Below are 72,089 nucleotides of genomic sequence, written 5' to 3'. Positions count from 1 at the left end.
CAGAAATGAACAAGCATTCCTCCTAGTAACCATCCTGACCCCTTTCTGCTCATGTGGTTAGCAGAAAAGATTTAAAAGCCTGGGAAGAGAGGCATAGGCATGTTGCTGGGATACCAGAGGGCTGAATACATTGATTGCACCTTATGCTTAAAGATGTACACTGAATCAGATTATGGTGGCTGTTTGTACCTTATTAGTCTGACATTTCTACAAAGGGACAACAGTGTCCCAGGATGACTCAGAAAATCGGTTGCGTTTAAATGTCAAACTACACGGGATAATGATTTTTATGTCTTGAAATGTTTTAATATGCCCATGGAAGCGGAAGGAAAATGCTAGTCTACAAAATGGATGATTTGTGGAACGAGCATAGGAAATGATAAGCGACCTTCTTTTTAGAAGAAGACAACACAGCAAACTCTTTAAGTGAAGCCCCGACCGAAGGCATTTGATGATAGCAATTGCATAAATAGGCTATCCTGAAGCCTGGCTGAGATCTCAAGTTGAACAGAATCACAGGTTTGGTGTGGGCGAGACAGAAGAATGCCACGTTTGAAGTCTTTGTTGTGGTCCTTTTTCTTCTTATATTTATAACTTCATGATGGCCTTAATCTAATGGATGTGACATTTCTTTAGAGGCTCCTCTCTTCCGAGTTGCAATTGCTTCCTCAAAATATCAGCATTCTTTAAAATCTTTTCAGGTTAATAGAGACAATAACACCTTTAAAACTTCCACTGCATTTATATGATGGCTAAAACGTGGCCTATAATATGGCAACCATCTGTACTGAATCATGCTGCTGTAGGGCTGGACTTGGCTTGCGATACAAGGTGCTTAAGCCACAGCATGCGCTATAATCAGCCATCGATCTTTGAACAGAGGAGTTTTTGGTAGCTGTTTCGATTTGGATAAAACAATGATGTATGGTGGATGGGCAGTATAGTGGAAACGAGCCGAGATAATTGTTTTGTCGGTATTCCCTCCTTGACCCAGATGTGCCCTCTGTGAAGGTTGTGCCATATTGAATGCTCTGGCAGCACTTGCGACTACAAACACACATTTTGTGGAATAGCATTATCGATCAACACAATTGTGGCTTTAAAATAATAAACAGTATTTATCAGCCTTCAGAAGTGAGGAATAAAAACAGAAAGAGTCAATATTCTCATATCTTTTAGCTTGTCCATCGGTGGGGAATGAATTCTAGTGTTTTCAGGTGCAGGTTCAGGGAGCCTGTGGCCAATGTTGCTTGTTTATTCCCATTATCCCAACGCAGACAAGAAAATGGAGTGGGGATTCCATTTGATTCGATTCAAAGTCCACAGGAGTAATAGTTGTGAGAGAGACATAGAGTGAGAGAGACTACAATACATAGCTAGTGTTAGCCTAAATCAAAATGACAGAAAATTACATTTTCAGTTCAAATCTTCAAAAACTCATCTGTGTAAATTCTCACAAAATCTGGCAGTGTTAGGGCAATGTTTCAAATCATTGGGTCTAACACTTTCATTCATTTTAATTTCCTGGCTTTCGTCATGACTGCTTGTGTTGGCACTATTTGTCTTGCGCTTTTGACATCTTTGCGTCCAGACAGGTTTTTCCTTTTTAAAAACACCAACAATCTGGTTTATGCTGAACTTTAAGTAACACAAGTGTTTTTCCTATCAGGGTGTTTGAGTTTCTCATTTCAAATCTGTCTGTCTGTGTGTCTGTGGCTCGAATAACTCTCTGACTTATGGTCAGATTGGCCTGAGCTTCCGGATATGGCTTGCGCACGGCACGAAGGTGTGCATCCTTGGTTTTGGCGTTATTTAGACCAAATATGTAGAAGTTATCATATTTATATCATGCTGGCGGCGAATACGTGCGCACACTGAAGGCCATAGTGAGCACAGAGCATGAAGTAATCCCAGACTAAACCCTGCCTCCCTCTGATTTGATTGGCTGCTGCGACCAAAACTTGCATGGACAAGCAGGACACACACAGCAGACACAGCCTGCTGTTACCTCATTCAATGCACCCAACTTTCCAAACAAAATGTCCTTAAACCTTTCCACAGACATCAACAACTCCTCAAACCTGTCCTCTTTAGTTTCACTGTTATACTGTTAATGTATAGTTAAACAGTCGATGTATAGATAAATAGCTGTATAGTTAATGACATGGGAATATATACTTCAACCTGAGGTCCTCTATGAGTGGTATTATATCCAGCCAGCACTTCAGTCAGTTGTTTGCAACCTGTCAGCCTCTTGTGACTGATGTTTACGTGGTGTTAAAGGTCAAAGAAGGCCGGCCTTAGCTGCTTGGACTGGGGCTATTTTCAACCTCATTAAGTGGACATCACAGAGCTCCTCTCGGACCAGACACATTCTCATCTGTATGCCGGGAGACACTAATACAGACGTCGATGTGGCTGGCGTTTGGCTCTGTCTCCTAGGAGCCTCCAATTGACTCAAGTAAACCACAAATGAAACACATATCACTGCAGCTGCTTTGCTCGGCTGATTTCAGTCATTACATGTAACCTGTGAAGGCCAATAACTTAAATTGTCCACTGTTCACTGGTGAGGCACATTCCCATCGAAGCTTCTGCATGTGGCTTCATTAAACATGGATGATAATCAAAATGAGCTTAGAGTTATTGTGATCAAAGTGAAGTCCCTATTGAAAACAGAATCTTGTCTGTAATGTGAGTTGGACATTCAAGTTTATCTGTGACTTCCTCTCGGCGTCGCATTCAAGTCCTGTAAGTTGATTAATGCGCCTGTTATTAGACAAACAAGTGAGTCACGTTAACCAAGATTGATTACATTTCATCAACCAAAGGGAATAGATTGACTTTTTCAAACATTGTAAATCAAATACCTCAGATGGACTGTAATGTATCCTCAAATTTAATCATGACTAAATCTTGACTGATAGCTGCAACAATTGCCTGCTGTTTTTTGTTTGCAATAATCAGTCATGCACTATACATATAGTATGTGCTATAGTGTGAGAGACAGAGGAAGAGCCCACGGAGAGCCGGTTGCAGATGGCCCGAGCTGTGTTGTCATATGGAAATGTTATTTACTTTACCGCCTCCTCTGGATTGACAGTGAGCACCTGCAAAGGGCGAGAGTGACGCCCGCTAAGCTGATGTGTGTTTACACGCTTGGACGACACAGTGAGAAGCCCCGCAACTGGAGAAATGAGGCAAAGGGGCCCCGGTGCCAATCATAGACACTTAAGCTGTCTCACTAAATCCTCTACAAAGAAGAGAGAGTAAGAAGAAATCAGACAAATCCATCACTTTATTTGCATACTCCTTTTCATCCACATGCTTACTGACAGTATTTCTCAATCTTTTTTGGGGAAAAGGGCGAACAGAGACGACTGTGCTTGGATAGCAGCTGTGGGTCAACCTCTCTGCTCTCCTCAGCCCTCTCCGACAAGGTTGCCAGTTGTAATTTATTTTCTCATTGATTGGGACTGCAGGCCCTTCCAAACACTGACAACTGGTGATCAGCTGGAGTGAAAGACTTGTTTTATTATGATGACATTGGCTTCTATCTAAATTCACCTAAGTATCACAGGTGAAGTCATCAAGGTGACGGCCAGAGCAAGTTGCATCAGACAGAATGTACTGTTCAGTGTCGTCATTATGAAACCTCCATCATAGCACAACACCGGTTACGTGGCAACAAAGCCGGATCTCCTCGGGTCAATGCAGCTTTTCTTTGGCGTTACCCTTGGAAGAGGCAGGCGAGAAAAAGTTCAGCGTTTGGTCACAGAGCTATTTCCGATTTCTCCTTTCTCTCAAACAGCAAATAACAATGGCTGAGCAGTGCCAAGCTAACAGCCACTGGCTGCAGACAAGATGATAGAGAACAAATCAAACAGAAAGACGAGTGTTCCCTTGGGAGTTCAGGCTCCATCAGTGATAGCTGTGATCCAAGTTTTTATCCTGCCTCTTTCGCTCCTCAGTTTGGCACTAATCCTATTGTTAAAGGTGAATGGCGGGAACACTGAGACGCCCCAAGCAACAAGCACAGAACTGTGTATTCTGGATGATGATACAAAGTTACTTTTACAGAGCCGGGGCAGGTAAAATATCATTTAAGTTGTCCCAACTCTCACGCTCTGGCCTTTATTCACTCAATCTATCGTCTATTTTTTCACAATAATTCCCTCACCAATTGGCCTCAAAGCCATTGTGTCAGCCGAGACTGGGGCATAAGGACGTTCACCCTCGCTTACTATTTTGAGGATTTGGACAAGTGAAAGTTTGAATTGTCTTACTCTTCTTCGACCCTGGAAATCAAGATAAATGTTTTCTTTATGTGGAGTCAACTATGCAACAAAGCAAATACCCATAGGGGAGAGTGATAATCTTTAATCCAGTAAAGAACAAAATACTTGCATGTGTATGGTTTTCAAAGTTATATTTAGAAGGCAGGCAGACTTATGAGCCATCCGTTTTTAGCATTTGATCGCCTCATTTGGGTTTTGAATTTAATTTTAAATTAAAGAGCCAACATTGTCACTCAAATATGGCAAAAGTTTGTTTTTCCCTCCAGATGTGAATCTTTTTCAATTACTGTCAAACAACTGTGCTGCAGCGAAGAGTCCCTCTATAAATATAGTTTGCCTCGTGTTGTTCATTGTATCTCACATGTTTCACAGGATTTTTGTTTGAACTGTGACTTGCTTGAAACTTTTATACATTTTAATTTTCTGTCATCATCCCTCCCACTTCTCGATTATCTGGCGCTATTGCCCTCAAATAACTACAAGAGGGATCACATACATTTTCTATTTCCAATCTAATCTAATCCTTTTTTTTTATAAAGGAAAGACATTTCATAATCTCGCTTCCGCTCTATAGCATAAGATTGAAAAGCCATTAATGAGAACATACACAGGCCATACTGGGTACACAGAATTAAGCCATTAGAGATTAATGAGTTTTTCGGGGGGAAGTGTATGGAGTCAGATAAACGCCGGGCGACGGGGTCCAGTCTGTCGGCTGGGAGACGAATAGGGGCGAGAGCTGTTTTTTTTGCCAAATGCTGTCATGCTCCACTGGCCACGCTGTGAGTGTTTTGGCTCTTTCAGATTAATTGTCAGTCATAAATTAAGTTCTGCAGTTCAAACAGGTCGGCCAGGGACAGGGGCTTTCACTGACATGGTATACACGAGTATGGGAGAGGACATGTTTGATTTATCGGGCTTGAGTCGCATTCACATTCAGCAGAAAAAGTTCAGAGTCATTGTAACCAGCACAATGAACCCTGTACTGCATTAGATTTCCATTTGTATGACTGATAGGAGCTCCCACAGTCTGACATCTATTAAAACTTATAATATTACGTGTTCTTTTGTTCGGAATTATGGAAGGTAAAAAAATAAAAGATGACTGGAAAAAGTTTCAAAGTTCTCAATTGTTGTTTAATGAAGTGAGATCACAGGACAGGTGATGCAGGCAGTTTTTGACTGGACAAAAAAAAGTGAGCTCTCTCTCTACAGCAGAGTCTCTTAACATATCTTGAAAATGTCTATTGATTGGTTTATCTCGTTGTCAGGCAGTTTTCAGAGTCCATCTTCTTCTCGTTGTCTTCTCCTGAAAAGTAAAACTATGTTCCTAACCTTGGATATTACTTCTTATCTATAAAAGTTGAGATGAGTCAGGTTTGTACCATTCTCCAAACTTTCTTCTAAGGCACAAACCTTCCCTCCCTTCTCCACTCCCTGCTCTGTACACTCCCTGCTCTGTACTGAAATAAGAACATTTATATCACATTATAATTGTATGATTGTACAATTGATTATATATGAGTAAATGCAATTTAATGATGGGGGCTATAACATCATTAATATTTAAAAATGTAAATCCTAACACATCCAAAAGTAACTGAAAACTTGAAAAGTTCCCTAGGAGATCGCTGGCTTACAATACAAGGGAACCACATTATCATACAAAAGTCTGGCGAATAAGCATTTGTTCATTTTCAGTCTGATTATCTTGCTAATCAATATTATTACACCACTGCATCGCTGATGCTTAAAGTGTATGATGACTAATTAGCATCAATGGATTTTAAATTGAGATTAAATACTGCTTTGTGGCCTGAATAGCAAATGCACTTTTAGTTTTAGCAGCTTTAGAGGTTGCTTCTTACCTTGCTCTAGAAATGAAAATGTCAAAAAGTCTCACCTGAAGTTGTAAGCTGTTGAACAACAAAAGAAAAAGAAAACATGCTGATCATATTCCCCAGGCAATGGTGTTGGAAAAGTTAAAACATCTCTTTACTTTTATAAGCTACTTTTCTTGTGAAATTAAATTCCCATAATGGGATACCGTTCATTACCTCATGCGTAAAAGATGAGTCATACACTTTTATCAGATAAAGGTTGTGCTTGCATGAAGATTTGTGATGAGAGTCGACTTTACTGAGGTGTTTGTGTTGAGCTTGTAGCAATACTTAGTAAGTAAGAGTTTGTGCTATTATTGGTACTATTCAGGTAAACTGATAAATGGTTGATTTTTTGGAGTTGTATTTGTCAATGTTTAAACAGTAACAATATATTTGATGTGTGTGTGTGTGTGTATTTTGAAAAGGGCCTTTTGGTTCCGACAGCTCAATAGTTCGAAATATTCCCCATTAGACCGACAGCCCATTAGCCGATGGCCCGTTGTTCCGAAGAAGAAACCCATAGTTCCGAGATGTAATTGTTCCGACTAGTTAAAGAGGAGGCCCAACGGTCCTTTATCCCGAAAATACACACCTCTCATTCTTAACTCCACAATACTAATCCAACCTATCTCTCTCACATTCACAATGCAACTTAAGAGAAAACAGTGACAACGCCTTTCCTCTCTTTGTTTGACACGTATTTCAGCACAATGGACAGAGGGCGGCGGAGGTCTATCAGCAACCACACACACACACACACACACACACACACACACACACACACACACACACACACACACACACACACACACACACACACACTCGCACTCGCACTCGCACTCGCACTCGCACTCGCACTCGCACTCACACACACACACTCATAGACAAGTCACATTAAATGGTGAGTGAAAAGTGAATTGGTTTCATGTAGGCCTATGAATTAGGTTTAGATTAGGGTTAATTTAAGGGGTGGGGTTATTTTAAAGGGCTAGGGATAGCTTTATGTCAGTGAAGTAGGCCTTCTCACAAGTACGCGTACACATGTGAGTGTGTGTGTGTGTTTGTGTGTGTGTGATGTGCGTGTGTGTGGTTCTTGATAGACCGCCACTGTCCTATGTCCATGGTGCTGAAATACATGTCAAAAATAGGAGAGGATGAAAGGCGTAGTCACTGTTCTCTCTAAGTTGCATTGTGAAGGTGAGAGAGATAGTTTATTTTCGGGATAAAGGACCTTCGGACTAATGGGCCTCCTCTTAATTAGTTTGATAAAGGCACTTTGGAACTATGAGTTTCGTTTTCGGAACGGGCCATTGGGCTATCAGTCTAATGAGAAGTTTTTCTAACTATATTTTGTACTATATTTCGTACTATTGACTAATTTAGCTGTCAGAACAAATAGGCGTCAGAAATACAGCATGGCACCACATTAGATAGCTACCATAGCTGGTGAGCACTGTGACACATTTAGCCGCTAACCAGTAAGCTATTTCTCTAAACAGTTGTTGGAGACCTAAGGAGAGCTGAAATATAAGTGAGTATTGGATTTACTATAGTTATAAACTTCCCTTGACCCTTTCTATGTTTGGTGTGTGATTATCTCACATCTAAACAGTTTGAGTGATTCGAGGGGATGTTCTTAGACAGCTAGTTTCTCTCGCTTCTCTTACAGCCATAAATCCAATCTCTATCTCCCTTGCAGTCGTGTTGCACAAATTGAAGACTTGCTTTTTGAAAAAAAAGAGAGAAATGACTCATCTGATATAGGTAATGCTCTCCTCTGTGTGGATACGGTGTGTGGGAATGGATAAGATTGAGAGGCAGGGCCGCTGTTTAAATAACTGTGGTTAAAAAACTGACTTTGACAGGCTGATTTCATTTGGTTTCATCAGATTCTCAGCACAGACAGGCCCAGTCACTGCTGTCTTGCTATTGGGGCCGCCAGTGGACATACCCTGAATTTACGGGGTTAATGGAGTTTAACAGCTACTTCAGCTATGTCCAGGCTCACAATGACCGCTGCCTTCTTGAAGCTAGTAAAACAAATTAAGGTGCAGTTTGTTAATATAAAGATCATATCCAACACAAATCCCTTCATATGTGTGTAAACTCATTTGAAGTAATTTTGCGCTTTCAGCACAACAGAACTCTTATAAATGGCCATAGAGGATAATTTTTCAGAATTTTTTCCCCATTCGCCATATATCATCTGATATCATTGGAGAAGCTCATTGCGGATGGCTCAAAAGCACAACACACACTTAGGGGAGGGCTGGACGGGGAGGTGGGGGTGCAAATGGATTAAATGTATTATTAATGAGTTGAATATGAGACGGCAGCAGTGGCAGGGTATATCATTATCAGCGGGGGGTATGAGTCATACTAATTACTGGCCATCACAGGGGACGATGATGAAATCCCCAACAGTGCAACATGATGCTAAACATGAAGCACTGCAGTGTTAGCTCTTTCACACAGGCATCTCTACGATATCATTGAAGGGTTTGGCAGCAGAAATGAGATTGCGGAAGTTCTGAAAATATATTTGTTTTTAACAAGATTTGACTACATGTGTAATGAAGCGCTCGCTCAAATTTCTCAACTTTTATTTGTTCTTCTCCAAAAAATCAACGCCTTTATTACTTGTTTCTTCCGTGATTTAGACTTTAGATCAGGACATACAGTATATTTCTGGAGTAGATGCACCAAACTCCTTACTAAGGAATCCATTATTTGATGCTGGCCTATTGCTCGCTAAATTTGACACTTTGTTCAACTTAGCATCACTCAAAATAAGCTTCCACTTGCTTGGCAAAAGGTGTTCATTGTGCAATGCATACTCATCCTCCGTTTAGAACTTCAAGTTTAAATACCTGTGATTGAATAGCTGCTTTGGAACATCAAGTCTCACCACTCACCTTCTCACCCCTATTATATCCTTATCTATATCAACCTGAAATAAGTTGCACTGTTTGGTAGTGGAAAGCAGATTTTTAGACACAAAATGTGGATGAATATATTAGGGATTGACTTGGACGTGATTGATGTGAGACCCCCTCAAGACTAGACCTGAAAGCAAAAAACATTCAAGTCTCCAAATTTGGTTTGATAAAACCAAAAAACAATTACAAAGAAAACAGTAACACGCCAGCCTTGTTTAGACGTGTATTTGGAATATTTTGATCTATTAATTAAAATAAATTATATCTTTGAAAAAAACTGCTTTTCATCTGACCAGGAAAAGCAAGGATATCTGCTGAAAAAGATAACATGACGGGATTGACAGCATCTTGTGGCAAGATTGTCTTTTCTCAATAGCAAAAAAAATGACCTTGCAAAAATAATGTCTTACAAATTTAGAATACCACTTTGAAAGGGACATATTCAAATGTTCAGTGTAATTTTAAAAGGTAATCATTCGAAGATTTTCAATCTGCTTCCTAACAAGGACTTTTGGGAAGGCGCTGAGAATTGAAAGTCGCCTTAAAAAGAGCATTGGTGAGGAGATTGCAGTTTTGGTTCTGAATGCAAATTTGTGTTAATAACGTTGATTCTCCATCACGCTGCCTAATAGCTCTTGAATTTGATTCCACCGATAAATGGCCATTGTAGTATTGAAATGATACATTATAATATAATCACATTGTGAACAGCTCTAAATAGCACCTTTACAACAGACTGGCACTACAATTGGTTAATTTTGTGCTAAAGAGCCACTTTTCTGACACAAAGAGCTAAAAGTGAATTTGTGCCAGGCATTCAATCAATAATCTGAGCCAGAAAAAGCCAGCCTTAAAATATAATGCCATTTTCTCTGCATGTGGACTGCAGAGAGTTTACGGAGGCGTTGTGACAGCAGTATTGTACACAGGGCTTTGAGGACAGAACTAATGGTACACTTTATCGATCGTGTGTGGGCTGTAATCTGTCAATCCAGGCTTGTCCGGCTGCGGCAGAGTGCCAGGTCTGCTCTATGGGGTCATCTCCAGCCATCTGTCGTTCCAAACACACTGAGTATCTCACTAACTGATTACCACACTCCATTTGGAAGGATAGCCAGTCACAAAGAACAGCTAAAATGTAACCAAAAATATGAAAGAAAGAGGTATAGAGACAAAGAGGGAAATATAGGGCACAGCAGGCACAAATGAGTATCAGGTTTATTCATCAAAATTTTTGTTTGACACCTCATTGCGATTTTTATCTGGTGATAAATTAGCCAAATACAGTAGCCAAATAGCACTGTGGTGTTCTGTTTATGTCTGGAACGATTAGCCAAGTAATCGATTAGTGAATTAGAAAATCAGTGTTGGGCCGTCTTCTTGCAAATGTAATCAATTACTAATCACTCTCTGAAAAAAAAGTTAATTTACTAAATGCTCATCAACAAAATGAGTTAGTTAAATAACTGATTGCATCACTAGTTCCTGTGCCTAGTTCTGACAAAGCTGCTGGTGAAGAACTTCAAAGCCTTTTCGACAACACCGGAAACATTCTGTTTTTAGACATGTTGATTTACGGCTCTAGATCCCATTATTGGTTAAATGTATATGAGTAAACCATGGTGTTTGTGTCAACTGAAAAATATAGAAAAATATTGGATGGATTGCCAGACATATTTTTACTTTTGACATTCTTGGTCTCCAGAGGATGACTACTGAAGATGTTGGCAGTTATCTTACATTTCCTGTAGCACCATCAGCAACGTTTTCGCAAATCTTGTAAAATTGGCAGAAAATTCAGAACATTAATCATGGTTCCCAGATCATAGCCTCTGACTTTTGAGACACCGCAAAGTTATCATTTGTGAATCTAGAGTGAAGTGTCTGGAAAATAATGGGATTCATTGCAATTCATTTTTTAAACATTCATGCACATCATGTCTCCACCACAAGGAATTCTAGAAATTACATAACTTTTAATCCAGTGCCAGCCATGGGTCAACATTTTTCCCGAAGACCTGCAAAACAAATTACATTCCAGATAGCCTCAGATATACTTTGACTCAAGTGCTGGACAAGCTGATCAAGAAGGCCAGCTCAGTGGTCGGGGCTGAGCAGCTCAAGGTTCAGCAGGTGGCAGAGGCCAGAATCCTCAACAAACTGGCCTCAATAATGACTAACCCCACTCACCCACTCCACGCCCTGAAGGTGATCAAGAACAGCACCTTCAGTCACAGACTAATTGCACCAATGTGCAAAACGGAGCGCTACAGGAAGTCCTGTTTACCAGCTGCCATACGATTTTATAATGCACAAAAATAACTTTGCACTTTGTAGTATTTATTATTGTATTTATTGTTTTTTATGTTTTTTTAAGTATTTTAGCTATGCGGGAATGTGTGTTTGTTATGTCTGTCCATACGCTGTTTGTGACACTGTCATTTCCTGTAAAGGATTATTAAATGATCTATCCATCTATCTATCTATCTATCTATCTATCTATCTATCTATCTATCTATCTATCTATCTATCTATCTATCTATCTATCTATCTATCTATCTATCTAATTCGAAAATTTAGCACACTGACACATACTGTATAAGAAAGGTGAACATGGCAAACATTATGTGCTATTTGCTAAATAGTTAGCATTTAACTAAAAGCACTGTTGTTCCTAAGTGCAGTCTCATATACCCCTTGTATAACAACAGGAACAAAGAGCCAGCTCCGGGCTGGTGCTGGGGCAACAGTCTAAAGGCCAGGACACACCGGCCCGAAAATCGCCGTCGTAGAGTTTCGAGGGGACGGGGACACGAATCTGTTTGGTGTGTGCCGTGAAATCGGTCGTCGTAGATGTCATCGGGCTTCTTTTGAGCGGGCAGTCTTTCAGTTGGAGCAATTTGATTTGTGGAGGGCTAGTGAATCAGTGAAGCCCGGAGGTGAGGCGGGTAGCACAAACAGCTAACAACAGTTAGCCATTGTTTTAATGTGTTTGTTTGTTTCGTTCAGCGAGTACTCACATGCATCAACCCTTGTTGACTGCTCGACACCATGCTCGACACTCTCTGCTAAAAATGGTGCTCTTTATGGTCCATAAATATAAATACGTACTTCTATCTATGTTTATGGTCTAGAGAGCCGTCCCATCATTTCCGGCTTCCGTTTTTTTTCGGGCCACAATACAGATTAGCGCCGCCTGCTGTTATGGAGACATTACGTCCCGCGCAAGCGCAGAGCGTACGGAAAGTCAGCAGTCAGTTTGGTGTGTTCTTTGCACTTTTTCGGCCGCGACGGGAAGACTGGAGCTCCCTGAATCGGCAGTCTCCATTTTCGGGTAGTCGGACTGGTGTGTCCTGGCCTTAATACCAGTTACGAACCAGTTGGTTTCACACTGACCAGAGCCGGCAAGACAGCAACATCATGACGTCACTGTGAACGTCTGTGTACGTCTCCCAACGTCGCTGCTCTCGTGGGTAATGCTAAAGCTAGTGCTAGCTTTAAGCTCAACAACAGGGGCGGATACATCTTATTTTTACATGTGTTGCCTCTCGCTTTGTTTTGTTAACCAAACAGGACCCACACAGGGTATTCTTCGCCGGTCGATTTGATCGCTACATTTGGTAATTATTGGTAATTGTGTTTACGTCTCATAGTAGCAATGTTTATAAATATGGCGGGCATGTGGTTTGAGTTGGTCTGGTTGGTCAGGATATCCTTTCCTCGGTCCCTGACGTAGGCGGTTCATATTTTCTAGCCCAGCTCAAACCTGGAGCTGGGCTGGCACCAGTTTTTCCAGCCCGTAGCCGGCTCTCTGGCGGTGCGAAACCAAAAAAAAAAGTGGGAAAGGGGCAATAGTCTCTTTATCTTGTTAACATGTGCATGAAGACACAATAAGTCCCTTTTTCTCATTGGCAGCCATCCTGATTATAATGTGTTTATCTTCTGATCATCCAGAAACTGATGCCTGGGATGAGCTTTTACAGTCGGACAACCACAAAACTAGCACACACCAAAAACTATCGATTGACAACCACTGGATCAAGAGAGAAAAACAATTATAAAAACATGACATAATCAGATGTCATTCAAATGACAGGTCAAATGCGTTTGCAGTGGTGGCCCATATAGGAAGCTGATCCAAAGCCCAGATGGGGTTTGTCAATATTCTATTGATTGCTGTGGTTGAACCCACTTTTCCATGGATCAACAAGATAATTTATATAACTCTGTGTGGGTTTGACTGGGCTGTTGTTCCCAGCATGCACAGCAAGGCTCCTAAGAGCCTCATTTTAGTTTTGTTTGCTTGCAACTCTTGAATATATGCCTCTCCGTTGGCATCTGGATCACTATCGCTATCTGTTTGTATAAATCTCAGCTATTTCTCCTTGTCCCCACGGGATCTACCAGGCACTTTAGCCCTCTCTGTCTCTCTCTCCCTCCCTCTCTCTTTCCTCATTCTCATCGTCCATCTAACATCTTGTCCCCGGTGCCCTGGGTAAGTGCCAGGCAGGGCGTCCCAGGAGTGACCTTGGGGGTAATGAGCTCCTGATCACGAGTCAGGAAACCCGGCATTCAACACCCACCCCAAACACCCTCCCCTCACCCCGTGCAACACACACAAAAAAAAGAAAAAGAAAAAAAACTACACGGCTATCGTATGCTCAGCCCACAAAGAGACATAGTATTGGAGAGGCAGGGCAGCAGGGCAGAGGTGCAGATGAAAAGAGACTAGATAAACTACTTCAAGCTTTGATATACAACTACCAGACCTCCAAAATGAAGTAAGTGGATTGTTTCGGGCATATACACTTAGTGATGCATTGCTTTCACTGGGTAGGTGTGATGGGATGGTTAGGTTGTTCACTTGAGCAGCCAGGCAAGCTGAAAAGTTTGGAGTTGACCTATATTCTTCCGAAAGAGTGGATAGTATGTAGTATGAAAGCAGCCATTTGTGATGCATTTCTCAGTTTGTGTATCTGTGTGTACTGTAGTTGCCATTTGTGAGATTTCCAGAACTGCCAACATCAACCCCCTGTTGTGTTCACATTGTTTAGTAATCTCTCAATAGGAAAAGTTTTTGGTTAAATTGCAAAGGAAACTTCTCTGCCGATCAAAACAATGTTTTTCATTTGTGTGTTTTTCGAAATATAACGCCTTTTAGTTTTGCCATTTCATATTTCAACAAAACACTTCTGCAGACACGGTACCAATCGCTTCTTTGTTGCTCATCCCATTTTATGCAGAATTTCCCTTGAGACTGTTGATAGGAGATAATAAACATATGCAAATATAAAAGAATATTAAGCTTAATATGCGGAGAATTATAACCGCAGATGGAAAAGTGGCTTGTAGACATAGTATGTAAACAATTGGAAGGTGCCAATAATCCAGCAGCCATGGGCTATGGACTGTGGTTTTAAATCATTAACAGTGCCGTTCCCGCTGTGATTAGACTTCAAACATCCATATGTTTGTGTTTTATCGCTATCAGCCAAATATATGCAAGTCCAATTAAGTACGTCTTTTGCATGTGGGCTGGTTGAAGTGGGCCACTTTTGCCCAGGATGTCGTAATTTGGGTCAGGCCTGACTGGAATGACAAACCCCAGAGCAGCTGTATTGTATCAGCGCTATGTGGTCCAACAGACCTTCTTACTTGCGTTGCCATGGCTATCTTCAGAACTGGTATAGCAACCCGAGTCAGACCAAACAGTGTTCCTCTCTGTCTTATGTGCATTCCTGCTGCGGACAAAAGCCCTCTCTGGCTCATTCTTGCTCGAAATGAGGTGTCCGCTTCATTTCTTTAGAATCAACACATGGTGTGGTCCTAATGAAAGAGCTAGGGGGAGATTAAACATGAGGTGGAGATGAGCTTGAGAAACCAGCTTTGGTCCGTAGGAAGTCAGAACACAATGTGGATTAAGCTGGATAACAGCCAGCAGGGCCAAACTCATAAAACTACTTTGTTTTTTAAACAGCTCCTGGCATTTTCTCCTTCCAAGATGGCCACTTGGAGACCTTTAAGAGACATTTTACACATTCTGCCCTTTTCCTCTTGTTAAATGCTTGCCCCACACTTCACCACGTGATCTCATACAGCCTATATGTCAAGGCTAAACACAAAGCCAGTTCATTTCCGTCTGTGTCTCTTCACAAATGCTTTGACGAGACTGTTCTCCATGGAGGAGCTGGAGCAATAAGGCATAGAATTGCGCTGTTGGGGCCCTGAGAAGTCCGCTCCGGGGGGGAGGGAAGCGCGGTGAATGGAGCCAATTCTCGTCTATAGGGCACAAGTAAGTGAGAGAGAGAGAGAGAAAGAGGGTAGGGGGGATGAGGACGTACACAAAGATTCTCACATTTAGTGGCTGGTTTATTCTTGTGGGGTACACACTGACCCCTCACATGTGGGATGAACAGAATGAGCCTCGATGGGGTCCAGAGGGCCTCAAAAGAAAGGGAGGATGGGATAAAGAGAGGAATAGTCGAAAAGAGGAGGGGAGGGATGCCAGGAGAGAGGCCTGTCGAGGAAGAACCCTTCATTCCATACAGTTGTGGATGTCACAGCGCAGAAGTTCCAATAACGTAGAGCCGGAATAAGTTATATGACCTTTAAAGGATGATTCTACTGCAACATGGTTCTTATTATTTATTTTTTTTGACATCATTCCTATTGATAGTAAGTTAATTACTGACATCTGGAAACACAGTGAAAGGGCATTAAATGGGGTTTAACTCACAAGTGACAGATTTAAAGGAAGGAATAATCGAAACCAAAGTTAAAATAAGCTAAGATATCCTTAAATGTACTGATCCTGATATGTGTCAAACTCCCCTATATGCAACTCAGAGGTTTGTTTTATTAAACTTTCCCTGCTTGGTAAACTTCAGACTCCATGGCCCCAGTTTTAAACATACCTTTGGGTATAAATGTGTCATCTCCAAACCCACATTTAACCCAAAAGACATCTTAAAAGTTATTTAATCCCGCTCCTTCCCTCCAGTACCGAAGAAGACTTTATAGAGCTCTTTTTACAGGCTAACTATTAATTTACAATGACAAGTAAATTGAACTTGATGCATAAAATCAGTAGAGTGCCCAATGGAACAAGCTCAGGGCTGCCAAAACTAATTTGGAAGGGGAAAAAAGTGACATTTAAAATGATTACCCACTGTCCACCGTAAACATCCATCACAGTTCACAGACTGACATCATCATTCAACTTTCACTCATCTAACTTTCCATTGTTGAGAGTTGGTATTCAGTTTTCTTGTGGTTATACTCATTCATTAACTTTGGAAAGTAATGGCCAAGATGACTAATGTAGTTGTATGAAGAGATACAGCGGTGCTCACAGTCACCATACCTGAGCTTGCAATTAAAATCCTACCTAACCCTTTATCCTTTATTCTATTTAAACTGAATTGCTGCAAATCTCAGATGGGCTTTATCAGACCCGCTCCACTGACATGCTTATGCTTTATGTCCCACAAGCCCGGTCTGAGCTAGGAAAGACAGCTTTTAGCTTCAGTGCCCCTGACTCCTGGAACAACTTACAGCAACAAATTAAACTAAATAACTTCATATCCTTTAACCAATTTAAACAAACTATTTTAAATCTGCCAAACTCTACCTGTAACTGTTTTAATTAGGCTATATTGTACTCTCACCCATTTAATTTTAATTGCTACCACTTAATTTCACCACTGTGTAAATGTTTCAATTGTTTTTCTCTTCACCTGTTGTTGTGTATTTGATGTATTGCGTTGAATATTGTTAATGTATTGTTGTTTTTCCTTTGAATTTGTTTGAACTCGACGTCATTGAAAATGAGGGTCACCCCTCAATTGGTCTCTCGAGGATAAATAAAAGTTAAATGAAATGAAATGAAATGAAATTCAGGTCTGGGTGACGAGCAGTAACTGCAAAGAGACTGGGTCCTGAGGCTGTTGGATTAATAGCTATGTGTGGAAATGCAGACGTTCTCATGGAGACATCAAGCAGATATCTCATTACAGGCAAGGGGCGACACAATCTAAGCTGTCTGCAAAAACCTCTAAACCAGTGATGAGAGAATGTTCCACTTGTGTGCTGTTGGTCCCCATTGTCTGCTGGAGCCCATTGACAAGGCTACTTATGCCTTTCATGGATGGAATTGTATAAACCAGTCTGGGTTTGGGATTGTGTAAAGGTGTTGAGGCATGAATCCCTTTCTGATCATAATCAAACTTCCATCATCTAGCATTGCACATACAGTATATAAAAAATGTGCTAATTTCTTTCCTTCCCATAATTCATACAGGTTTCCTACTTTATTTTTTTCAAATATCTAATTGTGGCCTGCATCTCTCCGCCTCGCTGTTGGTTTGATCTGATGTTTGATCCTTGGAGGGCTAATGATAACCAGAGGCTTTCCACTGCAATCATCTCATTACTGTTCAACTAAGTCACACACACACAAACTGTCTCCAGGCTTTCCGCTAGGTGACTGAAAGAAGGAGAGAGGGCAAAGGTCACATGGCTGTGTTAGGAAGAAAAAAGTAAACATAGACGACTGGACTTTTAACATTTAATTGGATGTGTGGGATTGTATTCTAGTGAGGATATTTATTTTACCATTCTAGGGATCAACTGTGAAATATAAAAATGTTGTAGAGGCATCTTAAAACTTGTAACATCATCAGTAAAGTTTTAATTTAGCATTAGTTTTAGCATTTTACTTTTTTAAATGAAGCTTTGCTAAATCTCCATTAATGGAAAATCCGAATGTGACATTCTCGAATAAATGTAGGTAAACTTGACATTTACTGGTGGATTAAACAAGCAGCAAGTGACTGCCAACTCATACAGAGTAATACTACAAAAGTGAATTTGAATCAATTTCTGCCTGTAACAGTTGTAAAAATACATACAAATATACCTTATTGTATAGATTCACAAATGCAACCACCCGCCCGCTGGCGATGTAGGTAGGCTACTGACCCAAACGCAACTCACACAGATGTATTGTGTTAAAGGTCACATATTATGCTAAATGCACTTTTTAAATGTGTTCTAACATATCCATGGGTCCACGGTGTGCCTAGAGACTGCCAAAATATAAAAAAAAATAACAATCTCTCCTTTTCTCACTGTCCCCCTTTCTGAAACCCCCACCCCTCCCCCCCAATATACTCCAGTCAGAATTCTCGCCGACTATAACGTCACAGTCGGCACAGCCATTTCCCCATATTTTCTTTATATGTCCATGTTTCCCCCCCCACATTAGTAACCAGAAACTTCCACCGTGCAGTATTCTATGATAACTCCCCTCCCCCCATTTCTTATTGGTCCTCTGCCCCAAGATCCTCTGGAAAATTTTCCTAGCGACAGCCATGTTGTTTCCCCGCTAAGCGCCGCGTTTGTAACGAGACAAAGCCTAGGGAACTACTTGTGTAGTAATTCCATCGGTGAAACTAAAAAGAATCTCCTCAATGGTTGTTTGCCTGTTATTTACCTAGTGTAGCATGTAGCTTCGGGAGTAGCACCCAACGTTTGCTTCTATTACACTAACTTAGCTTTCCCATTGCAGTTTAATAATGCCTCGTTTTTAACACCACAAAGGATGGGAAGTTATTCCTGTAGAAACCAAATGTGAGGCTACTGTTTTCACTGGTTTTAAATCGTCTGAGTGTGATTTTTAGCCGTTAGCGCACATGTAGCTTCGGATGTAGCATCCAACGTTTGCTTCTATTACACTAACTTAGCTTTCCCATTGCAGTTTAATAATGCCTCGTTTTTAACACCACAAAGGGTGGGAAGTTATTCCTGTAGAAATCAAACTTTGAAGCTACTGTTTTCATTGGTTTTAATCATGTCAGGTCATGTCAAACTGTTCAAAGTATGGCTTCGCTCCGGGTAAAAACTGTGTTCGCAGTCACGCAGTGTCTCTCTAGTATCACGAGAGCACGGCAGCGACGGTGGGAGGGCCCGGCAGAGAGGTGGGAGGGGCCAGCCAAATCGCAGACTGCAGACACCAATATAGGTAATCCGGAGACCAGAGGAACATCAGGGTATAGAGGCTTGCTACAATAAATGATCTGAACGGGTTTTTCAGCAAACATTTAAAAAAATAAGTATTAGGTACTACTTAGACCATATAAAATTGACAGCAAAGTGCATAATATGTGAGCTTTAAGTAAAACATTTTATTTATCTATATTTATTAATTAATAGCTGCTCATCAGACGGTCATTCAGGTCGCGTTGCCGTGAGCTCACAGAGGGAGACGCAAGTCTCAACCATGGTCTCAAAATCAGAGCTAGTTCGGAGCTAGAGCCAGTTTTTTGGTTTCACACCGCCAGAGAGCCGGCTCCGGGCTGTACAAACTGGTTCAACCCCAACCTCAGGATTGAGCTGGGCTAGAAGTGAGAACTGCCTGCACCAGTGGCCGGGGGAGGGATTATCCTGACTAACCAGACCAACTCAAACCTCATGCCCGCCATATTTAAAAAAAACGCTACTACGAGACGTGAACACAACATAATTACCAAACGTAGCGATCAAATTGACACACACGTTTACAGTGACGTCATGACGTTGCTCTCTTGCAGACTCCATGGCTGGCTCTGGTCGGTGTGAAACCAACCGGTTCATAACTTTTATAAGGCTGTAACCAGTTTTGAACTGGCCCCAGCACCAGCCCGGAACTGTCTCTTGGTTCTTTTTGGTGTGAAAGGCCTATGTCTGTCTGTCTGTCTGTCTGTCGCTTTCTTTCTCTCCACTGCCTCCCTCTCTGATGGCTATATAAAAACTATTGCAGATCGTCCCGTCAATAGCAGATAGGAGCCTACATTTCCATCACCAATCGGTATAACCCTAATACCCACAGTTTATTAGCCTGCCCGCCTGCAACAATATGAAGAAAATAAAAGATTTCACAAATAACCTCAGGTCCTGTGGGCATCCCAGTTATGCAAACCTGTAGGCCTATATCTACAGTAGGCTAGGCCTACTATACAGTATTTTCCGATATTGAATGTGCAAAAACATTCACCTGTGGAACCAACTTTTAAATAGTTTCTGCTATAAGTTCTGAAAAGAAAAGTTAATGTACAAAGTGTGTTGTTTATTGAATAAGTAATTCAAATTTGAAGGACATTCTTCCCCATTTTTTTAAATTTCATTCTCATACTGTATGCTGCAGCTAAAGTTCTGGTTACTCGATTAATCAGAAAATGTAAATTGATACAGCTCTATAATAAGTTGAAAAGGTGGTAATGATGGGTTTTCAGGTTGCCTTTACAGTGATCTCTTATATTTATTTGATGGTAAATGCTGGGGGACATTGTCTTCATTCAGACTGCTGAATTTTTTTTCTGTAATTAGACAGCAGTTGTTAGCTAAAGTGCATTGAATATTTGATATTCAAACTTAATAAAACTCTCTATGGAGTATACTGTATACCAAAGTGTAGTTTGTATATTTGACATGCTGAAACCTGCAGATACCCTGTAACGGACATGTTAGCAAGTAGTAGTTTATTTACACATTCAGTCAGATATTCGCTTATCTCGTCTTTATTTTTTGTTTGTTAAGAGCTGTTTTAGACCTGATAATACTGGAATTCAGGTTAATGGAAGCAGTAAAGCTAGAAAACAGTATGCTCCAGGAGGCTACAAATCTATATGTTCGAGGGAAACGGCAGAATCAGGTGATAATTCTCTGTGGGTTTATCACTAAGTGTGACACATAGGGGTTTAAAACTATTCTTAATATAAAAATATTGATCATAACAGCTTAAAGAATGCATGACGCGTGAATGAGGAGCTAAATTGCTAAATTTCAAATTATATTGTGTGCCGTTTGCTTATCCCGGCTGTAACAGCTCCCGCATTTTATGATTCCGTTGTGAATCTTACGCAAATTTACTACCAGGGAATACAGGTCCTAAGGGTGCTCCAACACCCTTAGTTTGTGTGTGTGCAGGCTTTGGAGTGTGAAGCACAGGGGAGTAGGTAGTTTTTGTATTCCTCTAATGAACTGAGGGATGATCGTTTCTCTCTCACGCACCATATCCTCAGAGGAGAAAGAGAGAAAGCTGGAAAGTCGGACAGAGATGAATTGGACAAATAGTTGTATTGACAATATAGGTAAAAACGAAAGTATATTGGAAACATTTGGATATAAGCATTAAATGAATGCAGTATTTTCTCTTGCTTATTAAAATTGTCCCTATTAATATTGACCATCTAGTCATTATTCTGTAAGTTAGCCAGGACAAACGCTTTTAAACCTTTCTCCTCATTGCAGACCTTCCCTAATGGCTTAGAGGTCAACCCTGAGGGGGTTATTAGACAACAAATGTAGCCAATATGGTGACGAAGCTGACCCTAAATGCTGTAATTTGCTGCCTCAATCAATGCAATCTAATTTTATTTACAGCCATTCTTTATATTCTTTATCGTCATGAGTGGAGTCGACTTAGGCCAGTGGTAGGAGTTATTAGTGTTATTATGATCATTTCTATGGAAAGAAATAGATTCCTGTGAGGTGTAACGAGCATGGGGGGGAAAAAGCATTAGACGCATGGCAGCAGGCCACACTTGTACTCACAGAGATTTGTTGTGATGTGGCCACCGATGTTGAATGGAAAGTTAAATTGATCGTGAACGTCACTGTGCAACACGGTCGGCCATTAACTGTCTCCATTCCAATCCCAGCGCTAATTGGATTGCTAATGGTAATGTTAAGCCGTGGTGACAAACTTCTCTCAATAGTACGGTCATAATAGTTCTTCATGAAATCCAAAATTGATTTAAAGGTGAAGTCAGCGATTCTGGAGAACTTTTTGTAGTCAAAATCAATTTGGTCAAAATCATTGAATATCTGCTCAAGATCTGCTACATGTACGTACTGCGTGTAATGCTGGGCTTACACTACACAACTTTTCACGCGATTTGACAGTTGCAGACAATCTTCCACTGTTGGACTGAAATCAAAGGAGTCTTGCTGGAGTTGTGGCGCGCACGTAATCTCAGTCGTTTGGTGTAAGGTGATCATCTGACCCGATTTCACTCAGTCTTCTTCCCGTCTTGACGTTCCGACATTATCAAACAGGTTTGATATTATCGTTAGTCTTAGGGTTTGGCTCAAGCGAAATGACGTGAACACTGTCACACTCTCTCCAGCACCAAACACGACGCAGGAGGAGCGGCATTAGTCGCGACCTGTGTCCGGCTGTGAGGCACTTTTTTCAGACACTTTTACCTAGAAGCCTCGGCTGGAGAACCAGGCTGTCACGCGCAACTTTAACACTTTACCGTCAAATACAGGGTTAGGAGTGAGAGTTATTTGGGGACGAGATCAGCAAATATATTTGGTCAAATAACTACAAGATGTCCCCCGCTCAGAATATTGAATTAACTTTTTTTTAATTAATTAAATATAATCACAATTGCGTTTGCAGCTTTTAACGTGATCATGCATGACACATAGCCCACGTGATGAGGGCATATACAGTGCTGTGTGAAAGTTTGTGAACCCCTTGAGCCTTCTGGAATTGTATTTATTTTAACCATTATTAATAAATTTTTATCAATACCAGTATTTTTATATGAAATAACAGATGTTTGTTTATCAATTCAACATTTTTCTTTTCCAGAAATCAACTGTTAAAACAGATAAAACAAATTATTTGACAAATGTTGTATCTGCAAAAGTTTGTGAACCCTGAGCTGCATTGCTTGAATCGAACAGGTAAACACAATCAGATGGGCCAAATTGAGTCATGAAATGGACCAATGTAGTGAGAGATCTTTAGGGAAGAAATTGGGCGGCACTAGATAAAACAGAGATCAAACCAGGTCAGTTTAGGCTCACCAAAGTGAACCCATACAGGTCAGACATGCTAAAAGCGAAAACAATCTCAGATGATCTCAGGAATAGAGTTGTGATGCTGCACATTTGTCTGGGGACAGCTATAAATTAATTAAAAAAAAGTTTGAGCTCCATCGGTCCACCGTGAGGCAAATCATCTACAAATGGAAAGCTTTAAGAGTGACTGAATATCTGCCTAGAAGTAGACTTCCTTAAAAAATATCCATAAGCACCACAAGAAACGTTATTTTTCAGTTAAAAGCCAACCCAAACATTACATCTAGTGATTTGCAGACCTCTATTGCAGCATCTGGGACAGATGTGCATGGTTCCACAATAAGAATAAGAATAAGTCAACATTCAAGGGAGGGTTGCTGAAGAAGCCTCTGCTCTCAAAAAAGAACAAAAGTGCTTGTCACAACTTTGTCAGAGAGCACATGGAGATACCTGAAGTATTTTCTGTGGACAGATTTGTCCAAAATTTAACTGTTTGGTCACAACCAAAACCGCCATGTTTGGGCAAAAACGCAACTCTGCCTACCACCAAGAGAACCTTCTCCCAAGTGAAGAATGGTGGTGGCAAATGATCTGCAAATCTCCAGATGTAATGTTTGGGTTGGCTTTTACCTGAAAAATCCATTTTCTTGTGGCGCTTGAGGATATTGTTGAAGGAAGTCCACTTCTAGGCAGATGTTAAGTCACTCTTAAAGCTCTCCATTTGTAGTTGACTTGCCTCACGGTGGACCGATGGAGCTCAAACTTTTTTTATATGAATTTATAGCTGTCCCCAGACAAATGTGCAACATCAAAACTCTATTCCTGAGATCCTCTGAGATGTTTTCCCCTTTGAGCATGTCTGACCTGTATGGGTTCAGTTTGGTGGGCCTAAACTGACCTGGTTTTATCTCTGTTTTATCTAGTGCCGCCCAATTTCTTCCCTAAAGATCTCTCATTACATTGGTCTATTTCATTACTCGATTTGGCCCACCTGATTGTGTTTACCTTGCTCGATTTAAGCAATGCAGCTCAGGATTCACAAACTTTTGCACATACAACATTTGTCAAATAATTAGTTTTATCTGTTTTAACAGTTGATTTCTGGAAAAGAAAAATTTTGAATTGATAAACATCTGTTATTTCATATAAAAAATACTGGTATTGATAAAAATGTATTAATAATGGTTAAAATAAATAAAATTCCAAAAGGCTCAAGGGGTTCACAAACTTTCACTCAGCACTGTAGTTGTTTATACACCCAGTCCATTTTACCTGCAAAAAAAAACGTTTCATTTGAAATCCCTTTTAATCCCTGGTAGCAGAATTGGAAATAATATTAATTTCAAAAGGAATCTTGCAGTCTGTACAAGTCTCATCTTGCAATATGAGACCCCTTGTCTTTTCAAAATCTCAGTCTGTGACTGAGAACTAATGACTAATTGTCTTCAGGTGTAAGTTGATTGTCTTAAGATGTGAGAGTGTCAGTTTTCAGTCTTTCCAAAGTCCTTTAAGGCTCATTTATGCTCCAATTCCGTGCGTAAATAGAGACGTACGTTTACAACGTTATATCCTTCAATGCCCTCATACTTCCATGCGTCCTTTATGTTGGAATCGACATTTAACAAATCAACCATTAGTGGGCAGCAGCGCCGCTCAGAGTAAAAAGTTACTCAAATAGGAAGAAGAAGAGTCAAACAGTCGAATCAACTGGAATAAATAGTTTATAATAGGTCCATGGAAGAAACAGCTTTAGCGATATAGGCCTACTACCGTAGCGATGGAAGAGGCTAAACTAGAGGCTGCCGTCAGCCTCCCGTCTAGCTGACATTCTTCCCCGTGCGATCCCCGCTCATGCTGCTCTGTTGTAGTTGTATGTCTCTGTGCCCCGGCCGTGTAACTTCATATATACAGTAGATAAATGTGTATGTAATTTTGTACCAACTCATAAAAACCTCTCCTCAAAAGTTAAAACATTTTCTAAAGTATTATGTCTTTCGTTTGTGTTTGTAAACAAATATACAGTAAGTGAAAGTGAACTGTTGGCTATGCGCCCCCCGTGATCTTCGGTAGTAATGCTCCGTTCTGTCCGTTCGGTACGCATCCGCAAGCTTGCAGGATACGTGCAGAATTACGGACGTAATGTACGCAGAGTACGGACAGAAGGCTCCATCCTTATCCGTATGCGTATGTAACATAGAGGATAAATGAGCCTTTAGTGTAAACCCAGCATAAACTGAAAAAAGGACACAGGGCCAGGTAACAGATCATGAGAATATATTCACTAATTTTGACAAAAATAATCGCTGACACCCCCTTTAATTGCAGTGACCACATGAAATAGGGACACAGTGTCTTTAATTGTATTTTCTTCAACTGATTTGATGAATTATTAAATGATATGTTGAAATTTAACATTTGAAGATAAGAAAAGCACATTTCTGCCATGTCCCCTGTGCAGCTCTTTTTATTAGGCCAAACAGTGGTTAAAGGGCTGGTTATGGCAAAATCTTCTTAACTTAATACCCAAATCATTTTGAACAGTTTATACAGCCTCCTAATACCGAAGTGGGTGTTTAATCCTTGGTTAAATCTTAGCTGGTTTTAATCTGCCAGTGGAGAGTGTGTTCCCATTCCTCCCTCAAGGTGCCACTTTCAGGAGAAAATATGATTTGGGAGAAGTTAAACAACTAATATGGATGGGCAGGGAATTAGACAGGCCCACTCTATGGTTGGGAACAACAAGGTTTTTCTTTAATGTCCACCAATGAACAAGTGATTAGAAACCAGGATCAGTGATGAGGTTGGGGTATGTTTAACAAAGCCCCAGGGGGCAAAATGTTCGGTCAGGCACTACTCGCCCTAAATACCTAAACATGTGTGGACATGTCACATCTGTCCCTTTAGTCACAAATTAATAATCCATTACTCAAAAAGAAAGAAAGAGAGAAGCTAGAATGAGAAAAGTGATTTGGGTAGACAGGAATCGGTAAAAAGGGGAGAGAGGCGAGAGAGAATCATTAGTCATATGCATTAGTATTCCATCCACAGCTTGTGCTGTGAGACAGCCGGTCTGTCCAAACAAACAACCAGCAAAGGGGGGGATGCTTCATAATTACTTCCCGTCTTTTTTCTCACCCAGAGTTCACATTCCATCTGACCATAAACACCATCAGGCCGGGGCTTTGGCCTTGCCCTCCGACTGCGCTCGAGTTTTAGAGATGTTAGCGGAGCCCCGAAAGCAACAATTCACATGCTGTTCAGTACATGGCGAGGACAGTTGCAGTACAAGGCGGCGTCCAGGGAGAGGGGGAGACAAAAACACATGTGAATTCATAATGTTTAGCCCTCTGAGCTTTTTAGATCTGCACCCTCTACAGCCTGAGGCACTGTCTGGTGGAATGGGGCGTACTCACACCCTTGAGACAACTGCTTTCCACACGCCTGCCACCTTCCCTAACCAACACTATATCAATGAAATAAACCAGTGCTTTAGAAGGCGATAGATGCACTCAGCTGGCACTCAAACCTGAAACTATTGAATGTAAAGATGCTTTGACACGTGTCGGTCTCCATTTGAATGTTGCAAAAATCAGGCGACTAAAATATAAATCAGTGCGTATTTGCTTTAACCATCTTTATGTTAAAATTTTCATGAGCAAAATACAAGATTATAAAATTCATGGCTTTTCCCTGCTGCTTCTTCCCAACAAAGATGTTGTTTTTTCATTAATTACTTTGTCTGATCTGAGAGGGAGATGACATGCGACAAGGGCCCCTTCTGGACCTGAACCAAGAATGTTGCAGTTCTGCTTTGTTATTTTCCAAATCAGAAAATGTTGTTATTTTACCTACAAATGATATGCACAAATTGAACATGGGCACAACAACCGGTAGATTGCAATGTACTGTGAGATGCCCAGACAGCAGCTTTACTATATGCTGTCAAAATAACGTACAGCAGTATTGCTCTGCTTTAAAGTTTGGTGCAGCACCTTGGACACATACACCTTAAAGTGCCCTCGCTTGCAAATCAGATTATAAAACCATAAGTGACCTTTAAAAATAATGATCGGGGGAATATAGAGAGAATCAGAGTGCTGCCTTAATTTGAATAGCCAATTCCCCCTACACTTCAGTCCTTAATGCCTCTATCTCCCACTATTGGCTTTGGGGAGGCTGCAGACTGATTAACAAAAAGAACCGCAATGAGGTCCAATCCCTCACCACCTTCCAACCCAGGAAGCACTGCCAATTGGGGCCAAAAAGCAGCTGTCGGGAATTGTAATCCGGTCTCTGTGTTTTTTTTTCTCCCGCACGACCCAGGTTCCCAAAATAATTTACTTTGATAACGTTACATTTAATAGTCACACAATTAATTTCTAAAGTATCAGAGACAACTTTGTTTTAAGGTCAATCAAAATGCACACACATTTGCTCTCAAGAGGGGACTGTTAATTAAAAATATAATACCATAGACCAGAACGTTTTATCTGGACTGCTGCCTTGTGAAGGACTAGAGGGTCTCAATTGAAATAATTTAAGGCATTGCTAATGTTATTCCACTAATTTATTATACAATCCATTCAATTAACTTTATTACTGTTTGTACTTTTCACATACCCAGCAACAGAACACAATACACACATACCAGCTATCGAACACTGACCAGTTGGTAAATCTTGCAAAGCACAATACATGACGAATAGGCAATAGAAAACATTAAATAAATACATTAATTGATCAGTAGTTAATAATTTATGCTGGGCTTACACTACAAGACTTTTCACGCGATTTGACAGTCACAGACAATCTTCCAATGTCAGACTGAAATCACAGGAGTCTTGCCGGAGTTGTGGGGCGCGCCCGTAATCTCAGTCGTTTGGTGTGAGGTATTCATCCGACCCGATTTCACTCAGTCTTCTTCCCGTCTTGACGTTCCGACATTATCAAACAGGTTTGATATTATCGTTAGTCTTAAGGGGTTGGCTCAAGCAAAACGACGTAAACACTGTCAGACTCTCTCCTGCACCAAGCATGACGCAGGAGGAGCGGCAGTAGTCGCGACCTGTGTCCGCTTGTGAGGCACTTATTTCGGACGCTTTTACCTAGCAGCCTCGGCTGGAGAGCCAAGCTGACAGCTGCGCAACCTTAACACTTTACCGTTAAATTTAGGGTTAGGAGTTAAAGTTATTGGGGGACGAGATCAGCAAACAAAGCTGGTCAAATAACTAAAGGAAGTCCCCCGCTCGGAATATTTAATTCACTTTTTTTAAATTAAATAATCACAATCGCGTTTGCGGAAATACTATTAATCTCAAAAGGAACTAGTTGTAGTCTTGCAATATGAAACCCCCTGTCTTTATAAAATCTCATTCTGTGACTGAAAACTAATGACTAATTGTCCTCAGGTGTGGGTCGATTGTCTTTAGATGTGAGAGGGTGTCAGTCTTCATTCTTTTCAAAGTCTTTTAAAAGTCCTCTGGTGTAAGCCCAGCATTAGTTAACATTTTTAAAAGAATTGTGTTCAATTTGACTGTGTATGCTCTGGAGAAACAACCATCTCTGCACTCTTGTTGTTCCACTATATGTCTGTTTGGGGGGGGCACAGGGAAAATCTACCTTGACTGCAGTGGCTTGTGTGACACACATTGAAGTGAAAGAGGGTGTCAGTGGGGGCAGAGGCCAGCTCCATACTGCCTAGAGTTCTCAATGTCTCCGCTTGCTGCTCTAATGCTCGGTGGCAAGTTGAAAGGTCATGTTTCAAGCCCTGGGCTTCGACTGTGGGCAAGTGCCCGTCCCTCCCACCACCTTACACCTACCTCATTCCCTCCCTCCACCCCTTGACCCTATACACACACACACACACACACACACACACACACACGACTGTGCACAAAACCATGTCACAGCAAGGATATGCTGGCATCCGCACAGAGTTTTTTTTTTTAAAGGGAAATGATTAGATCTGTTCACCCAGGAAAATGGGCTCCGTTATATATTTGGAAATAAGGCCACGGACTGTATAGTAACTCAACATGTATGGTTTGGAAAATAAAGCAGGAGCAATTAGTTTTTCGTGCAGATGAATGGTGACTGACAGCACACAGAAAACTCTGGTGGGTCCCTGGTAGATGGAAATAGCTTACTGCAGAGGCAGGGTGATGGTGAATAGGACAGACCTGTGAGGTGGAGAAATTAGCTTAGATGAGTTTGGTTGGAAAGTGAGCCATATTTTGAAAGGATTGAAAATTGGGATCATAATTGTTCTTTAGTACCATACCCTGGCTACCTTTGCAGTAAAAGAAGGTGTTTTAACACTCTTTAGAGTATGTGTCCTATTGGAATATTGGATAGTTTAATGTCATATTTTATAACACACCAGAAGAAGGTGACAGTAAATGAACTGGCCGTGCTATATTTCAAATGTATGGATGCTTTTCAGTGGTATTATGTTATACTGTTTAGTTTTAGCAGCCTAACAAATAAGAGAAAAGACACTCCATCTCATTCACATAAACCTTTTTAGCTAAAAGAATCTGTCGAGAACTTCAATTACATTTCTTGGTCCCAAACCATCAATAGAACTGCGGACAAACAAGCTGCAGTTGATTGTATTGGGCAAAATAGGCGGTGTGGATGGTGTGTATTGAATTCCCATCAGCCTCCTGCTGACGTCAGAGGACCTCAGGGGGTGGATCTCTGCGGTGCTGCACATGCTCTCCTCGGTGGCTGCTCTCCACTTAAAGCTCTAACTCTCACTCAAACACAAACACACACACACACACTCACACACTGTTTGGTCAAAGATGTCACTTACGAAAAATTAATTTACATGTCTATTAACTTTGGTGTTGAGGCAATATTTTGTAGGACTCTTTGGGAAAACAGGTGTTCAATTAACTTTCAGCCAGATGGTATCAGACATGTTTTTTAAACCTCCTTGCTTGAGTTGTTAATTTTTTATTATTAGTTTGTGATGGACACCGAAAACAGTGCATCATCTTCATGGTTAGAGGAATGATCGTTAGTTTCGGATCAGCAGTTTGCACTGAAGAGCAAGGCCATTGCCCAATTGCCCGAATTGTGCAAGTGTTTCCAGATTCTACAGGTTATAGATTGGACTTTATATCCGTCCGGGAGATTTAGGGGTCGACGACAGTGGTAGATGAAGCCAATGCGCCATGTTAGCCTCCCAATTCCATCGCTGCGTGCCAAATGGCCCCAAAGACAATGCAATAAAATTGACGGATTTTCTTTGACCAAAAGTCATGTCCTTGACAGATTAGAGATGTCCAATCTTCCTCTGTCCACCATTCTCTGTAAACAACTATGCCTCTGCTATGGCTGGAAATAAGACTGTCACTGGGTCCTGGGATATAGTGTGTCGCGGGCTATGTTTGATTCATTGAGGGTCGCACAGAGTCTGACAGAGTAGGAACTGAGTGACAGTATCATTGCAATCTGGAGTAAGTTTAAAATAGCAGTCTTTCTTTGTTGTAGAAGGGGTTCAACAAGAAATGCTCAGGTTTAGATCATTACCTGCTAACCGCAAAATGACGAACACCATTCTAATAATACTCTTCTGCTTCTTTAAAACTCCTTTTGTTATGCTACTATGTTGACCTCTGAGTATTAAAGGTCACCTATTATGCCAAATGCACTTTTTTATTGTTTTTTAAAAATTAATATTGGTCCCTTGTGTGACTAGAGAAAAAAACAACCCTCTTTCTTTTCTCTTCCATCGGTCTTAAAACCTGTGTTCAAATCCCCCAATCAGATTTCTCTCCCCTTCGTCAAAAGGGGAGAGCCAGGCCCCTCACTACCAACCTAACTTAGCACTATCTCCACCTGTGATAAGCACACCACCAGATACCCTTAAATCTAATTCAGAGATAGATTCAAACCGGCTGTTAGATTCAGGGTCAATTAGAGCACACTGGGCTTTTTTGGAATGCAAGGCTTAAAGAGACAGCCGCTGAAATGGAGCATTTCAGATAGAGGCTGAAAAGACGAGATTCAGCAGTGGCACTCTGTGTTTTGGACACTTCACTGTAAAAACAGTTTAATGGTAGAAAACCAAATTGAGCAGGTAATGAGCACTTGTAGAGATTGTATTTATTGGTTTAAGTTTGACACGTCACAGAGCAAGTAAAGTAAAAGTTGTATCATGTCTTGTATGGGACCATCGCCCTGTTTTGACACCATATTTTTCTGAAGACAGAAGTTGAGTTTGACATCTTTCAGAGTGTTCTTCAGTCGGCGGATATTACATGTCCGTTTCACTGAATGAATCTTGATGGGCTGCCACGGTCAAGGCATTTTTAACAGTCTCGACAAGCCTTTGTTCTTTTCCCTGGTTTTCTTGTCTGATCCCCAACAACCCACGGGGGAAGCTCTGTCTGCCGTGCGCTCCTAAAGCCTCTTGTTTGATCAACTTCTAACATATTTGAACAATTTAGACAGGGGGGATGAGTGCAGGTAATTCAAAGCCTGCCAAAAATATGTTTTAGGGAGATGAGAAGACGAGCAGGTTCACACAGAGAAGTGATTAAACTCGACTTTCTCATTTGTGCGCTGCTGCATACTCTTAAACTACCCATAGGCATGAACATGAACCCCTAATGAAACTGAAACCTTGTATTTACAAAAAAAAAACATTTGAAAGGGGCCCATCTTCCTCAAAATCACCTCAACCCTTTCCTGTGATTTCCTGTCCTCAGGCAATAACTTATTCCATCCAGTAGAGGCCAGTGTGTAGCTGATGAGGTCGTCATCCACTTTAAATGACAGCAAAACAGGCTTTTGAAACACCTTCGCTGGAGGTCGGAGTGCAGAGGAAAAGAGGAGGGGTATGGGGGGGGGGCTGATATCATGTTGTCAATGTTAAAAAGGAGACTCAATGCAATGAAATCAATGGGACATCGAGCAGCAGGACACAAAGAGACACATGGGGGAAGTGGGATGATGTAAACATTAAAGCCTGCTCTGCTATTGTTTGAGGTGAGAAAAACACAGCGAGAGGGAGAGAAAAAACCTTGTTCAATATTGGCATGAAAGGCTGTTGATGGTGGGTGTCATTCAATACATTTACTGCAACAGAGTGCAGATGAGAGGTCAGGGCCATTGTAGACAGATCATGAGAGCCCTCTACTGACAGTTAAATCAAAGGAAAGCAATATCTCCCTCAAAGCAAAGTCTCCTACTTCAAGTGTGTGCCCCACATTAAGAAAAATAAATAGACTTGGCTGAATAGGTGTGATTATTTCCACGGTTGAGTCATCGGAAATACGTTGCTTTTACTTCATGTGGAGAATTCAAGGGGAACTGGGTAATTCTAATCATCATTTAGCACCGAAATCTTATTTTAAGACACCCACGTACCGCTGTGAAAGAAATGAAGAAGGTGAATTAGTGATCAGTTGGGAGGTGTGGATGAGATGAAGACAACAGTGTAATATCCTGAATATTTTAACAGCCTCAAGAAGTGGCCAGTGTTTTTCATTTTCAGTTTCTGACCCATTAACTGCTGAAGCTGTGTGACTTTATAGTCTCCTCTTGAAGGTGTGAAACTGCATAAATAAATAAAAATGCTCTTTACACTACAAAACAGTTCATACAGTCTCACACATGATTTTCAAATGATTTGTTACCCTAATTCGGGCATATTTTGCAACTACAATGAAGTTAAATCACTCATTTCTGATGCACGGCCACCGGCTTCTTGGACTTTTTCAAACATACATAACCACATGTTTACTTGATTTGAGAAAAAAATGTATTCAGACATTAAAAGAGTGTTGTTACTTTTTATTTGTTTTAACTGCACTGAGAAAATAAAACCTTTGGGAAGTATTGGGAAGGGCAAAAAACTTCCCACTCCAACTCTCTCTAAAACGTTAAACTCTCTCTAAACGTCTCTGTTAAGCGGTGCTCCTAAATACGCCCGTCACTGTGTAGGCCGTACACCTAGGAGCTGTGTGTGTGTGTGGATATTAATCAACTGAACATTTCATACTGGAGATGTGGATCCTTGTGTGGGGCAAATAGCTGAAAATGACCACTGATGATTGCCTCCCACCAATTCGTACAGGTTAGTGATTAAAAAGGCCTGAACTCGCTCGGCTGCAGTCATCCCTGAAATTGGACGGATATGGAGGTAATGCTGCGACTCAAAGGGCTGCAGAGACCGACTATTATTATTTTAAAATCAATAAGCTTTTTTTTAAGGCATCGCTTGTGGAGAGCAGTTTGAGTGGTCGATGGGTGTGTGACGTACATCTCACAGATGTCCAACTGTAACCATTCCCCTCCTCTGCGGCCGTGTGATCTGAGGTGAGCCTCCGCCTGAAGGGAAATATATCGCTGTTAGGCATTCGTAATCGGCAGTCAAGCCTTCTTTCTCTGGCCGCAAGAGAACTAACAGGGCTTTGGTGCTTCAGCAAAACAAAGAAACCAGTATTTGTTATTCTACATTAGAGACCAAGTAGACCTGCACCTTTACTACCTATTTCAAGAAGGCATGAAGACATAAAAACACCTCTGATACACAGTATGTGGTCTCAGGAGAAAACCATTTATGTGATAGGTAACATTTGCATAGCATATATTCGCTTGTATCTACGTATATATGTTTCGGAGTGTGACAGTAATACTGTAAACACGCCATTATATCTCCCTGGGAATGGTTGGAAGAGCTGTCAAAACTGTCCAGCGCAATGTGCTTTGCTAAAGTGAGCAAACACAAGCCTCCCACGCTTTCTCAGTTATTGTTTTGCGTTGGCGTAAAACAGTCAAAACTTCTCATTTCGTGCAAAGTCTCGTTGACGGCACTTCTTAGAATGCCCTGCTAGCTAACATTGCTTCCACTGTCGCCAAGGTTTCCCCCAATATGCTAGATGAGATATGCAGGCAGAATGTGTGGAGGAGGAGGAAGGAGGGGAACATTAATCAATCCTTTCTCAACTCTTAAATCACACTGTGCAATACTCTCCGGATAATAAAACTGATAAGAACAAATTAAAGGAAATTTATTGAAGCAGATAAGTCTGCCTTTGAATTTGTCACAAACAACTGCTATACACTGTACCAGTACTTAAGGAAATAACCTTCTGCTTCAAACCTTATGCTTGCATCTGTTTACTCGCTCTTCCCATCAGAAATTGCTGTAATGTGTTTGGATTAAAACAGTATCCAGCCAATAAGCCATGTTGTGCATCAGCAGCTTGTCTGCACCTGTTAATTTCTCGCCATTGACCTTGGTACTTAATCAAATGAAGAGAGGTGGTTGGCTTAAAAATATAGTGCGTAACTTTTTCATATTAATGAATGACATTCAAGCCATTGTCAAATGAGTTGACACAAAGTTGAATGAGCTGATCAGCTCCACAGAACTCCCTCTGTATTTCTCAGTATGGCAGTGTTAACAGACAGGTATCCCCCCCCATACTGGCTCTGGAGCTCTGAAAATCTTCAAGAGGTGCCCAAGAAATGTTTCAGTTAATTCTACTGCCAAGAAAAAACTGGACATACAGCAGAAGGAATAAAGTCCATGCACAATTACAGAAAGCTTTCCTCATGTAGATGAGCAGGCAGTGTTGTTGTAACAACTCAGAATTCCTCATGGGGGGAAACAGAAGTTCTGCACTATAGCTTTAAGTTCGTCACAGCGTCCGTACGACCAGGACAATGTTTTGCATTTCAATATGTGGTGTGTGACTATGGAACAGTTTGAGTGGGGAGATCAAGGAATGTCCAAACATTAACTAGTTTAAAATAAAATACAAAGAATTGATTTTCACAAGGTACAGGGATGAAGTTTAACATAGTGTATATGTTTACATGTATGTATATTTGTATATATTTGACGGTATTTATATAATATTGAATGTTTAATTAGATATTATTATTATTATAAGATTACTTGACAATATTATTAGATAAATACGACGATATTATTAGATAAATATGCAATTGGTAACAAATTGTATCATATTGAAAAATATATATTAATATGTATTATTATTTTTAAATTATTATTATATCATTAATAAGGAAGCCAATAGTCATTATAGATATATAAATCAGGGAGAAGGGGTGAGATTAAATAAGTGTTCTTACCCCTTTTCGAACAGATAAAGCAAGTGTAAGACAGTTTATTTTCATTTGTGGTTTTCATTGTGTGTAAATATTACTTTATTGTAACTGTTTCACCACTTGTTTCATTTATTTTATTGTTTATTATTGCTTTTTTATTTTTTATTATTTACTTGTTCGAAATAATTTTTTTTTCAATTCAATTCAATTTACGGGAACTAAACGAAAAGAAAATGAAAGACCTCTGGGAGAGGAGAGTAAAAATACCTCCATCTTTCCTTGTGTGGCCCCTACAGTACATTCTCTTCATCTACTGTTTATCCCAGACATATGCTCAGCTGGTGGACCAGTTGCTGTGACCATAATGCTGAATGTGAGAAGCTGGTGCGGGATTACAGGTTACTGGAGGCTTTATCTCTCCACTAGCAGCTGTAGTCATGGGCTCCCTCTCTGTATAGCAGTATGACGCCTTGTTTTGTGGTGAAGTGGGTGGTATACATCTATGGGTAAATGGTGGCGGTGTGTGTAGGTGGTACACGTAGGTTATCTGAGACTGGAATCCCGGTTAAATCCAGGGGATGAGCAATATCTCTTTGGTGTGTCGAATGCAATGTGGCCCCCCCTGCGCTGAATCAGAGGTTGTGCTGTATGTAGTGGTGCATTACACTTTAAGCCTGCTGTCATTATTATTCAAATTAGCACAAGGGAAACACGTTGCGTCTCAGTATCCCACAACCACCAGGGGGCTCCCAAATCCGATTAGTAGCAAGGACGTTTAGGAAAGAATTAAATTATCGGTTAGGATTTTTCAAAACACCCGGCAATGCACAACATCTCCCTCCTACGCTCTGGACCAGCCGAAAGATAAACTATCAGGTGAGGGCGGGGCCGAGCGGAGTGCACAGCAGAAGGGTTCGCTGCATTTACAAGCCTGCATGCCCCGGCGTGCGGAACAATAATTTTAATTATGATTATTTTGTTTTCATGATTGAGGGAAGCCGTAATAGTAATCAAAATTTAAATTCAAGTTATTGCCCAGCCCCTCAAGAAGGATGACTTAAATTGGGCTAAATTTGGAGAGGTTTTAAATGGCTATATTTATTCGCCGAAAATGTCTCTATGCAGGAAAAACACGGATATCAAATTTGAGGTTATGAAGATATGAAATATGTTTTCTCTCCACAAAATAAATGACTTGTCTCGGTTATCACATAGAAGCGCTGTAATAATAACACAGCTATACAATGTAGTTCAGGGTGATGGATGGATTGTACAGACTTTTAAAGCGGTAGAAAGTCTGTCAGCATCTTTCTCACAGCGAACACTTTGTAGCACATAGATAGTTCAACTTCTATTGATCGCCCTGCATTTTGAGATAACCACATCATCGTCGTCAGGGTCAAACTTTTATTCAGGATATATATCAGTGTTTAACTCTGAGTATGGAGGAGGGAAGCTCAAAAGTGGATTATGGTGCTGCAATAGATCTTTAAAAAAGCTTCTGTGGACTTTCCTCTTTCTTGTTAGGCCATAAAAAAAGACCTCATCTCTATTTAATTTTAATTCAACTGCAGATCCAAATTGACTTCGGCCTTGGTCCCTGTGCAGTACAGATCAATGTTTCAATGAACAAATCTTAAGCACAAAATCCTCCACCAAAGCTGAACTAAGTATACTGATATGTCTCTGTGATGAACTGGAAGCGTTGGTCACTGCTGTAGATAGCCGTGCTGAGTTACTAACCTTATTAACTGTGCTTAATAATTAACTGTTTTCTGTGCTGAATAGAAGTGTTTGAACTAACCACAGACTGGATTTAGTAGTCCAATAGTATTTTTGCTGGATAAATGCAAACAGAATGAAAACTACCTAGTCAGTGACAATGGGGGTTTCTATTAACTGAACAAACAGATTCACGATAAGCAAATATGCTCCAACTTAACCCTTACTGGGGATGAATTCTCGACATGCAAGTGTCGGTGCGGTGATTAATGTATGTCTTTCAAAATTCACTGTGCTAAATTACACACGTTGATCTTACATCCTTGTATGCACGATCAATGCCACTGATGGTCTATATGTGGCAATTAAGTTGAACCTCATAAATGTAATTCTTAATCTTTATATATTTCGCATTTTTACTATGTTATTCATTGGTGAGCAGTGATTGGTGGGCTTATCTGCCACAACATGTTTTGACCTAATCCACAGCACACGCATTTTAATTTAATTTTAATTAAATTTTCCTTTGCTGGGCTCTTTAACGACCAGTAACTGCCTTTCTATTCCAAAGGTGAAAAATTCCAGTATGTTTACAATTGAAATTAAATACACAAAGACATAGGCAACATTGCTCAAGTGGACAGAAATACAAATTCTCTGCAAATGTCTGTATAAGTCGAATAATAAATGGAGATATAGGAACGGACTGAGGGAGAGAGGCAGACGTGAAATTGAAAAGAGAAAAAAGAAGGAGGATGACTTAATCAAAAGGCCGACAAAACTGCCCACGCTCTGTGTGCAAAGGCTTTCTCATCCAGTATACTGTAATGAACAAGCGGCTCGAGGTGCTTTTAGTGGGTTCTTGAGAGGAACACACACACCCATACACGCACACACACACACACACACACACACAGTCTCACACACACACACAGTCGCATAAATATACATGTTTCCTATTCAATTAGACAGACACGTCTCAATTTGTGCATTTGGAGACTGGGCAGGAGAGTGTCTGAGAGAGGGAAGAAGTGACTGTTTGCATAGGTCCAGAATCCAGAAACCCTGGATCTGAAGGGGAACAAACATAGCCATTTCTGGCAATCAAAATCCTCCCAAACTAAATGATACGATGTCCCGTGACACGAGATTCAGCTGTAGCTTTCTTCTCTGAGAGGGATGGAGATGAATAACCTGGATGGGAGAAAAAGGGTGATGCTGCAAACCCCTATCAGGATGTTCTAACATGATCAAACCTGCTGACTCAGAATATGCACTCAGTGTACTCAGTCTTCCTGCATCTATCAGGGTTTAGCCTGTGAACACTAGTTCTGATTGTACATGTAGAATACATATGCAGCTTGAGTCAAACCTTATGTTAGTGTTTGTGAGTAGAAGACAGCTCCCCTCCAAGAGTCTGTGATCTCGCCATTGCATGAATGAATGAACTCACTTGCAATCTTATTTTTCGTTCTTGCAATTTTTTTTTTCAAAAGTAGCCTACATTCTCGAACTAGCACAATGCTTGCCAATATTATCAATCACTGCATTTATTTGCACATACACCATCAATTCTGATTCCGATTCTGTTAACATTATCTAAATTGTCAAATTACATATCTTGTGTAAATATCATAATTTATTTCCTAAAAAACTCAAAACATTTCACAAATTTTGATGGATAAGAACGGCTATGGCTAACACTCGCATGGCATCGTTTTCAGCTGCGGAAATTGACTAATTGGTGAGCATGGTGTTGCATTTAGCAGCATATTTCCCTCAGGAGTGGAGACCTCTTGGGACCCTGAGTGTAAACTTTTCGGAACCAAGTTATGGCAACCTTGTTTTTTTTGTGATTGACATGTATTCTGGAAGTTTCATCATCATGAAAAGGTGGTAGTTTAAACCTAAAATATTCGCAATGGTGTTGCAGCAGTCTTTGCTTTCGCCACACACCCTTAGACTTTGTAAACACAGGAATGGTCCTCCAGGTGAAGACATTTGTTTTATTTTTTCTTGTTTGTGTTTTCAGCTGCCCTTCCGCAAAAATAATCCTTGAACTGAACCGGACTGAATTTTATTCAGCACACCGCAGAGAGTAGTCATGAACACAGGTCCACTTGTTTAAACAGTGGCTATCTCTCAAACCTTGCTGCAACCATTTATTCACACCATCCTATATTTCAGCATTTCCTAATGTTTGAAATGTTTACCCCTTGGGCTGGAGATAAAAACATGTTTTTTTGGTATTTAACCTCCCTGTCTCCACAGACAATAAGTCTTATTGAAACTTGTATCCATGTATTTGGACCCCTCTGGCTGTCTCGGTGCTACCTTATTTCCATGTGGAAACATGGTTGAAATATTACAAAGCTGAACAGGCTTTGATATAAAGAGAGGGACGGAGCAAGAGCAGTTGCAAGGAAAGTTTTGTTGTGCTGCAGTTTTATAATCCTGAGAGAGGAGGGTAATTGATAACCGCAGGAGTTTGTCTTATCAGTATGGGGATGTTACAGTGTCGTCATACGAGTGCTAATAATAAAGAAATAGGGGGTACGGGATGAGTGGGAGCATAAGCGGCTGAGTGGGTGTTTGGCGGCATAGATACGATATGATCGGGATAAAGGAGGCATTCATGCCGAAGTCCTCAATTTCAGCTGTTTCAGCTCCGATGCACTCACAGAGCCATTGTTTGTCATCCTTATTACTGTGTTTTTATCATTAAACAAGCCTGTCATATGGCACCGCTGTTCAAACTAAGCTCCGTTGTCAAGTCTTGGCCTCAAAAACAATACACACAGACACACACAGTGCCACACACACTGTTTTTTGTTCCGGAGCACGCCTCCCTGGGGGCTCCTCCAGGCCTGTTCTGAGAGATAGCGGGGACCTTCTCCACACGCTCTCTCCCCCACTGTCTGACCTTTAACCAAACACAAGTCAGGAAATGTGTGGCATTTTACCGTAATCATCGGCACCTAAACACATGAGAGATGGCGGCTTCCTTCAATTAAGGCGTCCGACGGCCCCTTGAGAAATGCTTCTCTGTCTTCAATGGCAGTCATTATCAAGCCTCCTAAAGGTTGATGTTATTGCACTGAGCAGCATGATTTACCATACACTGCATATGTATCTATATTCCTGTAACCCTTCATATGCTGTTTTTCAGCTGCATATCGGAGCTGCGTGCTTGACTTTACATGCCTGTCAGCTTGTCACACACACACACACACACACACACACACACACACACACAAACACACTCACTCCTTGGTCCTCTATTAAATACACTTCTCATTGTATCTGTGCTGGAATCTCTCAGAAGCTCAGCTCAAGGAACAGACGGGCAGAGAATCTCCCAAGTAAATCCGCTCAATATGCCCTGTGTCTAGGTGAGTGTGAGGCATTCGCTTCTCTTCAAAATCAAAACTACTGAGATGGTAAAGTCACTCAGAAGGTGGATTTTCCTGTGTCTTTTCCCAAGGACATTCTGCCGCATTCTCTCTGTCTGTCTCTGAAGGTAAACAAACAAAAAATATTTCACCCCCTCTCCCCCCCTTTTTTTTGCATCTGAAATGACTTTGTGGAACACAGATGATCCTCACAGTGAATGGCATTTCTATCTGAGATGTTTTTTAAAGTCAATATCTTTATTGATTTAACCTTTATTTACCAGGTAAGGGTTATACATTTTGCAAGAGAGAGGCATCAGCCCAACTGAGATTTCTCTGAAAACATTTGAAAAAAATCATTAGATATACCAAAAACAATGGTTCAGACCAAAACTCCAAATATGATAAAATACGGTCAGCACCAAGAAACAATGCTTAAAAGCCGTAGAGCTAAACAATAAGCCGAAAGATGCAACAATTGACAGACTCATGTGATAGGTACGTTGGCTCCTTCTCTTTATGTAACATGTAGTATGTACGTAATTGGCTGCTATTGAGCTTACACGGTCGGGGCACTGTACAGCAAATTCCAGAATTCCATTTGAAAGGGTACAGAAAAGAGTCCAATGAGAGGGACGGGTTGCATCAAAAACATATGAATTGTAAAGATACAGTGCTCCTTGCCTGTTTTATGGACTTTGTTGTTTGGTAAGCCTGTGTGTGTGTGTGTGTTTTCCTCCAGGCTTGTCCTTTATACTAGGACAAAGACCTACGAGTTGAAAGCTTGCCTTCGGGATAGTGAAGAGATAGGTGAAGATGGTCAGTTAAGTCTTTCACAGGTCTATTTCTGCACTGGGAAAAGACCCATATAGCCTGAGGAAATTTGATCCACATTCATACATCCACGGCTGTAGTGTTTATCCCTTGCAAGAGAACTGTGGGTGTGTGAGACTTTAAACTACTTTGTCCTTCCGATTGCACGTTCATGTGAAATCTACCTTCAAAACTGAATGGGACTATGAAAAGAGACGGAAAGGCTACGGGGAGAACTGGGGAAAAAGCGTATTGAACTAGACAAAAACGTGTTTATTGCAGCAGCTTTTTGCTACCCCAAAACTCTCTCCTTTGCACATTACCCACATGGGGGATTGTGTTTTTCTTCTTCTGGCCTGTTCACTATTGTGCAATATAAAAGCCTTACATCATGGATCATGTTTGGCTGCCATCCCAATGTTTACTTTGTAGATGAGATAGGAGCAACGTGTCCCCTGTTACAGGCTTTGTTAAGTAGAGCAATAGTTATGTAGGTACCTGCCATTTCTTTAATCACTGAAGATTCAGATCAATTCATGGGCTCTTTTTGAATAGTACATAATGGCAATACTCCATGGTGAGTGACTATTCCCAGAGAGCCCCTTTTAAAGGGTATGCTTATGGATAGAGTATGCACCCTCTGGTGTTTAGTTGAATATAATCATGAGAGCTTATCAGTGCTTATCCTAAAATCAATTTAGAAAAAAATATTTTGGAACGTGGGTATTTTTTATATTTTTCAAAAGCAAATTTTTGACAGGTTTTATTTGGCCACTTGGGGGCAGCAGAAACAAGTTCACTGTCGAAATATCTCCTTTCTACGTTTGCCTATTTACACATCTAGCAGTAATATATTAATTTTATGTGCGAGTGTGAGTCCTATCTTTTAGCTATGTTTTTTGATGATAGCTTATACATTGTTATTATAAAAAGAATATTGGTTATAGCTTTTTCGAGTTTTGCCAATACATACTGGATGCATTTTTAGATAATGCTTGTTAAATTATGATTTTTTTTTATATGTTAGTTCACAGCGACAAAAACATTATGTGTTTCATGATAATATCTGTGTAAATCATTAACCCACCAGACCACGCTAACTTATATGATACCCAAATGTGTTTAGAAAAATAATCTGATTAAAACACTGGAATTAGTAGGTTAATCTTTTAAATTAAAGTAACCAAAATCTATTCTTCAGTGAGCGATAATAGTGGAAATCTTGTTTCCCACTCATCCAGCAGAGCAAATAACCCACCTTTTCTTGACCGTTTTAAATGAATCATTAAACCGTTCTCTCTTTGATTCCCGCACTGTCTACTCGATCGCGTCCTGCCTTCATATCAGACCCAAACAAAGCTTGTGGTAGCATTAACAGATCCTCCTTTATGTAATGGACAGGGAGTAAGTCAGTCCTAATGAGTAAGAGGAGACGGATGAAGAGCGGTTTGCATCTGCTGTTTATTTGCCTATAAGGAGTCACCGAAACCCCCATCGATTTGTGGCCAGTATTGGCTTTCCTCCTCCTCCATCCCCATCACCAGGAACTCACAGCTGCGTCTGGATCGATGGGGCAAATTGAGGGTTTGATAGGACTAATTCACACTTGCTCATGAGCCACACTGGACACTGGATTTTTTCTCATGCTTTTCTGAACGCCCACGGTGTGAGGATGGTAAACATTCAATTCTCTAGTCGCCGTCGTAGCTCAGTGGGGAACTTTGCTAGATATCTGTATTCAGACTCGACTATAGCTGTATCCCATTACAGAGACCGCATCCTTGGAAGGACGCGGTCTTGTGGTCTATGAAGGCCATAGCCTGTGAAGGCCGATTCCAAGGCTAACAAGCGTTGATAAACGAGATGGTCTCCGCAGGTCTCCGTTTCGCTCTGTTTACGAGCATTTCCGGTTTGCGTAACAAGCCGTTACCTTGCGTGACGACTCGCCGCTCCTGTGCTACCTAGCAACCCTGATTGCTGCCAACGGAAACAGACTTGTTTCAAACAGCCTTGAGGAAAAAAGAAAAAGAAGTTGCCTACCAGACGAAAAGAAAAAAAAGTACAAGAAAAAAAGAAAGGAAGATAAAAGTTAAGAAGATGGAGCAACACGTTGCTGTTTTGTTATTTTTTATTTTATTTTATGCCATCTCTGAAAAAAACGCAATGTATCTTGGGATATGTTGGGCCGCGAAGGATACATCTGATGCAGCCTTCAAAACCGTGAAACGAAGGCTGCATTTCTCGGCCGCATATGAGGAGCCTTGCAAATGGAACAACCTTTGCGCGCCGCTATGACGCAATCGGTCTTCAAATGCAGCCTTCGTAGACCGCAACCCCTGTATTGAGATTCACCCTGTGTGTCTGACCATAGTTGCAAGCAGTTGTTAAATGTGATCTCATTTGGCCGGCTCCCACTTTAATACCGACAGATTAACATATCTAAATTGCTTTTTTTTTTTAATGTCTCCCGAGAATCATATTTCGTCCCGTTCCTGTGATGTTTGGAGGAATTTTCAATTGTTTCTGTGTCAATGCTGTCCTTGATTAGATTTTTAATTTTTTTTTATGGAAATTTTAATTAAAAAAGAACATAACAATAAATGTTTGGCCAATTTGATGGCTTGTAAATAAATATTGATGGCTCAAATTGTCAGCATTCCATGAGGCCAAGGGTACAGTAGGTTAGTTTCTGACTCTGAAGTCACAGGTTGCCACATGAACTGCTACAAAGTTGTGCTAAAAAGAAAAAAACATTTTCTTTACATTTAATTCTTAGGATTAAATAATTATTTCATCATACATCAAAACTAAATTATTTTGAGGCACCTGTAACCAAACGTATACTTGCTGTAGTTTGGTCTGGCTTTGCAAGACTACCAAACGTAAGACATTTGGACACTGCAGCTGTAAACAACAACTTTGAAACAGTTACTTTTAAGATAGCTTTCTTACTTCAAACCAATGTTCCTGTTTGTTCATCAGTTGTGAGAATATTTTTCGCTGCTCTGACACACCCAAAATTACATAGTGCACCTTTAAAAAAAGGAGGAGCAGAAGTGCATTTATGGGAAAGCACAAGTAAATGTCCCTAACACTTCTTCTTATCAAAGCGTAACACAGGCAGCGCAAACGCCTGCCAACTGATCGTTAAATTCTGTGATCCACCCATCCATTATTGGTGCTGTCATGCTCTGGAAATAGGTACATGGTTGGCAAAGACTTTCATTACATTAATCCACTTCAACCTGTCGTTTCCAAGGATTCTCCAATACAGGGGAAAATGGTTAATTCAGTTGAATTCCCGCATGTATTTCTTCCTTTAACCTAGTGTATGGAGCTGCTCATTCAATGTCACCAACCCTTGCCCCTTGTATGCCTTCAATGTGAGAGCCTATCAGTGATCACAGCGCGTGTGACTAACTGAAGTCTTTCTTATCATTAAAAAAATGCAGTTCTCTTGGAAAAAAGATTTGTATCTGTGAGCTTTTGTTGGTTCCCTCTCTCAAAGTCCTAGAACTCATTGTAGGCACTTTTTTACATTTGGAATTACATTTTTGTGTCTTCCTTTTCAGGAGAAGTATAGTTTGGAATCTCTTTTAATCATAAGAAAACAAGGATATGGATTTTATTAGTATTTTGTCATCAATGTGTTTTGCGATATGTTTCACAAATTACCGATGTAAGTAGGAAAACCAGTTGTACGTGAGGATGTGGTGAGGTGTGTCGTGAGAGAATCGTGCCAATAAAAGTCACCATTGTTAACCCATACAAGGACAAAACTCTATTTAAATTCTTCAGAATAAACCAACAAGTTTATTACATATTTAATCAAAACATGGTTTGTATGTACGGAAATCTATAAAATCAATCGTGTGAAGGATTTAGACGAGTTTTCATTGCACAGACTAAAGAGGTGGCCATAAGGCTCATTAACAGTGTCTAAGAGCTACTGGAAGACATTGTCTTCAAGGTCAAATGCAAAACAATGACATCTAATTATTTATTACAAGGTTCAATTCATGATTAAAGTTGTCCATCTTCTAAACAGACTGAGGCTTAACTCGTGTGAAGTTTAGCTGACTTTCTCCCAAACGAAAAGTTGGGAATATAAGTTCCTCACTCAATGGAGTGTGTGTGTGTGGGGAGAGGGAGAGTGGGGGGGAGGGGGAGGGGGGCTGGAGACAGCTCATGATTAATTAAATATGACAAATGGATATTATTTTCCTGCCAGGCTCAAGCTCTTTACAGGAATTTCCAGCACAGAGGAACTTTTTTGGCGACAGCCAGGTAATTGCTCCCGTCTCATGCTGTCTCTCCGCCCCGAGAGGGCTGTCTGAAAGAGTATTCCTTTCTTTCTCTCTCTCTCTATAAAAGGAGGAAAAAAAGGCAGGAACGTTGTGGATAGTGGGTCCTTTGCAATATGTTTGATCACAATGCATTACGCTGGTGATAGTGACAGTAACAGCTTTCTGCTGTTCAGCAACCAGTTGGAGTTTCAAATAATAAAGTCAATATTCTCATAGTATATGGGAGCCTAGTTAGATAAAAAAAAAACTTAAACCAGCCAAAAACAAACAAGATAGAAAGACACAGAAAACCAATTACATTTTTTGTCATGACAATGCATTGTAAGGTCACAATATAATAGAGATGTCCCAACTGTCCTGCTCTTTTCTCGCTTTTTGCAGCAGGTGTAATATTTTCTGGTAGATTTCTGTAAATCTGTTTGCACTGAAAAGACAAAGGTCTCAAAGTACAAGCCTCTGCTTTTCCAACAGTGAATACAGATGCTAGAATACTTCCTATGTGTGACTTCAACATTAGTCGTATATGTGTAATAACAATTAAAAAAACTGCATTGCTGCATTTTGTGGGTCATTGCAGCCATCAATCGATGGAGTGAATAATGGAATTTGATTAAAACATTGCTCTCCAGCCAATTGTGGTCCATAACTCCACGGGGTAAGATCAGTATCAGCGCCCAATACTTGAACATTTTGTAATGACCTTCAAATTAAACCTCAGAAAACAAATGATCCACATAGTAATTTTGAATCTGGTAAGCTTTTCCACTTGCTTTGCTTTAGACTGCAGTGGGTAGAAAAACAAGAATTTTGACAAATGAAATCAACTTTGTTTTGGTGGCTGTATCTCCCCGTGACAAGGTTTCAGAGATTGACAGCAAATACAGCCGTGACTGACAGTGTGTTGGCGGTGCAGACATCACAAATGTTGATATTGGAATCCAGCACAGTGGAAATGACACCAAGATGAGGGGATTGAAATTCCCCCCAGGCTATTGTCTGTCTCATGGGACTTGGGACAACTATTCCTTTCTTTTTTTTACTTTCCTCTTCATCAGTCAAAACAGCTGAATGTTTGAAATGCAGGAAGAACATTTGAGGTGTTCCCAAAAGTCAAGAAATCGGCACAATCGAAAGTCTGATCTAAGGACATACTGACAACACTTTCACTTTTTACATAAAGCAAGGTTCATCTGTAACGATCGTCTTGTCTCTCTTTCAGAATGAATGGACAGAAGCAGTGGACACGGGTGGCCGTGATGGCGCTCCTGGTGCTGACAGTGATGGCGGCTGAAGGAGGCAAAGCAGAAAAACAAGGTGAACAACGCAAAGTTTAGTTCGCATTCACACTCTTTCATCTACAGAAAGTTTGAATCAAAACCATCTTAAGTGATTAAAGATAGTGCGTAACTTCTGTTGACCCCCATGAGGAATTCTGTGGAATAACAACAAGACTGTCGGTGCATCTAGATGATGTCTTAGCAGTAGAATCAACAACTGAAACATTTCTTCAGCTCCTGAACCAATATTGGGGGGCGACACCGGTTTGTAAACGCTGCCTTTGGGTCAACTCGTTTGTTGATGGCTTGAATGTAACCGTTGATTTAGATTAAAAAGTTACGCACTATAGCTTTCACTTTTGTCAAAATATGACTTGGCATTTCCAAACTTTTATTAATAATGAAGAAGTAACAGTATCAACATCAAAATAACTTTTCCCCAAGTGGAGGGAAAAACAGTGCAACAAACAACCAAATGGCTGCACTGTGAGAGATGTCTCTCTTAACCACTTTTTAAGTTGCACACAACTCAAAACAATATATGAAAATGAAAAAATAGCCTCTAGGGCTGAAGTAATTTGTTTCCTTTGAGAATTTACCAGAAACAAATAGCAATATCTTGCAAGAACCGCAAAATGAAGATGATTCCCACTTGGGTAAAGAAAACCACATTTAAGCCTTATTTAAATTCAAGAAAAAGTTAATTTGCATTGGAAATTAGCACAAGCACCAAAACCCATTACATCTGCCTTGGAATAATTTGAAAAAGCCCAAGAGGGGCAGCCTTTTTTCTGCAAGTAGCAGTTTCCATTTCCTGTTTGACTAAGATTCAAGTTTCGAGTTTGCAAAGCTGTAGAAGTGAAAGTTTGGGTCTTGGCTGAGGGACTGGACTTAAAAGTTGGCCCGTTAGACTTGACACTTAAAAACAAGCCTAGCAAGGCCACAAATCTTAAATATAAATCATGTAGTTAGGCCTATAGAAGTTGCACTACTTTCAACTGGCACATCAACTCTTCATCTACTTCATCTGTAGCGATGATGTCAGAAGGTTAACGACTCTGCGTATTGTTTGTTGTCCTACAGGAAAGAAGGAGCGTAAGTCAGACTGTGGGGAATGGCAGTGGAGCGTGTGCGTAGCCAACGAGGGCGACTGCGGACTGGGCACCAGGGAGGGAACACGCACCGGCACCGACTGCAAGCAGACCATCAAGACCCAACGCTGCAAGATCCCCTGCAACTGGAAGAAGAAGTTTGGTGGTAAGGGTGGACCGTTCAGAATATGTAGAAATATGAAAATAAGGTGCTGCTTGGGGGCTGGATACTAAAAAGGTCACTTTGAATAGTATTTAGATCATCTACAACAACCTCTGCTAGAGAAATGCGTGGCTTGCCCCATACCACATGATGTATGCTGGCCCGTCATTCACGCAAACAATGGTTCCAATGTTCACAATGAGAATGAGTAAGCTAGCTAATTAGAGTAACAACCGGAATGTCTGCCAAGGACGCGATACATTGTAATGAAAAACACAGGGATCATCATCCGACTTTTCCAGTTGCTTTTCGGGCTGTGCAGCCGTCGCAGCCGAAATGTCTTGCAGTGACAAGCCTGAGGGGCTTTTGTTCCCCCAGTAAGGCCTGTCAGGCAGGAGGCCGCTGCTCTGCAATGAGCCTGTCACGAGTGATGAACACACTGCAGGAAGTAATGGTCCCGCTAACTGGCTGTATAGATTATAGCTGCAAAAGTTTGGGAGAAGTGGTAATAGTTACACGCCTCTGGCCTCGAAAATCGTAGAACGTTTCTTGACAATGGGGAAGAAATGCAAAGTGTCCCCTTCTTGTGTTGCATAGGCTGGGAATCATTTCACAATTAAAAAGATAAATGAACAGTGTAACTTTAATGCTTATGCCCCACAAAATGTTTGGAATTAGACTGCAATTTAAATAAAATGTTATTCAACCTTTATTTAACCAGGCAGGGTAAATTAAGAACAATAAAAATTTGCTTTTCTCAGTCGTTCTGGACTTAATCTGGCAAAACTGTTCCACCTGATAACAACATTAAAACTTGAAAAAATTCTGTAGAACAAAGAAGTGAAAAGTAGGTTAGCGGCGGTTTGAAGCAGCACTTGGGCCAAATTGTTCTCTGCAACTCACAGGAGTGTGACACAACAATGCAAGGAGAATAGAAATGTTGTGCTCCAAATAGAAGGGGGTAGGTGTGCGCAATACTGTATAGCCATGGTTGTTAGGAGCATGACCTAGAAAAAAAACAACAACTGTGTGGAGCAGGTAAGGATGGTGGCCAACAAAGTTAATGTGTTTCTATACAATAGACCTGACGCCAATCTTTCCAATCTGAAATCTATTCACACACATATAAGATTGTTTGGATGTAGGGGTTGCTGATGAGTGGGTGTGTTCACACTTTGCACAACAATTTGTTTCCCCCTGCCCACTTGTATGTGACACCTTAAAGAGGACATCGGCTGCCTGCCAAAATACCCAGAAGCCAACAAGCTAGCTTTCTCTCTTTCTTTCTCTCTCTCTACAACAAGTTAGCTTTCTCTCTCTCTCTCTCTCTCTCTCTCTCTCTCTCTCTCTCTCTCTCTCAGGCAAATTATAGAGGTGGAAGGTTTTAAAGTTGGATGCTGGGGAAAGTCCCTGTGGGATTCTGGCAACTATGGGGCCCTGTCTGTCACACTCTCACCAATTTCCGTCCCTCCTCTCCTGAACCCTCCCGTGCTCTGATGAGCATCCTGGGATATCAGAGGCAGTGACAAGGGGTCTGCCTCTTTCATGCGAGTGCAAGCTCAGGAATGAGTATCACACTCTCAAGGGAGCCCGGATAGAGTGGCAAAAGAATAATGGAAGGAGATATTCTGTACGAGACGTGGACACATACAGTACACTTGCACATGCCACTGCTGCTGCTTGCTTTCAACGAATCAGTGACTATCTCCACATGTTCCGCTTGTGTGTGCACTGACAAAAAGGAAATCCAGTGTTAATATATAGCCTAGGCTCTGTAAACTGGTAAGTAAACAAAGTATACGTAAGCAAAGGGGGACCACCGTAGCTAGCAACATTCCCGTTGTGTATTAAAATTTGATTTTTTTATACATGGCACAACTGACAGGTAGCGGATCGTGAGAAGATATTCTCAGATTTTGACAACAAATGTTTTGACAAGCACTCTCCAGAATCGCTGACTCTGTCTTTGAAATTGCATATCAACTGAAAGCCCATATGTGAACTTTATTTGTGGTTGCTGCCGAAGAGTGAATCAGGCCGGTGTTTGAACAGGCTGTTCTTTTATTTGAAACATCTGCTAGCGAGGTTTCATCATATAGGAAATATTATAAGAAATCTCACAAAGATGTGATTGTGAAGTCCCATCTGTTCCCATCATGAGCACAAAGCTATAAGCATCTTTTATTTTCCTAATAACTGCCTAGTGAAGACATTTCAGCACTGTAGATTTAGAAGAGGTCCTATTGATTGGAAGGAGATAATAGCCAAGTCGGGTAAATCCATTCAAAGTGTATGATGCACAGTTCATTGGACTCAAGTGGCTTGTTTCATCGACTGATTTCAACTGACATGCCTTTTAAAAAAGCATACATCGAAGCTGCAACGTGTCATTTTTAACAGCTTTTCTGCTTGACAGGTCCTTAGATGTAGTACTACTTCTTCACTAAACAATAGAACCCTAATTAGGTATCTGATTTATTTGTGTGTGTGTGTGTGTGTGTGTGTGCAACAGGGGAATGCAAGTACGACTTCCAGGCCTGGGGGGAGTGCGATTTGGCGACGGGCAAGAAGAACAGGACGGGCGTGCTGAAGCGAGCGCTTATGGATGCAACCTGCGCCCCCACCGTCACAGCCTCCAAGCCCTGTGGGAAAATCCCCAAGACCAAGCTGCAAGGTATGCTATAGTAGTAGTGGGTGGATGGGGGATAAATCATACGTACAACTCTGGCCGGACAGGCTGAGCATGTGTCTGCATCACTGAAGTCCTGTTGATGAATCACCATGTCCACAGAAATAATGGCCCTAGGCAAAAGACATGATAGTTTACTGTTCACTCTCAGAAGGGTACACACAAAACAAACACATTTTTAAACAAATGCTGCATGGCTCTTCAACCAACCGTACAGGGCTTTGTTCATCCGACTGCTTGTAGACTACAAGATACTTGACAAATGTTTGCGATTGCTAATTATATTGTACTCACTTATAAAGTAATCATAACAAGAAATAAGCGGCTAGACGAATCTTTAGATGTATTTATTTAACCATCAACTGCCATGCTACTACCTGACAGGGAAATTGCATTGTTCTCGCTCCCTCAAACTCTTCCTTAAACTCCAGTAAGACATTGCTGCCCCACATTATTGAATTAACAGCGCTGTACTTGATTCAGTTATTATGACTTGATTACTAAAGTTCCGATTGTAATTCATTATGCTTGAACGTGAGTAAAAAAAAGTAATCACATTACCGTAATGCATTTAAACAGCACCGCAACTTAATGAGTGCTACTTTTATTTAAATCTCAACATGATGGATTGCAACATGATTCATTAATTTGCAGTCTGCCAACACACAGTTCGGAAAAACTGACTGGCCTGCCCCGAAAGAAGATAAGTGTGTTTATACAATACAATATATTAAAGCGACTACGCTACCTTTCTTTTTAATAACGTTTTAATTAAATTCACCCACTCCATTGTATTTTTACGAGCATTGTTCATGGACATTCATAAACAGTGCAGAGTTTAGGGAAAACAATGTGTGGAAATGTTCGATTAGTAACTTTATTTTATTTAATTAGTTAGATGCAAATGGTATCAGTAAGTATATATATTTCAAGGTGTATTTGAAAATGAACTTTCTTGATCCTCTCTCCTGCTACAACTCAGCCTGATTGTAACTTTGCCAAATCCAACCAACCCTTCCAAAGGACTTTAATCGCCGTCAATACCCGCCGTAATTCACTTCCATATTCAATCTAGCATCAGCATGAGGGAAATCCACCTACTTAAATGCTAAGCTGAAGTGCTGATTGACAGTTTTAAAACAGGGGGTAAAAGGTTAACTCACTATTCAGCTGTAATTACATGCTTTCAGCTTATTTCAGTCACGTCAAATAAACTGCAGTCAGGGAGCTTATTTTCTGTCTTTCTACTACTTCCCTCATTCAACGGGAAATGGCCAGTTATCGGAAGAACTCAGTCTAACCACAAGATTCAAATGATTGAAATAATATTGTAGCCTACACGCACATAACATATTTGACTGACTGCTTGCTTTGAGAGATTTGTGTAAAACTGGTGATAAGAAGAGGCACCCAATTCATTCCGAATGAGCCAATGGCCTTTGTTCATTTTGTAAACAAGGATGTAACTGACCCAGTGTGAATGTCCCATTGTCCAAACAGGATCATAATGAGTGGGGAATCGCTTGGCAATGGTCATAAACTGCGGCCCCTTATCACGCTCGGCAGATGATATGTGTACACACAAGGGTTTGCACACAGAGTTTGCTTAACCTTGCGGTCACTCCATCAAACAGGCCACGGTCTGGTGACGCCCCATATCACAATGATAAGACAATGTGTGAACACTGCTGAGACACTTTGAGCTGCCAAGTGTTTCAAGTCTGTCTACTCTACTGTTTGTCTTAAGATTTTATGACAATCTCTATTTGACTTGAAAGGCAGAGTCTGTTGAGTGTTTCACTCGGTAGCACATAAATGCAGTGACAGCATGTTCTTTTAGGAACTGTACTGTACTTGTCGTCGGAAAATACAGTATAGCAAAGGATTGCACTGTTATTATGTATAGTATAGAGTTGGAAATGGATTTGAAATAGGAAAAAACAGGGTCACTTGTTTCAGTTAATGACCACTAATCACATACATTCAAGTTGATGGGACGAAGACTCGGAACCCTGAAGAATTAGCACTCATTTAGCACTCAGACCAATCGGAACAAATGATGGGAATTCTGACGTATCGGATGTATTTAGCTGTTTAATTTGGAACACCTGTTGTGTAACGTCCATTCATCCATGCCATTCGATTTCTATATTGATTTTAAGCGTTTTGGAGCTGCTGGGGATGGAGCCTGTTCCATAATGCAATAGGTGAGAGTAGAGATGGTTAGAAGTGTCCATCACCCTCACATTCACACTGCAGCTAACTTGTAGACAGGCAAACTTCTATTTGATCTCTTTTGCTATCCTGGTATGAGTAATGTTGTCTAAGGGTTGTATCACAAATATAAAGAACAAAGTCAAAACCAATTAAATAACCACTCATGCCAGTTGCATAGGGCATAGGAATTCAAGAAAATCTATAAGGAAAGTCAAGAATGAGGTCCAATTAAAATCACTTTAGAAGATGCATGAACGCATCCACATAACACTCACTGCTTTTCAAAATGTAATCCGTTATGTTTCATTATGCAAACATATCGATGTAGAAAGTTTCATTTAAAAAATGTAAATGAATATGTCAAAAGAAATCAATCCGCATATATTGCGAATATAAAGAACAAGGTCAAAATCAATTAAATCACCACTTATGCCAGTTGCATATGGCATATGAATTCTAAGAAAAATCAATAAGGAAAGTCAAACATGAGGTCCAATTAATAAAATACATTATTTTGTGGAGGTGGTTGCGTGAAATGTGTTTGGTTTTCAGCCACGGGTGCAACCTTGTGTATACCTGCGAGTGTAGATTCTAATCAAGGCCAGATGTGTGGATATGGAAGGACAGTCCGAGAAGTGTGAGCTGAGAAGCTGTGGCTGAGGTGTATAGTAGGCAGCTGTGGCGAAGGACTAGCTATCTGGGCTACACTATATACTGTGTGATGTGATTTCCCATGTCTGCCAGTTGGAAGATAAGCCCTGGTAGGCAAAGAGGTTACTGGGGAGAAGTGAAAATGGGGTGATGTGCACAATGAGGTGTGTATGGGAATGGGGGATGGCTTATTCCTTTCTGTGTGTGTGTGTGTGTGTGTGTGTGTGTGTGTGTGTGTGTGTGTGTGTGTGTGTGTGTGTGTGTGTGTGTGTGTGTGTGTCAGGGAATAGCTACAGATAAAGTCCACAGCAACGGGATCACAGGGCTTATGAAAAAGAAAACAAAGTCAAACCGAAGCCACCGATTTCTGAGATGGAGAGAGAGAGACAGGGCTATCTAATCCTACCGGCTGGGACTAGAGATCTGCCCGGGCCCCGAATCTGAAATCAGCCCACCTTGGCTTTTCAGGGAGATAGGGTTTTCACCGTGACTGCATGTGGGTTGTCATGATTGATCGGAGGTAGCAGCTGCCATTTGCAGATTCTTCTGGAGGAGACAATGCCGAGAGGGGCCTTGGGAGCCATCCGAGAGAGTCACATATGCTTGTCTTTGCTGTCGAGAAAAACCTCAGGTGAAACACAGAGACCCGCCAAATGAAAGGGAGAACAAAGAGTGACAGGAATGAAACAGTTATGAATGCCTGTAGAAAGCTCAAGGTCCCCCGCCCGCCTCCTCTTTTTCAGCAAGACACGAGTGAGCGAGTGTTTGGATGCCACGAATAATTTCAGGTTAAACAAAAAGCTTTTTGGAGATACATCTGGCATCCTTGAATGACTTAGTTTGCCGCTTGTTATTCTGTTTCTGCACAGACAGGTGGTGTTTGATTTTAAACTACAGATGTTCATTTAGAGTCACACAGAGTAATATGATTGCACTCACTTGATATGTTAGCCCGGCAAAGGCAAGAAAGCAGCTGCAGGAACCTCGAAGGTAAGACAAGAAGGTTTGCAGTCTTAAAGCTATAGTGCGTACTTTTTTCGTATAAATAAATCTCCATAAGATCCAAGCCATTTCCAAATGAGTTGACACAAAGTTGATCAAGCCTATCAGCTGCACAAAAATCTCTCTGTATTTCCCAGTATGGCAGCGTTTACAAACTGGTGTCGTCCTCGACACTGGTGCAGGAGCTCAGAAATATCCCAAGTAGCGCCCAAGAAATGTTTCAGTGTTTGATTCTACTGCTAAGAAAAAACCTGGACAGACAGCAGAAGGTATACAATCCATGCATGATCACCGAAGGCTTACGTCATGTAGATGCGCCAGCAGTGTTGTTGTAATTTCTCAGGATTCCTCAGGGGTCTGACAGTAGTTACGGACTATAGCTTTAGGGGCCTAACTCTCATACAAATACCTAACCTTGATAGCCTTATTTTAGGCTGATCCTTTTGCCCTAAATATAACTGACAAACCATTGAATGAAGGTCTTCTTTAAATGTCAAAGGTAGACCCTGCACTGTTTCAAAATGCATGAAAAAATACAAAACTGTGTTGGCCATTAGAACTATCTAAAATTTCAAAATACATGAATCTATAATAAAAAGGAACTCACTTGCATTAGCTGTGTAAGTGTCTGTTTCCCTATGATAACACTATTTACACTGTGTGCACAATTATTAGGCAAATGAGGATTTTGGCCATATCATAATTTTTATGCATATTTCCCAACTTCAAGCTGTATAAACCTAAGTGCTTATTGGATTTAAGCATACCAGGTGATGTCTATTTGTGTAATGAGTGAGGGTGTGGCCTAAGGAGATCAACACTCTATATCAAGGTGTGCATAATTATTAGGCAGCTTCTCTTCCTCAGGCAAAATGGGCAAAAAAAGAGATTTAACGGACTCTGAAAAGTCAAACATTTTAAAAAGTCTTTCAGAGGGATGCAGCACTCTTGAAATTGCTAAGATATTGGGGCGTGACCACAGAACCATCAAACGTTTTGTTGCAAATAGCCAACAAGGTCGCAAGAAACGTATTAAGAAAAAAAGACGCAAATTAACTGCCAAAGATTTGAGAAGAATCAAACGTGAAGCTACCAGGATCCCATTATCCTCGAGTTCTGCCATATTCCAGAACTTCAACCTCCCTGGAGTGCTCAGAAGTACAAGGTGTTCAGTGCTTAGAGACATGGCCAAGGTAAGGAAGGCTGAAACCCGACCACCACTGAACAAAACACACAAGTTGAAACGTCAAGACTGGGCCAAGAAATGTCTGAAGACAGATTTTTCAAAGGTTTTATGGACTGATGAGATGAGAGTGACTCTTGATGGACCAGATGGATGGGCCCGTGGCTGGATCAGTAACGGAAACAGAGCTCCACTTCGACTCAGACGCCAGCAAGGTGGAGGTGGGGTACTGGTATGGGCTGGTATTATTAAAGATGAGCTTGTTGGACCTTTTCGGTTTGAGGATGGCCTCAAAATCAACTCCCAAACCTACTGCCAGTTTCTAGAAGATACTTTCTTCAAGCAGTACAGGAAACAGTCTGCATCTTTCAAGAAGACCATGATTTTTATGCAGGACAATGCTCCATCACATGCATCGAAGTACTCAACTGCATGGCTAGCCAGTAAAGGCCTTAAGGATGAAAAAATAATGACATGGGCCCCCTTCCTCACCTGACTTAAACCCTATTGAGAACCTGTGGGCCCTGCTTAAAGGGATATTTACAGTGAAGGAATTCAGTACACCTCTCGGTACAGTGTCTGGGAGGCTGTGGTTGCTGCTGCACAAAAATCTGATCGTCAACAGATCAAGAAACTGACAGACTCCATGAATGGAAGGCTTGTGACAGTTATTGAAAAGAAGCGTGGCTATATTGGTCACCGATTATTATTTTTTTACATGTCGGAAATTTCTATTTTTTGTTTTTTTATTTAGTTGCATAATAATTCTGCACACTAATAGTTGCCTAATAATTGTGCACATATATATATTCTCGTAAGAAAGACAAAACCTCACTTCATTTATTCATGTATTTATTAAAAAAAGATGGATATCGTCAGTGCAAAAAAAGAAATAGTGGGCAGAAAGATATATATGCTGAATATATTGCAACAAAATGCCCGGGCCAGATAAAAACCAGGGATTCATGGTTGGATGCTTAACCTCTAGGCCACAGGGGTGCGTGGAAAATGACTACTTCTACGGCATAATATGCTTTCTCATGTGGTAAAATACTGTAAAAGCAGTGGTGGAAGAAGTATTTAATACTTCACTCTGGTAAAACGATGAGATCTTCTTTTGCAACAAAAGTTCTGCATATTATGCTAAATGTGTGCATAATGCATTAGCTGCTGAAGACGGAGCTAATTTGATCTACTTAATGCACTGTTGGGTAGATTGATCTATAAAAGTTCATTATGATTTATGACATGGTTTATTGTGCGTGTAAAATCTTAACCCGCAAATTTACAAGGTGTCAAATACATTCAGTGGAGTATATTATTTCCCTTATCTTGTGAAGTACAAGAAAGAAATATAAAAGTACCTTACAATTGTACCTACAGTAGGAAAATGTACTCCTCCCAAAACTCAAATGTCAAAAGGTCAGATTCTGCTTTTAAAAATCACTGTTTTGGCTGGGGGCAGATACGAGAGCAACGGTCTGATTATGAGTGTGTCAAGAGGGGCAGGGAAGCGAGTGAGCGGCGTTGTGTTAATGTGCACATGCTGCGTAGAGGCTGTTATGAGAGAAACCTTCTCATATGCGGAGCACAGACGACAGAGTGAAAACCTTTCTCAATCTCTCTCCCTGGAGAGCAGAATGTGCTGACGGAAACAACAGGGGGAGCGATAGAGAAAGAGAGAGAGAGAGAATACATCCAAAACAAATGAAAACAAGGAAACACACGGGACGGAAGAACAATTTCCATTTTGGCGAGTTTGCAAACCGAGACAAGAAAATATTTTCTCAGGTCCCTGCGTAGAGTGCAGATTCAGAATGTTAAAAGGTTGAAACTTGATTGAAATTCTGAAGAATTGACAGAGCATATACCTTGTAGCTGTGGAGAACAGCTTGCAGGCAGTGTGTCATTAGGAGGATTTGGAAGTTGTTGAGGTGTTTTGAGAATCAATTTGTTTATCTCTTCAGGTTTTCACAGTCTTTTCATTTATCATCACACTTTTTCATAGAACTTCACTTTTATTTGATATTTCAGGCACGTTAATTAAATTTTTTTTTTACGTGACTTCTATTCACGTCTGAAAAGACACTGGTATGAAAACGTGCTGATTTAAATTTTTCACAAACTATTTTAGTTTGTGTGTAAGGCTGGCCGGTTGTGAACCTACCAAAAGCAATGCAGGAGGATCTTAATTCAGTGGTTAGTGCAGAATAATAGAACTAGCTATGGATTAGGTACTTGGCCCAAACAAAAGGGATGTGGATTAACCATGAGGCTGATGTCTCTGTTCAACATGTCATGAATTTAGCAGTGGTACAGAATTTGCAAGCACAATATACATGCTGTTATTTACCAACATTCTTAATAGTAATAGTGGTAATAAAAAGACATAACCTACAATGTTAACGATGGCTATGTCATGACCACGGCAGTTGTGCTGTGTGTTCTGCCCCTGTGTCTGCCACACCCCCTGTCTGTCTCCATGCTGGGCCTGCCACCACTCAATTGCTCACACCTGGCCTGCATCAGCTCATCAACTCCTCTTCAAAGACACCTGTACTACATCTGATGATAAAACAAATCTATTTAGCATGCAGTAGGCATACAATTGGGACATAATTTTACTTATTTATTTCATCACAACATTGCTCCTTGATCTTGCCTCTTGCTTTTACATCCGTCGGATCCCGTTTGTTTTCATATGGAGGCTCCGTTGATGTGACGTCACTTCAGGTTCGCCCTGGATTATGGGTCAGAATTGCCAAAATAGGATGCTATTTTCAACATTAAAAATCTTGGCCGAATGTAGTAGACATCCGGTTCTTTCTAACCATTCTAAATCTGGCCACAAATCGGGACATCCTAAATCCTTTTTCTACCATACTAAATAATAGAAAGTATGCGATTCGGAACACAGGGCTGATTTCCCTGCAGTCATCGCCATATCGTACTTTGAGCTTCAGTGTTCCGTGGGTCATCACCTCCAGCCTGAAGCTCCCAACTCATCAACCAGCCCCGAGCTCCCTGCCTCGTCCCTGGTCTGCTCAAATAAACCCTTTTCCTTACTCCAACTCCAGTCCCCTGTCTCTGTGTTCTGCACTTGGGTCCAGCGGTTGTCGAACCTAACAGGCTATACTTTAGGCTTTAAAACACACATCTACATTTTTTTGAGCAATTCAACTGGTCTGAAGTTGCAATACACTCTGGTCTCGTTAATTTCTTGATCTCAGTTTAGGTGGTTGGGGCACGTTTGCTGTAAGGCATTATTTAAATAACCTCTGAACCCTGAAATGGAATTCAACCATGGTCCTTTCATTGTTATTTTGACAACTTTGCTTTTTCCTACTGTGACATGTCAAACTGTCTTTCACCTAAAAAGCCTATTTGGCAAGGCATTGTCTCATGTTGCTACGGAAAAAAAATTCAATATCGACATGTAACCCAAATCTTCACTGACACAAATAATACAATGTTACACTGAAAGACAGGCACACATGCATACAGAAGAGCAGATACACACACGGCCGTGCAGATTGACAGTCCAACACACAGTTTGCCAGGAGCTAGCTATAGCCAAACTTTTGCTCCCTTCTGGTTCACCAGAGCGGAGAGCAAAAAAAGCCCTGGACACACTTCTGGCGTGGCTGCCAGGTGCCTGTCCACTGTTGCGGGGAAGTTTGATAAATCGGGTTTTCATGGCGCACTAAAGAAAATCCCCAGGAGACAGCGGGAGGAGGGACCGCATGCAAAAAAAAAACTAATTATAACTCATACGGGTTGATAATTACAGTGTGAATCGGAGCATCTGTGCTCTTCATGGACACAATGAGATTAATTGATTTTCAAAAAAAACACACAACCTCCAGCAGGGAGAATTATCTCGGTAAACACTGTTGGGGTTGTAACTTTTTCTTTTCCTTGTTTTTTTTGCTATGTTTTCCAGATGCAAAGAAGCAAAAGAAGGAAGGCAAGAAGCGAGATCGCACCCAAATGGACCAATGAGGTTAATTTGTCCCGGTGGAGGAAGAGTGTTGGAAAGACGTCCACTGCCCTATTTCAACACGGTTCCTCTATGTATGTCCTGTAGGTTGACAGTAGGAGCCTATTAGAGCTTTTGACAAAACCAGTGGAAATATGTTTAGTTACAATATGTTTTGCTTTTTCTTCTTCTTTGTAGCACCTGATTAAAAAAAATGTGTATGTTGCGATAGGAGATATAATAGGGAACAAATAATGAATCCTTACCTAATGATGTTATTTCTAGGATTATTTTCTTCTGAAACAAATTGGTTAGGATTTGTTTTACAGTCGCGTAGCATAGCTCTAATTTGGAAACCTCTGGTCCGTGCCCGATTCAATGAAGCAGTGTGCCCATGTTAATTAAGTGAAGATGTATAGAGCTTCACTTTTGGCAGAAAAGTTGTGCATTTGCAAATTTCTTAAGTGGCTTAAGCTAATGGTAACACTATCCCCCTCCCCAATTACTCCGCGCTACATGATATATTATTTCCAGTAAGAGTAAACAATAGCTAGATAATTCTGGAGGCTGCATGAAATTAGCGACTGCAAAAGTGTGCAAACTTTTACCATTTTTAAGTTTTTCTCTCATCTTGCTGCTCTGTTGTACCTCAGCTTTTTACCCATTGATTTTCACACTTTGTAAAGAATGGAAGTCTTCCCTCTTGTAGTCCACAGTTTGAGTTAAAATGTCCTTTTGCTTTCCCCCCCGTTACATTTCCGAAAATAAAAATGATTAAAAAAATAGATGTATGTCTTTTCAGTGTGTCAATCAAACTCCACAAATGTTCGATGCGTTTTGATATATTTTTAATTGAATTTCATTCTGAGAGAATATGGCACAAGGTAAACCACGTAATGCTGTTCATCTTACGTTCTCCATAGGTGGCCAGTGGATAGTAACACTCAGATTCATTGTCCAGAACCAAATAATCATCAAGAATGCATCAAAAAGGAAAATCAATACCATTGTTACTGTACAGGAAGTATCATAGTGGGGGGAGGGGGAGGAGCTTAAATGAGGGAATCTTAGGGTGGGAGGGAAACATTCAGATAGTAGCTATTAAAGACGTGTTATGTACATTTCAAATGCACCACATCTGAATTACATATAATGTATTATCATATAGATATATACAAGGCAAAAAATAGATTGATAAATTGATATTTTTTTTCCTATTGCAAGAGAACCACAAGCCACAGTGAAGTGAGTACACATTAAAACATCTACATACATAAGCAAATGAGAAATGAACACTTGTATGTACATTTGACACCTGCAGCAGGCTACGGATATTTTTTATTTTTTTTTGTCTTTTGTTGTTAAATCCACATGTTAATCTTGACCCTTGAAGCTCATATTGTGTCAAACAACTCAAACCCCCTTTACACTTTGGATGCTCCACCCAAAAAACATTAGAAAAGCAAAAAATGGGAAGTTAAAATTTGCAAAAGTTATAAAGCGTGTCCAGTAAGCTAGCAGACAACGAGCCTCTTCCCAAGGTGAGTGTGAATTCCTCATAACTCCACGGGTGATATCAAAATGAAGCCCCAGCCTAAGGGCCTTTGGGTGCACATCGAAACTAGATTTGGAGATGTAGCTTTTGTCCTCCTCCGGTTTTACAGGTTTGCTCTTTTTTTGTTCCTTTTTCTGTCCACAAAAGTCACTCTTGAAATCCCCTGGAATCCTCTCCTCCATCCTCCATTTCTAAGGTAATAATCCACTCAGAAATGCACATATATTTATACCTTCTACTTCAATAATCATATTCTCTTTGAAACACTTTCATTATAGTCATATCTTTATAGATTTTAAATAACATTTTTACTTTTAAACCAAAAAAATAAAATAAAAAGGAAACTGGCTGTACACGGATCATAGTCCACTTTGTTATACTCCATTTTCACTTTGTACAATGATAAGAAGAGACATATTTATAAAATGTGATAGAAAATTTACAATATAATGTATTCATATGTATACATGTACCACGCAAAGCTGTGCCTATAAGTGAGTCTTTGGAAGCCTGTTGCTATTGAAAGACTATTTAAAGAGGAAGGAGTGATGGCAGAGAGACAGACAATCGCACTGTGTGCATCTTCCCTGATGTGTGCTATGATATTTGTCCAATTTTATGTGTTCATGCTGAGGACGCCATTTAGAGGAAAAAATATAACACAGAATAGCAAGCTGCACACACACACACACACACACACACACACACACACACACACATATTGGCACTGATCTCTGTTTAATGACAGACACAGGTGTGAACGTGAGCACACACACACACACACACACACACAGGATGGAAATTCAACCGAAATAGCCTACAGGGCCTCCAGGTACTAAATATGTCACTGCTGTAACTGTGTACTGGTTTTGTTAGATTATTTCAAAAAGGAATTTTGAGAATGATGAGATAGTTCAGTTCAAACTTCCATGGCTTCTGCAATCAGGCAGTATCTGTTGCTGTAAGAGGGACATTATAGTAATAGGGAGCTCAGAGCTGAGGAACACAATACATTTGACCCAAAAAAAGAAAAGAAAGGAAAAACACACACTTAATGTTTATCCCACCGCAGCACCGACCCCATAGTTCTCAGCACACACTACAGATACAACAAGAATTCTAAAGTATAAAAGAGCAAATTTGTTTATGTCACTCCAGATAAGGCACTTCAAATTGCTCCGTACAATCTGGCGATATATATATTTTTTTCCTTTTCCAATAAAACTCTCGCAGCACATTCTAGCTGCTGCATTTTTCAATGCCTGCGCGGCTGCACGAGATCTGCTGAGATTATTCTCAACAATTTAAGATTTGACCTCGTCTCTGATAAAATGTCACGTGTCCTCCTGTAAAAGGAGTTTTAGCCCTTTGACATAAGCCGTGTGAAGACGAGCCCAGCTAGCTCTGACGGCACATTATGATCTGTTGTTTACAATGGAGACAATGTTTATACCTGGTCATATTAGACAGAGGAACAGCAGAATATATATATACGTCCCATGTGTGATATATATGTATATGCGCTAGAATGAAATTGGAGAATGGACGGTGGATTCTGTTTGCACAACACGAGTATGAGACGCAATAAAAAGCTCAAGGTGGGATGGTAAACAGACCCATATCACACTGTGTTTACAGCACACACGGCAGGTTTTTCGTCTGGGACACTGGGAAATTCCTGCAGCAAAAAACCCTTGGCTGACCTGCACCAGAACGGCTGTGACTTCTCCAAACATGGTCCTTACACAGAGTTATCCTTTAAGCTCTGGATTTTAAAAACTGACAGCCCCCCCCCCCCCCCAACACACACACACCTTCAACTCTCCTCCACTTTTCTTCCCCACTCTCAGTTAACCCAGTAACCATGACTACAAAGGCAGGCTTATCTGTATTAAACCGTACAAAGTGTAGGCCTACACCTTTGGGGCTATCAGCTGCTTCCCCCCCCCCACTCACATGCATGACAGCCGTTCTCTTTCACAATCACTGTCACCCAACAAGGCTTGCTGGTTCTATTATAAGCCGTTTCACTGCCTCCAACCAAAATAAGACAACGCCTGATAGAAGAAGAGCATTGTTTTGCTCTCATCCATGGAAACAACTTGGCAACAGAAGTGGGAGATGGGTAGGGAGAGAAATGCTTAAAGTGCATAGTGTGGCGATAACCACAGTAAGCACTTTTTTTCCCCCTTTTTTTTGTTGATTACATCTCGCCCCCATTCCCACACTGCAGGAGGTGATAAACTGCCATCACCTTCCATCAAACACCCAGAGCAGCTGCTCAAAGCAGGACCCCTGGACCTCAGCTGGAGCTGTGAGCCACTTATTCCCCTGCTGGTATCACTCAAACGACAGCTTAGCAAAAGATTAATCAAATGGCTCGGAAAGGGGGCCGCGCACCTCCCTAACTGACACGTGTGACAGATGTCGGACAGACACAGCTTTGGCTCGTCACCTTGACGGATGGTTGGATGTTGCACTTGGATGAGTGCCTCAGTTCCTGCACAAACTGCCCCGGATGAAAAAAAAAATAACATGGACCATCCATGTACTGTATGTGAAGCAGTGGTGGAAATTGCAATACTTTACTACGCTACTTTTACGTTGTTTTATGCTTCTTCCCAGTTTTGTCTCAGTTTGACTGCTGATGTCACCAGTTAGTTAACAGATTTTTTTCATATAACATCGTTTTATACAATGATGAAATGTGTGACGTCATTACTTGCTGCTAACCTTTGACACTTAAGAGTAGGCTACATTTTCCTCATACGTATATACAGTCATATGAAAAAGTTTGGGAACCCCTCTCAGCCGGCATTATAATTGACTCTGCTTTCACAAAAAAAATATAAAAGTTGTATGTCTTTAATTTACCAGGAACAGTTAAGTACTGGGATGTTTTCCAAACAAAGATTTTTTGAAAAGCAGTATTTGGTTGTATGAAATAAAATAAAATGTGAAAAACTGGCTGTGCAAAAATATGGGTACCCTTGTGGTTTTGTTGATTTTAATGCCTGTAACAGCATGTAAAACTGATGACTTTAAACACAAAGTTGGTTGGATTATGTTGTTAAGCCTTGAACCTCATATAATTGTCTGTTTAATCATGAGAAAATGTATTTTAGGTGCCTAAATGCAAGTTGCACTTCTCTTTGACTCTCTGCTGAAGTGAGACAGAATGGGATCATCAAAACAGCTCCCAAAAGATCTGAAAAACAAAGATTGTTCATTGTCATGGTTTAGGGGAAGGCTACAAGAAGCTTTCCCAAAGGTTTCAATTGTCAATTTCGACTGTAGGGAACGTTGTCAGGAAATGGAAGGACACAGGCATAGTGGCAGTTAAACCCAGGCATGGCAGACCAAGAAAAAAACAGGAGCGGCATAGGTGGAGGATTGTGAGAATGGTTGCACACAACCCACAGATCACCTCCAAAGGCCTGCAAGAACATCTGGCTGCAGATTGTGCATCTGTACATCGTTCAACAATTCAGCGCAATTTGCACCAAAACATCTGCTTTTTATAAAGACCAAATAACTTAATTTTTGTCTCATCAGTCCAAAGCATTTTCTTCCAATATGAAGCTGGCTTGTCTAAATGAGCTTTTGCATACTCCATGCAACTGTATCTGTGGCGTGGGCGCAGAAAGGGCTTCCTTCTCATCACCCGGCCATACAGATGTTTTGGTGCAAATTGCACTGAATTGTAGAACCATGTACAGATACACAATCTGCAACCAGATGTTCTTGCAGGTCTTTGGAGGTGATCTTTGGGTTGTGTGCAACCATTCTCACAATCCGCCGCATATGCCGCTCTTGTACTTTTCTTGGTCTGCTAGACCTGGGTTTAACTGCAACTGTGCCTGTGTCCTTCCATTCCCTGACAACGTTCCTTACAGTCGAAATTGAAAATTGAAACCTTTGGGAAAGCTTCTTGTAGCCTTCCCCTAAACCATGACAATGAATAATCTTTGTTTTTAAGATCTTTTGGGAGCTGTTTTGATGATCCCATTCTGTCTCACTTCAGCAGAGAGTCAAAGAGAAGTGCAACTTGCATTTAGGCACCTAAAATACATTTTCTCATGATTAAACAGACAATTATATGAGGTTCAAGGCTTAACAACATAATCCAACCAACTTTGTGTTTAAAGTCATCAGTTTTACATGCTGTTACAGGCATTAAAATCAACAAAACCACAAGGGTACCCATATTTTTGCACAGCCAGTTTTTCACATTTTATTTTATTTCATACAACCAAATACTACTTTTCAAAAAATCTTTGTTTGGAAAACATCCCAGTACTTAGCTGTTCCTGGTAAATTAAAGACATACCACTTTTATATTTTTTTTGTGAAAGCAGAGTCAATTATAATGCCGGCTGAGAGGGGTTCCCAAACTTTTTCATATGATTGTACCTCAATAAACAAATTGTCCAAAAAGTCAAAGATTATGCAATTCAAATTATGTAAAACAAAGAAAAAGGAACAAAACAAATTATGAATTAGGGAAAATAAAACCAATTACAGCAATCTTGGGCAAGCTGCCTGAAAAAAAGTTAGTTTTTTTAAATTATTTGTCTATTTTTTATTATTTTTTAAATTGTCGTACTAATCGATTGATCAAATAATTGTTAAGGATCTACACTTTCATAAAGCAGCATAAGCCCATAATGCAACTTAACAGCGTATAGTTTGAAAGTCCATGCAGCCAATTTGTAATGCAAGCTCTCTGGTTAAAGGCCCCCAAGATATTATTTTTTCTTAGTTCATCAGCTTCTTTTTTATTATCAATGGGATTTGACTCAAAATCTGATGACTGCCGGAGATTCTGTTTAAATGAAAATATGAGCAAACATCCTAAAACGCTACCAACTAAGTTTCAACAGACAGTAAAAAAACTTGGCTGCTGAACAGTTTTAACCTCATAAAGTACAATCAAATATTTGCAAATTTAGTTTTCTGGGGCATTAGTCTACATCCTCAAACTGAGAGTTACTGTATATTGCATCTTATATTTGAGTTGAGGATCTAAATACTTGTTCCACCACTGATACAGTTACATGCAAAAAAATAAAAAATAAATGTATGTGGAGCTTCTTGATGTCTGGTATTCAAATGTACCATTTTTCTTTAGGTTGCCGGCAATGAAATGCAAATGTCAGCCCGATGGTTCCAAGCCAAAGTGTGATATATTCCTGTGACTGCAGCCACCAAAATGTGAACGCAAGCGCGAGGAGAATGTTTATGCTGCACTGGTTCGGCATATATAGGAGCTGTCCAGTCAGTGTAATGTATCCGCAGGGAAGGCCAGAAGAAGGCCAAAAGAAAGAAAGGAAGCTGATGAATGTACATGCAATTTTTAACATTACATTCATGTCCTCATATATAAGGTATAGAGACTAAAACAGGATCAGGGGCTGCATAGTGGAGCACTATAGAAGTGGGACATGGGCGCGTAAGCAGGAGCATGAAATGGGAAATCTTTAAATCTCAAACGTAGGTTTTTTTCCCACATCAACCCCGTAATCTGATCCGCGTCACGGTGAGTTTCCATTATGGGATCTTGTCCCAGATCTTGCTTTAAAAAAGAAGGAGACAGCCCTGAAGAGCTATTCGGTGCAGCAGGCGTAAGTCTCTAGCAAAGCCCCCCTACCAGCCCACAGTGTCAACCTCCTGATGGCAACACGCTCATGCATATTCATCGCTTCAACTGGTGAGCATACATTAATGTAACATGAGAATTGTCTAATAGGTTGAAATGATGGATGACACGCATGAACACACAGAACATGTCGCTACAATACATTTATAGTTTCTCATTTATTTTTCTCATTAAAATGACGCACAGCTATGTATATTACGCTCGATCTGAGGATAGGATGATTTACATAGAATTAATTAACGCGCTCGTTGATTTCTTAAAAGCAACAATGAGGTTACAAACACATGTATACGGACAGTTAAGACGTGGATATATACAGTATAGCCCTTATTTAAATCACAAGCTTTTTTAACCCGTGATCAGAAGTAGACTCCACTCATGGAGCAAGCACACGTCAAAACACACACACACACACACACACACACACACACACACACACACACACTTCTTCACAATCACCATCAACACAGTGAGGTGCAGCGCACACTGTGACATCAATCCATAAATCAGCAGGATTAAATGATGTCTCCCACTCATTCACACACACACACGCACCGAAGAAAGTTGGAAAAAAACCCACCACCACACAATTCCATCCCACAGCTCTGAGCTCCAGCCACCTGTTTCATTCTAGGACGGCTCCTAGCAGTGGTAAATAACTTGAAAGCTTAAACACCTTAATAACCACCACAAAATATACATCAGACACCCTGTCAGCAGTTGTAAAAGCCGGTGGGATGCGCTATAAATTATTGGCAAAATGGAAAGAGTGCGACTGAACAATCTCATGCCACATTTATTTTCTATTTATTGGTAACTGTTGTTTGTTCTCAGGTCATTGCTCTAACAGCGATTTGGTTGTTCTCTATAATGACACACGGCAGGTTGCGTTCAGTGAGATCTTTCCTGAAAGAAATCCAAAATCAGAAAATGCGGGTTTAGTTTGGTTATGTGTGAAGGATCAAATCTTGGCTGGTTGCAGTGGCATTGGTCCAAATGAGTAGTTGAGTATGTCTCCAGCCATTGGCTATTTTAAATACATTTTGGGGCACAAAAAGGGTAAAGATCCTGCAGAGCATTCTCTGGAAATCATGAAAAAAATATTTTCTTCATTAGAAAAATAGTTCAGATGAAAAACTGTGATGAATTATTTAAATGTCATTTTTCGATGCAGTGAGCACGAATGAAATTGCATTCACTTTCATGGTTTCGGGTGTTGGCCTGATTGTTGAGGCTGATCATCATCACCTGGCCAATAAGAGAAAAAAACCTAACCAGTCACTAGTAGAGGTAATTGAGTACACATTATTTTCTAAATTGGTTTCTGCAGTGAAGTTCTGAATTATTTTTAGCCACCAACTGTTATAAATATATTTATATATGTATATATTATGTATTGATGGCAACTCATTCCCACATGGGTAGATGGGACAGCTTCCAGCCCTGATGTGACCCTGTCGGAAGGCAATCTAAACAAGCTGGCCCACTTTACTCTACAGTATATGTTGCAGGGTTGGAAGTGCCATGGTGAAAAACAGATATGAGATGGAAAGAAGGCAGGCAAAGGAGCACACACAATGGGTTCACACACACACACACACACACACACACACACACACACACACACACACACACACACACACACACACACACACACACACACACACACACACACACACACACACACACACACACACACACACACACACACTTAAATATTGAGTGTACACTGATATGTACAGTTATCTACAGGATTCTTTACTGAACCTCAAACTTCTTGGGTTTATAAATTCAGTCAGCCCTATATTCCCAGTTTTGAAGTTTGCTTGTATTTTTCCCACAGCGCAGATCCTCCCTCTCACTCTTAATCTTTTCTCTTTTTTTTCATCAGCTCGTTGTCACTCCCAAGTGCTCCCTGCCATTACACACAACCTCATTTTCTGAGCTTACTTCAGACTAAAACTGTTTTTTCTTCTTCTTCCAGAACCTTCCTTTATCTGCACTGTTTCTGCACGACACACATCTACAACACAACTGGCATCAGTTGAATGTGTGAGAGAAAAAGCTTGAAAAATCCAAAGATAAATGATAAGTAATTCTAAAATGTGCTCTTGCGGCCTTTATCACACTCAAACCTTGTTTTACAGACCCCCCCCCCCCCCCCACACACACACACACACAAACACACGCATATATACTGTACATGGATGGTACACACACACACACACACACACACACACACACACACACACACACACACACAAACACAAACACGCACTTACAAACCCACACACTTAAATAAACACAGGCAACTCCTAGTTCAACTATTTCTTCCTTTAAGTGGCCCATATTTATCTAGCTGACCTTATGTTTTTGTATTGGCAGAGCAGGAGATGTTTGAATGTCTTTTTGAACGTGACATTGCACAGGGCGTAGCAGGCCGGGTTGATGGTGCTGTTGATGTAGCACAGCCAGTAGCCGATAGTCCACACCGTGGTGGGGATACAGCTGGAGCAGAAGGTGTTGATGAGCACCATCACGTTGTATGGAGTCCACGTGGCCACGAAAGCCACCAGGATGGCCATGATGGTGCGGGTCACTTTCTTCTCCCGTGATGGCGGCCCCTTCTTCTTCTTGACGGGCGGCTGCTTGGTCATCTTCACGATCTTACGCGCCACGTGATTCTGCCGCTCCTCCGACGCCGGTACGATCTCCACGGTGGCGTTGGTGGGCGTGTAGCAGTCCCCCTTGGGCGACTTGGTCTTGATCTTGATGCAGGTCAGCTTGGAGCCCCCGGCCTTGGCTCTGGAACGTGGCACCGGCTGGCTGGTCTCCGCGCTGGAGTTAGCGGCGGACGGCGCCACCTCCTCGTCCTTCACGTGGGACGCGGCCGCGCTGCCGGACGTGGAATCGTTGGAGCTTTCTTTTTCCTCTTCTCCGGGAGCGCAGTTCTCCCCCCTCGCCACGTCCTCGCCTTCCGTCTCTCCCTCCGCGGTGGTGGAGGAAGGCCCTTTGCCATTTTGCAGTTTCCCATCGTGCTGGTTGGCGCCGTCGTCAGCGTTCTGGCTTTGGGAGCGGCCTGTGTCTTCCCCCGGTACGCTAGTGGTGTTGTTGTTGTTGGGTTTGGGTGTGTTGTTCCTGGTGTTGCTAGGCGACACAGGCTCTGGCTTGGCTCCTCCCCCAGAGGGCTTGTTGTTCCTTCTCTTGACGCGGCTCTTGCTGGCCCTGGAGATCTGCCAGTAGAGCTGGATCATGATGATGACGGGCAGGTAGAAGGCGGCGATGGCGGTGCCGAACGTGACCGCGGCGTTGGAGAAGAACTGGATGTAGCACTCCCTCTCGGGCACCGTCCGGCCGCCCACGATGAACTGCCAGAAGAGAATGGCCGGAGCCCAGAGGACAAAGGACAGGACCCAGGCCGCAGCGATCATCATCCCTGCCATCTTGGTGGTCCTCTTGACGGGGTAGCTGAGGGGCTTGGTGACGCAGAAGTATCTGTCAAAACTAATGATGAGAAGATTCATGACAGACGCGTTGCTGACAACGTAGTCCAAGGCCAACCACAGGTCACACACCACGGGCCCCAGAGGCCAGTACCCCATCACTATGTAAACTGTGTACAAGTTCATGGAGCACAGGCCGATGATCAGGTCAGCGCATGCAAGGCTGAATAAAAAATAGTTGTTGACAGTCTGTAAGTTCCTGTTAACTTTGATGGAGAGCATGACCAGGATGTTCCCGATAACCGTGACCAAACTGAGGGAGCCGGCCACCAGCACGATGAACACCACCTCCACAGTCTTGTAGGGGCTTTCGCGCTCCGCCACCACTTCTGTGTCATTGCCATCGGAGGCGTTGAAGTAGGTGAAATTGAATACATCCATGGCATTTGGTCTTTCGTGGCCACCTCCTACTCACATGGAACCTACACAAGAGAAGATGAAAGAGAGGAGAGAAGAATTGTTATAACATGCAAAAGATGCCTGTTTTCAACTTCAGCTTTTCAGTGATTTGAATTTTTTCAAATTTTGGTTTACATGTTTAGAAATGGAGCATGGGTACAGTTAAATAGCTTTTTTTAAAACTTTAAGGTACTTATTAGGTAATTATTTAGCAAAACACATTTCGGACAATACATCTTTAGCTTCAGTCAAATTCAGTGAATTTATATTCATTATGCTACAAAATATGAAATGTCATCCTGTAATGTTGACCAGTGGAGAATAATGACGATCCAGAGGTAGGATATGAATATACATGCGTCTCTCATCCGCACGAGCTGTCTGACCTTTTCTGTGTAGCATCAGCTTTTAGCTAATAGCATTGACAATTTGGGCTGTATGCCAATTAGATTGATAATTACAAGCAGAGATATCCACCAGCGCAGATATTTTTCCTAATCAGTGCGTAAATAACATTTCCCAATTAGACACCTGCTTCATTACTGAAAAAATAAGCAAATAAATAAATAAAAAAACACTAAAAGGCGAGTGCACAATCTAAATGCACACGGATAGCTGATGAAAAATGAGGCAGCAAGTCAACTGAGGATATCACAATGACAGCTTCAAAATGATGGAACAAAGTCTAGTATCAAGCACAATTCATTTTCAGACTTATCCGTGGAAGAAAGTGGTTGTTTATTCAATTGTCAACTGGGTTAATCGAAATTTCTGTTTTGTATTCATTTGTTTCTGAATGCTGAATTTCAGCCAAGTTAAGCCTGCCACAAAAAGACCACCAGTGATACCAAATTAAACAAACTGGCAACACATTTCTCCATGTAAAAACCAACGTGATGTTTAGCTCTGTAAAAATATGTGTGCCTGCACGGTTGTCAACGTTTTTTATGCAGAGCGCTCCAAGCTGTTTTTCTAGGCTTTTGTCTGCGTCCCCCCACTTATTCTGTCTTTCTGAATGTGTTCCCTCTACCGTGAATATGTTTTTTTTAATAAAAATACTTTACGTTGGCTCGTACATTCTTAAAAAGGAGAGGGAGAAGTGTAATCATACACCACATACAGTCCCACAGTACCAAGGGCTGAATGAAAACTTTAAAAGGAATTATTGAAAAAAATTGGCACCGACATTTTGTCTTCAAAGGTCCGTTTCCGACATGCACTCAAATATTCTCTTCATACGGCCCTATAAAATTCTTTTGATCCAAGTGACCCTAGTGACTAGTTTTGCTTTTAACCTTAAACATTTTTCTGTGTTTTAGACCTAATCTTTGATTTATACACCACTCAGCTGCTGGGTTTTACAGGTTGTTGATATTAGCAGTATTGTGGTTTGTCTGCGCGTGTTCAAAACTATTGCACACAA

At 40.9% G+C, this 72,089-nt stretch overlaps 2 protein-coding genes across 2 annotated transcripts; one reads left to right on the top strand and one right to left on the bottom strand.

Moving 5' to 3' along the window:
• Nucleotides 1–13,799: 13,799 nt before the first annotated feature.
• Nucleotides 13,800–59,573, top strand: ptn (pleiotrophin; the record flags this gene model as incomplete). The annotated part of the gene is made up of 5 exons (XM_080051499.1): nucleotides 13,800–13,901; nucleotides 46,518–46,612; nucleotides 47,659–47,832; nucleotides 50,342–50,503; nucleotides 59,515–59,573. The coding sequence occupies exons 1-5, from the start codon at nucleotides 13,897–13,899 to the stop codon at nucleotides 59,571–59,573; spliced, it is 495 nt and encodes a 164-aa protein (XP_079907625.1). The 5' UTR covers nucleotides 13,800–13,896.
• A 9,542-nt stretch (nucleotides 59,574–69,115) lies between these two features.
• Nucleotides 69,116–70,651, bottom strand: chrm2a (cholinergic receptor, muscarinic 2a; the record flags this gene model as incomplete). Its single annotated transcript, XM_080050768.1, has 1 exon — nucleotides 69,116–70,651. Exon 1 carries the CDS (start codon nucleotides 70,646–70,648, stop codon nucleotides 69,116–69,118), a length of 1,533 nt encoding a protein of 510 aa, XP_079906894.1. The 5' UTR covers nucleotides 70,649–70,651.
• Nucleotides 70,652–72,089: the final 1,438 nt, after the last annotated feature.

Source organism: Ammodytes marinus (genome assembly GCF_949987685.1).
Source record: "Ammodytes marinus genome assembly, chromosome: 22".
Classification (NCBI taxonomy): domain Eukaryota; kingdom Metazoa; phylum Chordata; class Actinopteri; order Uranoscopiformes; family Ammodytidae; genus Ammodytes; species Ammodytes marinus.
Note: the sequence above shows the minus strand (reverse complement) of the source record. Positions and strands in the feature narration are given on the sequence as shown.